The sequence below is a fragment of the Lolium rigidum genome, chromosome 3, assembly GCF_022539505.1.
Source record: "Lolium rigidum isolate FL_2022 chromosome 3, APGP_CSIRO_Lrig_0.1, whole genome shotgun sequence".
In the NCBI taxonomy this organism is placed as follows: domain Eukaryota; kingdom Viridiplantae; phylum Streptophyta; class Magnoliopsida; order Poales; family Poaceae; genus Lolium; species Lolium rigidum.
Window position 1 is genome coordinate 275279941 of NC_061510.1, and position 72089 is coordinate 275352029.

Here is a 72089-nt window from a genome sequence, read left to right on the forward strand (position 1 = left end):
TATGCAGAGGCCGGGTGTGAGCTCTTATGAATTTTATCAACATTGTGCTAACATGTGAGTTCAATGAAGCGTCCTTTATGGAAACAAGAATAAAACGCTCAGTGTCAAACTAAGCCACGTCGAGTCGTCATTCCTCAATAATTAACTATACCTTGCTTCTCATGCTTCCACAACACATCTTCCTTGAAGCTAGGCGAGAAGTGTATACAATTCACGTACGATTATGTGAGTAAATGTCCATGGGTACTTTGGTAGCCTGTCTACCTGGTGATAACGGTAGTACTGCACGGTTGTGACCGGTATCTCACCGTCCATGCATGCAGTTGCATATATACTTAGAAGACCACAAAGCTACAGCTAGCGCCACAAGTAACGTTGCAGGCCCTCAGCTAGCTAGTAGTAGGAAAGCTAAAGCAGTGACGAAGATGCATGGATGGATGGATGGAGCAAGTTGGAAGCTAAATCCGATCCCGATAGGCCACCAAACGCTCGCGGCCGTGCGTGCGTGCGCGCGGGTGGTCTCCGAGCTACGCTAACCTGCATGCTTTCTCCAACGCACGCTAGCCAACCTTCTCCTCCCTCCCGGCTGGGCGGAGCCGACACATCCCCGGTTGCGTCGCTATCCATGCGGTTGTAGTAGCCTTCGCACTGCCCTCCTCTGTAACGAGGTCTCATCATTCATTTGGCACTAGCCTTCAAGCCACACTAACCAGGGGGTTATAGACTTATAGTACTCTACGATAACCGGTACACGAGCTAGCGCTTAACTAAGTAGATTCGTATCGTCCTTGTCGTGTCCTGTCCTCTGGTTATCCCTCGAAAAAGCTATATATCGTCGACCTCATTTTATATATAAAGCCAACACGGCCGAACAGTACAGGGTAGTGAGATCACCCTCTTACAAAATCTGATCTCGGGGTAACAGGACAATGTAAACCACCCCAAAAACACTGAGAGGCGGGAAAACGACAGGACTACCAAGTCGAAGATGCACTATGGATGCCTGAACACACAGCGCCATGCTCTAGGGCACCTGAGCTCCATGACATCGCTCATTTTTTTCCAAGCAACCCACCAAGGGGATCGAATTTCATTACCAAAAGAGATAACGAAATAAAGACGAGTTCAGAGAAGCATCCCAGGTGTGCAAACGATAGAAACAATGAACGCCGCCTACTGCTAGCGCTTGAACGAGCACAAGTAAACCTAGATGTCTTATTACAACAAGAAAGAACAAATGAAGGAGATGAACTAAATCGAGCTAGAAGCAGAAACCAACTAAAGCGTCTCTCACTTCGGAACTGATATCACTGTGTCGACATCACCAGGTCCACTACCCAGCAGGCGGGAGGAAGACGAAGGATTCCGAGTGGCCGTGTCCCTTGATCCACTTCCATCAGCCATAGTTGCCAGAAGCAAGAGATTGCTCGCGCCAGATCAAAGATCTTCATCATCCGCTTCATCATGTAGACCTGCCCAATAGTTCATAAAAACAACATCGAAGCTAATTAGTTCATAAAAACGACATAACTCATAGGAGGGTAGCAACATGTGGATTGATTTGAAACGACTTTTTTTGAAACAGGGGCAAAAGCTTTGCCCGGTTCTATTAATTAAGGAGAAGGTTTGGCATGAAAGTACATGCCATACAATATTACATTGATCTTGGCACCCGCTAACACCCATAGGCGTGCCTCACGTTTAATCTTATCGAAGACTACTTGCGCCGGCGCGCTTTTTACCCGGAAAACCCTAGCATTACATTCATTCCGCACCTCCCAAGCGACTAACAAGGTGATAGAGATGCCATGGCTTTGCGGTTGGGCATGCCCCCTCCGACCATGAAGATCCCCCACTCGGCCGTGTCGAGGTTTGCCGATGCTCATGCCCGCCATGCATGAAACGGCTTGTTGGGCATAACAGAATCGAATTGAACCACGTTCGTATCTCTATTATTGTGGCTCGTCGTTAGGGAATGCTTTTCGCAAGGCCAATACATAGCATGGGCGGGCACAGGCTTTTAACAATGGGTATTCAAAAATAAAAGAAACGTACTACAAAACAGTAGCAAGTAGCATTCGATCTCATGACCATCGGTGCAGCATTCAACTACTCTAACCAGCCAAGCCTCCACATCCTTGTGTCTAGAGTAGCATAGATTTCTATACAAAGTAAATTAGCACTGATGGATATTTCATATAATTTGAAAATTTTGTCAAAATTTTGGGTATTCACCTGCATACCCATAAATACACATGTGCCCGCCCATGATACATAGTACGGAGTACTATATAAACTATGAGATGCAACAAGGCGAGATTATGAAATGCCTTTAGCGCATAATATAGAACTTCTCCTTTTCTCTCGCGTGGTGTGGGAGCTAATTTAAGTGCGGGTTGCCAGGGTTCTCCTGCACGCTGCCGGGAGGGCGAGTAGCTTTACGAAGCTACCTAGGGCCCCTTTGCCTTTTTAGCGTGTGTACTGGAAGCGGCATGATTGCGCGATTGATCGCCTTGTCAATAACCCACGCACGCTCAGGTACGTCACACTACGAACGATAAGGAACCAATCGATCCATCGAGCCGGCTCGTACACACCGGCGTACAAGTAGCTACAACTGATCACATCGCATTTTAATTCCCATCGAGTACGTAGTTACTCTTGTTTACGACAGTAATTAATCTGTTCTGTCTCGGCGCGGCTGTTATTTTCACGCGTCTCTTCATGTGTTTTATTTTTGAGCTAAATACACCACTAGTCCCAATAGTTGTACTATAGGTGCATTTTAGTCCCAATAGTTGTAAAATGAGGTAAGTTAGTCCCACACAAGTTGTTCCAATGTGCAAAACTAGTCCCAAACTATTCTGATACCGACACGTGGCATTAGTCTTTTCACCAAAGAGCCCCTACACATATTTCCTATAGCACACCTGGCCTTGCACATGCTTACCGCGCGTGGGTCCCACCTGTCAGATCGGAGCAAAGAAATAAAATATAAATTTGCTGTCGCCAAGATTTGAACTAGCGGCCTAGTAAGTAGGAAGCTCACAGCGGGTGTGTGAACCATCAGCACCAAAGTTCTTACCTGTCAAACTAGAGAGCTTAATGTTATGTATAACCACGCAGTACAAAGTTATTCGTAATCAAGGACGTAGCTACATGGTAATGCAAGACTAGCTATGATGATTAATTAAAGAAATATTTAGCTATTGTGCATTCTTTCGAGCCACTCTACACTGCGTATGTATGTGCTAGCTGTATAACATTATCTGCTAATTTAGTTAACTGATAATTAGTTCGCGGTAGTGTATTTTTTTTTCACATTTCATTGTAACTTTCTATAACATTATTTATGTATATTTTGTTGTTTGTTTTAATAATATAATTTAAATGTATTGTATCTTCTAGTACTGCCGAAATAATAGTCCAACGGCGGCTGTATGCTTCGGAAGTTTAGGATCGGATGCAACCGTGAGAATTCAGTTCAATACTAGGATGCCTCGTCAGCCATGCGTGTTTTCAAATTTTAATTTTTTAATCATATTCCATATTCCATTTATTTAATAATTATGTTATATTCTATTAAAAATATTATCAATTGGCACGCTAAAAATTTAGTGCGGCATACCTTTTGGCAGAATCCTAGGTCCGCCACTAGGTATTCATATGCAGGAGCACCTTTCCTAAATACTCGAGCTCCATCAGTTCTAGACCATGGCAGCGTGAGCTTGAGCGAACGTGTCGCTCGATGCCCGAACCACCCAGCCGCCAACATGGGGTGCTCGTACAACATGCCGTGTGCAGCGAGCGACGAAATTTGTAACATCATATGAGATTTTTGTGCAGCACGTGAATATTAAATGGGTTAAAGCCAGAAATATTTTATCTGGGGCCAGCTGGGGTAATTATGTAGTTAAACGGCCATTGGTGCTAGTTAATGAAGGATTTCCATGTTTTATCTGGGGCCAGCTGACACCAACGCTCGTAAGCCAGTTTCGTCCCAGCGGCTGGAGCATGCAAAGACCCGGCCAGGCTGTCCAGGTTCAACAGAAAAGATCAAATATAAATAAGAATTGGTCTGCAGATTTTTAGAATGAATGGTGAGACCTGCTTGTTGTTAGGTGCGGGTTACAACTTGTTGGCTGTGCGTTCGAATCCTGGTTAGAGCGTGCTTTTGTTTTATTTCTTTGCTCCAAACCTGACTGGTGGGACCCACCTACATTAGGCATCTGCTGGGCCAGATATGGTATAGGAAAAGTGTAGGGATTTTTTGCGAAAAGACCAAAAAGCCACGTGTCATCACCATAATCATTTGAGACTAGTTTTGCACAAATGAACAACTTTTGGGACTACCTTACCCCATTTTGCAACTATTGGGACTAAACTGCACCTGAACTACAACTATTGGGACTTGTGGTGTATTTAGCTCTTTATTTTTCCTTCTCAGATGACGAGACCATAGGCCCATAGCGGTTATCATGTCATCTCTTTCACCTTTCACCGGTAACTTTCGGCTTTGTTGATTTTCTGGAACCACGTTGAGCTGGCAAAAAATTACTCCAACTTCAGCTCCGCTCACGTAGTTTTCAGAGATAAAAGTTAAAAAAAAAAAACTACCAATCAGGATGACGACGACGTGCATGCGGTGGTCCATTTATTGCCTGTTAGCATTTGCTAACTATATCACTCGTTCATTCGCAAAAAAAAACTATATCACTCGTTATTTGATTTGTTCTTCCTACAAATCATTCAATTTACCACTTCTCCCAATTCTTCCTCTGCTCCAGTGACAACTTTGGCGTCGGAGCTCTGATACGGAGCCCCGCTGTTGTGGTGGCACGGTGACCGTGGAGAAGATGGTAAGAAGTTTGCCAGACTGGTGGGCATGGTGAGACGGAGCTTTCTATGAACGCACCAAAGACAACAACAAATGAGACGGCAGTGAAGAGAGGTTAGGGTGCTGAGGCATCAGTGCCGGGGAAGAACCGCCGCATGGTGGGCTTAAATGGATTGCAAGTGCATCTCTAAGTTAGCAACAACCACGTGTTAGGTCGTATCCGTAAAAATGCAAAACTCGAGCTGAATTGCAGGCCTCGAGATCGTTTAATTCTCTTTATATACTCATCGTTATATATGGCGTGAACTTGTGATCCCAGTCACAGTTTAGGTAGGCAAGATCACATGCATGCCACCGCAGTCTGAACTTAGTGCTTCACGATGTGAAGATTGGACAGAAAATCTTTAGAGTACTGATGGGAGTCCTTTCATGAATATATGTTAGCCAATTCATAGATGCACAGGCCATGAAGAACATGTAGAGAGCGCCGAAATCAACCTTCTCGCACACAAAATGAATGTCCAAAACTCAATGTGTTTACTACAACAATGTTCCAAGGGTTAGTGATACATACACATCACTCACATTGTCGCAGTAAGCAATGGACGCACTGTCAATGGGCCTCTAGAGCTCCAGAAGAAGACTACGAAGCCAGCAGGTCTTTGCGATAAAGGTGGCGACCGCACGGTACTCTGGTTCAGGACTAGAATAAGAGACTGTGGTCGATGAGACGGGCAAGCAATGTGGCTGTCACACAAGAACACATAGTAACTTAACATCGACCGATGAGTGCGTGAGTATCCTTCCCAATCAACATCCGAGTAAGCAGCAAGGGAATGAGAGGATGTGGAAGCGAGAGTGAGGCCAAGTCCAAGAGTTCCTTTGAGATAGTAACGAGCTGAGTGCAGTTAATGAGGAGAAGGTAAGACTCACGAGTGTCGTGCATATGAAGGCAAACTTGTTGAACGACATATGATAGGTTAGGTCATTTGAGTGTAATTTACTGAAGAACACCGGCTAGGATACGAAATAGTAAAGGATTCGCCACATGATTTCTTGTGGAGGCGGGTAGTTTGGGCATAGTATCTACAGGTGTAGGAGAGAATTGAAATCACTCATGCCTACACGTGAGAGTACCTCAAGAATATATTGGCGTTGTGAAAGATGAAGACTATGTGGATGGCTGAGAGACAGAAATACCAATGATATGGTGGAGGGGACCTAGCTCTTTCATGGAAAATTGTGGCTGAAAGTAACAATGATAGACTGAAGAATTTTAGTGGATGTTAGACAAGGAGATAGGCAATGTTAGATATCCATGATGAAATGCGAAAAGAGAGGCTTCGACTCACATGGGTCGAGCAAAGGCAACAAAGAGAAACCAGACACGTGGATCTTGTTTTAACTCATAAAGTGATTTAAGGAGACAACAAACATGATTAGGGAGAGAGGGATCAACGAATCGAGAAGATTGTTGACTATATACTTCATCATTGAGGTTTTCACAAGAAAAACATTTTTAACATCGATTTGATGGATACAAATTTTGAGAAAGGGCAAGAAAAAAAACACCTCTCATGGTGATGGGCTTGAGGAATGGACTATAGGTCTCATCGAATCTATGCTAGGTTGTTGAGTGAAACCTTTTATAACCCAACATGCTTTGTGGCAAGCAAACACTCATCGGAATTGTATTTCTGGCAAAACATACATTCTTCACTAACGATGTTGGCTCCCGGAGGAGGTGGAACAAGGATCCAAGTACTATTGGCCATGAGAGCATCATATTATTCCTGCATGGTTAAGCGCTAAGAGGTGTCACACAAGGCAGTGAGATAATTGTGTGGAATAAGAGAAGTTATGGTGACATAGAGGTTTAAGCGCTTTGGAGGAGGAGGGAACCAGGGATGCTATTCCGTGGCGCACCGGTTTTACGTGCGCCACAGAAATTATTTTTGTGGCGCACCAGACACGGTGCACCACAGAAATAAGGTGGGCCCCACAACCGGCCAGCCCCAATAATTGGTTTCACTATTTCTGTGGTGCACAGGACCACATGCGCCAGAGAAATAAGACATTCTGTGGCGCACCAAGGTGGATGCGCCAAAAAAATAAAGCATTATGTGGCGCACCAAGGAAGGTGCTCCACAAAAATAAGGTGCTCCCAATCCTTATTTCTGCTCGTACGCAAATGCACCACCCCACCCTACCCGGCGATGGCGACGCAGAGGCGAGGGTGCGGACGGAGGCGGGAAGGAGGAGGAGGATGTGTGGGGCGGCCAACGCCGGGCTCCGACCAACACGCACTCTCCCTATCGCTATCCTCACCTCTTCGCACGCACGCGACCAGCAAGCCATCAGGATGCTGCCGCCGCAACCTTCCCTTCCGGCCGCCGCCGTCCAAGTCTGCAGCCGCCGCACGCCGGTAGCTCCACCTCGATCCCCTCCATCGAATCCCCATGGCGCCTCCTTTCTACGCCCTCACCTAACTACCCGCGGTAAACCCTAGCCCTGCCTCGGGCTCGCCGATGTGGCCACGGTGGTCGCCGGTCTCGGCTCCCGAGCCTCCTTTTACTCCACCACGACTCCTTCTCGTTATCGACCTCGAGCTCTAGCTCGACTAACCCGACGCCGACTATCATCTCGCGATCCCCTGCGTCGATCTTCTCGGTGGGGCGATGGTGGTGTGGTGATGGGGATGCTACCTCTTGGGCTGATCGTGGCCTTCCGCATCACGGTGTGGTGGTAGGATGTGGCTGCCTGACCCCTCCTTCGACCACGTCGCCCTCTCCATCGACTACGGCTTCGGTCACACTGCTAGGGTAAGCTCCGCTTTTCCCCTGCTATCTCTTCCATGTAGTGATGATGGTTGTACTGGTGGTCTCCTAATAATCTTGGTATAAACATGTGTGTGCTGGACACATATGTAGTTCTAGGTGTCACTGAATTGTGGTGCTCTGCCTATAGTGTGTAATGCTCCTGTTTGGATGATTTACGCATCCAAGAATCTAGGAGTCAGTGGTAATGGCTGTAGGTCTCTTGAATTGTGATAATTTTTGCTTATAAACTTGTGTAATGGTATGTCTTGATAGGTTCTAGTTGTTATTAGAGTAGATCAAATGTTCTACTAGATACAAGTGAGTATAACTAAGGAAATATATATGTAAGTGTTTGTAAAGTACAAGAGACGATCTTCTTGATTTAAAATCTGGTAAAACCATTTCCAGATGTTTTGGCAGATTTAAATTTTGAAGTTGGCAGTAGCTACTGGTTTATGAAATGATGCTATTGGTTTAAATACAAATGAAAATAAAAATGTTATGGTTGATGTAAAGCTAATGGTTTTAATTTTTAAGTTGGAAGTAGCAAATGCTGCAAATTTTGAAGTTGGCAGTAGCTACTGGTTTATGAAATGATGCTACTGATTTAAATGCAAATGAAAATAAATTTTTTATGGTTGATGTAAAGCTACTGGTTTAAATTCATGAAATAATGCTCATGCTCACATGTTGGCAGCAGCTACTGGTTTGAAGTTGGTAGTAGCCAGGCCTCATTGCTATGTACTACTTGGTTAGCTTGCTCTATAAGCTTGTATGCTTGTTTATGGTGGCCTGGCTGTTGGATATAGATGATCATTGATGATCCGACTTTTATTTATGTGTGGTGCAAGGTGGTGATATCGATTCCATGCATGGTTTAGAATTGATGTTGGATAATTACACTGATAAGAATATATATAGACTTGTTATCTTAGCCTAGCCCATGATGCATAGGATGAAGCACAAATTTGTAAACTAAAAATAAATAATATGACTTAGCTTTTAATTCTCTGTGATGATTGTGAACAGCACCTCTGTTCAAGACTGAGAGAAATAATCCTTCAAATCCTCCTAGGCAAGGTCTAGTTGAAGGGTAGATGGATTTGACTGCTTTTATTTATTCCCTGATGTGAGCTTGCTGGTTTGCTAGATGTGGCTTTGTTGTGGCTTTGTACTACTTGGTTGGCTTGCTCTATAAGCTTGTATGCTTGTTTATGGTGGCCTGCTTGTTGGATATAGATGATCATTGATCATCTGACTTTTATTTATGTGTGGTGCAAGGTGATGATATCCAACATGGCGTTCTTCGTTTATTTTTGGTCTTTCTTCCATTTTAGTGCCCATGATTAGAATGTTTGGTCACCTATACACTCGGGGGTGGTGCAAGCGAGCCTGGTTTCATAGTACAAATATAAATCTCTTGTGCATCCTACCTGGTCTCGCTTACACCATCCCTGAATGTTAATATTTTTTTAGACCAACAAAGTTTGAGACATATGCTATCTAGTTGATACTACTTGGCTCGTATTTGAGTTTGCATTCTTCATTAACTTTGGTCTTTCTTCCATTTTAGTGCCGATGATTAAAATTCTTGGTCACTCGCACACTTTGGGGTGGAGCCAGTGAGCCTGGTGTGATAGCACAGATATCAATCTCTTGTGCATCCTACCTGGCCTCACTAACTCCATCCCTGAATGTTAATATTTGTTTCGACCAACAATGTGTGAGACATTTATTTATTCAATCCTAGTTGGTCTTCTTTGTTTATTTTGGTCTTTCTTCGAGATAGTGCCGATGATTAGAATGTTTGGTCACCGTACACTCCGGGGTGGCGTAAGTGAGCCTGATAAGATGACAGAAATATCAAACTCTTGTGCATCGGACTTGGCCTCACTTACGCCATCCCTGAATGTTAATATTTGTTTTGACCAACAATGTATGAGGAATTTATTTATTTGATCCTAGTTGGCTCTTGTTTGTGTTGACCTTTGATGACCCACAAGTATAGGGGATCGCAATAGTCTTCGCGGGAAGTAAAACCCAATTTATTGATTCGACACAAGGGGAGACAAAGAATACTTGAAAGCCTTAACAGCGGAGTTGTCAATTCAGCTGCACCTGGAAACAGACTTGCTCGCAAGAGTTTATCACTAGTAACAGTTTATAGCGATAGCGATAGTGAAATAACAGCGAGCAGAGTAACAAAGACAAGCGAGTGGTGATTTTAGTAAACAGCAGGATTAAAATACTGTAGGCACAGGGATGGATGAACGGGCGTTGCATGGATGAGAGGAACTCATGTAACAATCAAAGCAGGGCATTTGCAGATAATATTAAAACGGTGTCCAAGTACAAAGCAATCCATAGGCATGTGTTCCGTATATAGTCGTACGTGCTCGCAATGAGAAACTTGCACAACATCTTTTGTCCTACCGACCGGTGGCAGCACGGGCCTCTACGGAATCTACCGAATATTAAGGTACTCCTTTTAATAAAGTACCGGAGCAAAGCATTAACACTCCGTGAACACATGTGATCCTCACATCACCGCCATCCCTCCGGTTGTCCCGATTTCGTCACTTCGGGGCCTCGGGTTCCGGACAACAACATGTGTATACAACTTGCGGTAAGATCATAAAACAATGCATATCATGATGAAACAATAACATGTTCAGATCTGAGATCATGGCACTCGGGCCCTAGTGACAAGCATTAAGCATAACAAGTTGCAACAATATCATCAAAGTACCAATTACGGACACTAGGCACTATACCCTAACAATCTTATGCTATTACATGACCAATCTCATCCAATCCCTACCATCCCCTTCAGCCTACAGCGGGGGAATTACTCTCACATGGATGGGGAAACATTGCTGGCCGATGGAAAGGCGTCGGTGGTGATGATGGCGATGATCTCCTCCAATTCCCCGTCCCGGCGGAGTGCCAGAACGGAGTTTCTGGTCCCGAGATGGAGTTTCGCGACGGTGGCGGCATACTGGGAGGTTTCTGGCGACTTCGACTTCTCGTCTCGCGTTTTTAGATCGAAACCTTTAAGTAGTCCAGAGGAGGGCATCAGAGGGCAGCCGAGGGGGCCACACGCTAGGGCGGCGCGCCCCCTCTCCAGGCCGCACCGGCTTAGCGTCTGGGGGGCCTGGGCCTCCCACAGGCCTGCCCTTCTGGCTCCGTGATTCTTCTGGTAAAATAGGCCCTTTGGTATAAATTCCGAGGATTTTCCCAAAAGTTGAATTTCTGCACAAAAACGAGACACCAGAGCAATTCTGCTGAAAACAGCATTAGTCCGTGTTAGTTGTATCTAAAATACACAAATTAGAGGCAAAACAATAGCAAAAGTGTTCGGGAAAGTAGATACGTTTTCGACGTATCAACTCCCCCCAATCTTAGCTTATTGCTTGTCCTCAAGCAATTCAGTTAACAACTGAGTGCGATAAAAGAACTTTCACGAACACATTTGCTCATATGATGTAAATATTCTCATGACATGGAAAAGTGCTTAAGGAATTCATAATAAGATACATGCAAATAAGATCATCCAATAGCTATGTCGATCATGGAAAGGTACCAACAAATTAATAATAAGCATCATGAATCATGTCTGTCAGCAGGATTGCAATGTTCATAAAAGAGTATGATAAAGTGGTATCTCGCTTGCCCGTATTTGATCAGCAAAACATTAATGCTCAGGCACCTCTGAAGCTCATAGAAAGACTAGAAATAGAGATTATGAAAGATAAAAGCATCAAAGTTATACCACAGTCAATCATATTTTGGGACAAGCATATTATACTAAGAATGACAGTTGTGCTCTCAAGAAAGTGCTCAAAGAAAGGATGGTGACACAACATGAAAGTAAAAGATTGACCCTTCGCAGAGGGAAGCAGGGATTAACATGCGCTAGAGCTTTTCATTTTTAAAACAGGAGTAAAATTATTTTGAGAGGTGTTTTTTTGTTGTCAACGAATGGTAATGGGTACACCAACTACCTTGCCAACCAGACTTTCAAGAGCGGATCCCATGAAGGACGTTATTTCTACCAGCAAGGTAAATCATCCCTCTTCCCTTTTGTTTACACATGTACTTTAGTTTTTATTATGAGTGACACTCCCCCCAACCTTTGCTTACACAAGCCATGGCTAACCGAATCCTCGGGTGCCTTCCATCAATCTCATACCATGGAGGAGTGTCTATTTGCAAAATTAAGTTGCTTACTGATGAATCAGAGCAAAACATGTGAAGAGAATTATTAATGAAGTTATTAGTTGGGGCTGAGCACCCCGTTGCCAGCTCTTATTATGAAAGTCTGTCAAAAGTAAATGACAAGGTTGAAAGATAAACACCACATACTTCCTCATGAGCTATAAAACATTAACACAAGTTGAGAAGCATTTTGAAGGTTTAAAGGTAGCGCATGAGAATTTACTTGGAATGGTTTGAAATGCCATGCATAGGTATTTATGGTGGACACTTTGGAACAACTTGGTTTTCAGGTGTTTGGAAGCACGAGCAGCGTTCCTGCTCAAGTACAAGTGAAGGCTAGCAATAGGCTCGGGAGCGACAAATCAAGAGAGCAGATCATTGTCATAATCATGCTTGCGGCAAAATAAATTAACGGAGGCATAAAAGTGATACAAGAACTCTGAAGCAAAGTAAATCATCGAGGCTTAATTGACTTTTGTTCAGTCATATGCATGCGTGAGCATGTGCCAAGTCGATTCAAATGAATTATTCAAAGGAGGATACCACAATGTCATACCTATTTATGAATAAAACAATGCAAGCAAACATCCATGACATGCTGCTCATATTAATAAATTGGAGCTAAACATGAGAGATCATGAACTACTAGACTTTCTTAAATGACATATACCTCACATGAACCAACTAAGCATGCTCACATGGATGAGTATATGTACAAAAATGAAAACAAATAGAGTTCATACCAGCCTCTCACCACAGTCCAATTGTCGTAGATCGTCATTATTGCCTTTCACTTGTGTAGCTTGAATAATATGGAATGAAAACCATGCTCCAGCCACCGAAGACCATTGAACTCATAATGAACTTTACAAAACCAAAGAAGAACAGCAAATATTTTTGGTGTTTTCGAATTGGAAACAAGAACAAAAGGAAACAAGCAAACAAAGCAAAATCTTTTTGGATTTTCTTATAGCAAACCAACGATAGCAAATAAAGCAAAATAAAAGCAAGAAACCAAAATAAACACATGGTGAAGAGAAACAACAGAAATATTTTTGGTCTTTTTGTGTTTTAGGAAAGAAACAAAGCAAAAACAAGAAAATGAAAACTAGAAGAGTCGCATAAACACAAAGCGACGAGAATTCGTCAAACTTGACAGCAGTACAGTAATCGATTTTTAAGAAATTCTTCCGCTTTTCAAATCGAAAAGTGTTCAACTAATGAAAGTTAGATAACAACCTGGGGAACGCGCAAAAAAATTGGCTTCGCAAAATAACGTTCTGGCTATTTTTGAGAATTTTTTTGGTAACAGTCCAGAATCTGTTTTCAGGCAGCATTTCCCCAAATATCATCTCCCTCTTATTAGAAAACCACTTAAAGAAACTAAACAAGTATATACAGTATCCAACAACTATAATATGCAAAGAATGAGTGATGCCGGTATACCTCACCCCAAGCTTAGGCTTTTGGCCTAAGTGGAGTTCAACCCCAGCGAGGGTCGCTGTTCCACTCCGGTGGATCATACATGGCGTAGTCATAGTGAGGTCCCGATGCAGAAGAAAAGGGTGAAGGCTCCACATGCCCAAAAAGTTGATGCGAAGAACTTGCTGCATCAGATGACGAGTCGAGGTGTTCCTCGGCCTCCTCCGTGTTGTCTCTTGCATGATGGCCTCCTCCCTCTATGTATGCATTCAGTGCACTTTCCGTGACTGACCAATCCTCCCTGCAATCAAGGTTAAATAGAACAGGTGCAGGCAATCCTACTAGTTTTTCAGTTTTCTTAGTTGTCCTCCAAGTTTTCTTGTAAAATGTTATCTTGTAAGACAGGCTACCCAAATTAGACGAATCAGAAACAAATTCATGTTTAATCATGGAGACTATATCAAGTTTCTCTATGGGAAGCTGAATATCAAGATGGTGAGGTTCTACACCATGCATAGTTAATAAACGAGAGGCAATGAGATCTCCACAAATTCTGCCCTTCTCACGGTTAGTAGCAAGTCTATAGGCTATAAAAGCACCCAAATTGTAGGTCTTATTATCTTGCAATGCAGCAGCTAGAAAAACTAAATCCTGGATAGATAATTTACTTGCATTCTTTCTAGCAAGAACACACTTAGCAATGAAATAAGCAAAGTAGTGAATAGCTGGGAGTTGAATGCTACTGATTTTACCATCATCCTCTGAGAAACTTCTTCCATGACAAATCATCTTGAAGAGGTTCAAGAGCTCTTGCGGCGATCCCTTTATCTTCTCGCATGATCCCCATTGCGGCACTCTAATTGCTGCACAAAAATCATCGAATGGCAAGTTGACAGTTTTATTATAAATTTTGTACCGAACCATGGGGTTAGATTGCGACCAATTGAACTTAAAATCCTGCACGACAGACATAGTCAATTTTGCATATTGGCATGGTTCTCCATCAACAAAATCAGCCAACCCTGCACGAGAAATTAGATTCTGAACATCTCCCAAGATTCCTGCACTTCTCATGAAATCTGTGCACGGGTAGTAAGAGGAGTATACTCCCTCTTCGCGGTTAACTCTCATGACTTGTTGCACCTCTAATTCTTGTTGGTTTAGTTGATGCCTATTCCACTCCATTTTCTGAAATTGTTCAACAAACAATATAAAATTTGATTTGGTGACATATACTTGAAGGAAACTACCATAGGAACTTGCTAGAGTACTAACCATGCATCAAAACTAGTTTCTACAACCTAGAACAAGCATGGAAGCTCACTAAACATGTTACCTACAGTAGCAAAATATTCAAGATATACTCAACCAAACAAAATTCTACTTGGATAATCGGAGGAGTCACATACCGGAGAGCAAATGTGCCAAATTTCAGACATAAATCTGGGTTGAGCAAAGAGATCGAGAAATCTTGAGCTCTTGAGCAGAAACACGAGTGAGAGAAAGCTGGTGCGAGTTTTTTCGGGAGAGAGAAGAGAGTGGGAGGAAGAGATGAAAAAGTGGGGCAAAGGGGGACCCACACGCCAGGGTGGCGCGCCCCCCTTGCTGGCCGCGCCGGCCTGTGGGGTGCCACCCTGGGGTGCCCCACTGGTCATCCCCAGTGCTCCTAGTGCGTCTTCGAAATATAAGACCAACGGTATAATTTTTGTGAATTTTTGAAAACTTTGAAAAATGCACATTTCTGGGTATTGAGTTTATTATTACTGGGCAGAAAAAGAATTTGAAATCTCTAATTAACTAAAGAACTTTGCAAAACAAAAATGCTACAGCAAGTAGAACAAGTGGAGGAAGAAAGAAATGTTGTTTACCTCCTCTACGCATATAAAAAGTATTTGTTAACAAGGTTGATCAAGTCTTGCCACCAAATAAATTTTACATGGCATAAGAAGAAATAAACCTCAAATCAATCATGTTACCTTGAATTGTATTGATATGGATCCAATCATAAGATTTTGATATCCTTCTTTAGGCTCATATATAGGACAATCAATAGCTCCCACTTTGATAGTTCTCACATTAGAAATAGTATTAACTCCACATACTTTATCAATCCTCTTGGGGAAATAGACAGTATGCTCCTTGTCATCAACATTGAAAGTAACTTTTCCTTTATTGCAATCAATAACAGCCCTTGCGGTGTTAAGAAAAGGTCTCCCAAGAATAATAGACATATTATCATCTTCAGGCATTTCCAACACAACAAAATCAGTTAATATCAAGCAGTTATTAGTAACTTGAACGAGAACATCCTCACATATACCAACAGGAATAGCAGTAGATTTATCAGCCATTTGCAAAGATATATCAGTAGGTATCAACTTATCTAAGTAAAGTCTCTTATAAAGAAAAAAATGCATAACACTAACACCCGCTCCCAAATCACATAGAGCAGTTCTAACATAATTATTTTTAATAGAACAAGGAATAGTAGGTATACCTGGATCGCCCAACTTCTTTGGAACTTTGCCATTGAAAGAGTAATTAGCAAGCATAGTGGAAATCTCCTCATTAGGAATTTTCCTTTTGTTAGAGACAATATCTTTCATATACTTTGAATAAGGAGGCAATTTAATAGCATCAGTCAAAGGGATTTGTAAGAATAAAGGTTTCATCCAATCGCAAAACTTATTATAGTGTTCTTCTTCCTTTGATTTTAGTTTCTTAGCAGGAAAAGACATTTGCTTTTGTACCCAAGGTTCCCTTTCATTACCATGTTTCTTAGCAATAAAATCTTCTTTAGTATACCTTTTATTTTTAGCATGCTTTTCAGGTTCATCTTCAACCTCTTCTTTATCAGAAGCATCGTTCTTATTATTATCATTATCATGTTCATTACCACTTTCAGTTTCAGCATCAGAAATAGAAATACTATTAGGATCATTAACAGGTTCAGAGGATTCTACAACATTTTTATGTTTCTTCTTCTTTTTCTTAGAAGGAGCACTAGGTTCAATTCGTTGAGAATTTTGTTCAACTCTTTTGGGATGCCCTTCAGGATATAGAGGATCCTGAGTGGAAACACCGCCTCGAGTTGTTACTTCATAAGCATGTTTCTCTTTAGAATTATTTTTTAACAAATCATTTTACACTTTAGTGAGTTGATCAATTTGAGTTTGCACCATTTGAAAATGTTTAACAAGCATCTTAACATCATTGGAGGTTCTCTCCACAATATCATGCAAATTACTAATAGCTTGAGAATTTTCCATTAGATGATTCTCTACTCTCATATTAAAATTTTCTTGCTTAACAATACAATTATCAAACTCATCTAAGCACTGAGCAGGAGATTTTGAATACGGAATATCTTCCCTAGTAAAGCGTTGAAGAGAGTTTACCTCAATCATGGATGAAGGGGGAATTATCTTACATAGATCTTCTATGGGAGGTAAGTTCTTCACATCTTCGGATTTAATACCTTTCTCCTTAAGAGATTTCTTGGCTTCCCTCATATCTTCATCGTTTAATTTAATTAAACCCCTCTTCTTCAATATTGGTGTCGGGGTTGGTTCAGGTGTAGTCCAATCATCATGATTCCGGCCTATTTTAGCCAATAATTCTTCAGCTTCGTCTGGAGTTCTTTTCCTGAAAACACAACCAGCACAACTATCCAAATATGCTCTAGACTCAATGGTTAGTCCGCTATAGAATATATCAAGTAAATCATGCTTTTCCAAATCATGTCCAGGTCGAGCTCTGATAAGAGAGCAAAATCTTGCCCATGCTTCAGGCAATTTCTCTCCATCTTCCTGGTCAAAGCTATAAATTTTCTGCAAAGCAGCATGTTGAGCACTAGCAGGAAAGTATTTCCGAAAGAAAACATCAAGCAAATCACCTGGACTTTTAATAGAACCAGGAGGCAAATTATTATACCAAGTTTTAGCATCATCCTTTAATGAGAAAGGGAAAATTTTAGCAACAAAATAAGTACGCATCTTGACATAATCAGAAAACAAGCTACTCATAGAAGAAAGTTCATTCATGTGTTCTACAGCACTTTCTTTTTCAGTACCACAAAAGGGTGTTTACTCAACAATAGCTATATGAGATAGATCAAGAGAAAAATCATAATCTTTATCCTGAATGTTTATAGGAGATGTGGCAAATTTAGGATCAGGAGATAGCTTATATCTAACAGTATGTTGTGCGAGAAACTTTTTAATTTTTCTTGCATCAGTAATAGCATTGCATTTATCAATAAAATCATCATTAAGTTCCACATAATCCTCATCAGGATCATCACTAGAATAATCAACGGACTCGAGTGAATTAACAGTGTAGCAAGCATTAGGAGTTTCAGCATTTTCAATTTGTCTAGACCTAGCAATTGTAGCATCTAGAAAGGATCCCAATGAACCACTATCATCAAGCACAGCGTGAAACATTATCAATATTATGAGAGTTTTCAGATTCAGCAGAAGTACCAGCAAGTGAAGCTTGCGGCGGTGAAACAAGTTGACTTATCACAGATGGAGAATCAAGAGTAACAGAGGTACTCAGAGTTGTACCTTTTCTTGTAGTGGATGGTAATATGGCGACTTTAGGATCGCGAGATTTGCCCATGATGGAGAATTTGCAGCGAACAATATCAATCCAAGTGAACTTCCAAATAAAGCTATGCTCCCTGGCAACGGCGCCAGAAAATAGTCTTGATGACCCACAAGTATAGGGGATCGCAACAGTCTTCGCGGGAAGTAAAACCCAATTTATTGATTCGACACAAGGGGAGACAAACAATACTTGAAAGCCTTAACAGCGGAGTTGTCAATTCAGCTGCACCTGGAAACAGACTTGCTCGCAAGAGTTTATCGATGAGTAACAGTTTATAGCAAGTAGCAGTAGTGAAATAACAGACAGCATAGTAACAAAGACAAGCAGTGGTGATTTTAGTAAACAAGCAGGATTAAAATATCGTAGGCACAGGGATGGATGAACGGGCGTTGCATGGATGAGAGAAACTCATGTAACAATCAAAGCAGGGCATTTGCGGATAATAATAAAACGGTGTCCAAGTACAAAGCAATCCATAGGCATGTGTTCGTATATAGTCGTACGTGCTCGCAATGAGAAACTTGCACAACATCTTTTGTCCTACCAGCCGGTGGCAGCCGGGCCTCTAGGGAATCTACTGGATATTAAGGTACTCCTTTTAATAGAGTACCGGAGCAAAGCATTAACACTCCGTGAACACATGTGATCCTCACATCACTGCCATCCCCTCGGGGCCTCGGGTTCCGGACAGCAACATGTGTATACAACTTGCAGGTAAGATCATAAAACAGTGCATATCATGATGAAACAATAACATGTTCAGATCTGAGATCATGGCACTCGGGCCCTAGTGACAAGCATTAAGCATAACAAGTTGCAACAATATCATCAAAGTACCAATTACGTGACACTAGGCACTATGCCCTAACAATCTTATGCTATTACATGACCAATCTCATCCAATCCCTACCATCCCCTTCAGCCTACAGCGGGGGAATTACTCACACATGGATGGGGGAAACATTGCTGGTCGATGGAGAGGCGTCGGTGGTGATGATGGCGATGATCTCCAATTCCCCGTCCCGGCGGAGTGCCAGAACAGAGTTTCTGGTCCCGAGACGGAGTTTCGCGACGGTGGCGGCATACTGGGAGGTTTCTGGCGACTTCGACTTCTCGTCTCTCGTTTTTAGATCGAAACTTTTAAGTAGTCCAGAGGAGGGCGTCAGAGGGCAGCCGAGGGGGCCACACGCTAGGGCGGCGCGCCCCCTCTCCAGGCCGCGCCGGCCTAGCGTCTGGGGGGCCTGGGCCTCCCCCAGGCCTGCCCTTCTGGCTCCGTGATTCTTCTGGTAAAATAGGCCCTTTGGTATAAATTCCGAGGATTTTCCCGAAAGTTGAATTTCTGCACAAAAACGAGACACCAGAGCAATTCTACTGAAAACAGCGTTAGTCCGTGTTAGTTGTATCCAAAATACACAAATTAGAGGAAAAACAATAGCAAAAGTGTTCGGGAAAGTAGATACGTTTTGGACGTATCAACCTTCTTCGTTTATTTTAGTCTTTCTTCCATTTTAGTCACTATACACTCAAGTGCGGTGCAAGCGAGCCTGTCGGGAGAGAGGAGGGATCAGAGGAGGAACCAGATGAAGACCACTTTCATCGCGATGATGCTCGTAGTGACTCTTATCTGTTTGTATCTCGAGACTTTGTATGAATTAAGACTTGTATGTAAAAATTTGTTTGAATCGAGACTATATGTGTATCTCGATCCGGCTCTAAGTAACGTGATGACGATGTTTATATTATATATGTGCAATGTACATGCTATTTATATTATATTTGTATGCTGATGTATATAATCTGTGTAGTATATGTATATTGTTGTATATAACCTGTATGTGTATAACAAGCAGTACAAAATCGTGTATACAGGTAACTAATTCTGTGGCGCACCTAAAACTAATTATGTGGCGCACCGAGAAAAGCGTGTGCCACAGAAAGTTAATATTCTGTGGCGCATGTGCTGGTGCGCCACAGAACTCCAATTTTTATGACGAGGATTATGTGGCGCATCATCCGTGCGCCACAAAATATGTATTTAGGTGTGACACAGATGAGACTTTCCCTACTAGTGATAGTGCGACGAGTGCGATATACAAGGGGTAGATGGTGTTGGGCATGGGAGAAAGTGATGGCCGTTGCGCGACAACATTTGTTTGCCATGGGAATTATCGTGAATTCATGTCGCAGCAGGTGATTGTGCCACGAAAAAGATTTGGGAAACTCTGGTTGCCACAATAGACATTTGTGTATATAATTTGCAGGAAAAGTAAACTGAAAGTAAATTGCAATAAAATAAATGGTCTTTTCATAGAAAGTTCAATCCTCTATTCATCAGAGGACAAACTTAAGTGAATGTGTTTGTGTACTTATATAAGACAAACATTCCCGAAGACGGCATGACTTTACTCATCATTTAGATTTCTAAGCAGCATGGTAAGCATCTCGTCAAGTTTCATTCTCACCGGATGGAGCCTAAATTGGGTGCAGCCATACGTATGAGCAAACACACCCCTTGCGATTGGTCCCAAGGTCAAATTAATGAACTAACTCAGGAATCATTAAGACAAATGTCCAGCCATAGCAGTAAGTTCTAAGGTCCCTGATATATAAATCCCTCTATTGCAACTCAAAGATGTGGTTTCGGTCATTCCATCCCTTCCTCCCACTCTTATCACTCTAAGGTGCAGCCCTATGAGCCTATAATGGTGAAGTAACATGCAGTCGATGTTCACACATTACCATCATAGAACCACATATAATATTAAAACTTTACCATACATTCATTGCATACTATATAGAAAAAATAATAACCAATTCATCCTATGTCCCCAGGAACATGAGGACTACTCATAGTGGGGAAACATGACACAGATCAGTGGCATATGGATTACAACACAATCTGAGAGTATAACTTCACCTCCAAATTAAGACAAGTTGTCAATCACACTCATGCAAATAACACTTACACAATATCTAGGGTTCAATCTACCACAAACTATGAGGGGAACGAGGTGGGTTTTGGAGATGGTGACGGCGCTGATGTAGATGACTCCCCCTACGCCTAGGAGGAGTGGTGACAACGATAGCTTCGATTCCCCCATCTCCGGAGTGCTCGGAGTAGCAGGATTTGCCCTCTTCCGGAGTAGGAGAGGACTTTAGCCTTCGCCGCTGCATCAACAAATATTGGAAAAAATATGGCTTGGGTTTTCTGGAGAAATGAAGGCGTCCATCAAAAGGAGGTCTGAGACAATGCTCGAGGGCCCCAAGTGCCTAGGTGGCGCGGCCTACAGGTGGGGCCACGCCACCTGGCGTCTTTTGGTCCTCGTGGCCCCCTTGCGTGATTTCAAAGTTGAGTGTCCTTCTCCTCCCGAAAATACTTACGTGGGTTTTTTCGAATTAATTGATATCCGGAAGGTCCCTAAAACATCAAAATAAGGAAAAGAGGTTTTCTGCCTCCCGGAAATTAAATACCAACGAAAGGAATTTTATAGGAAAGTCCCAGAAATCATTTAAAAATGCATGAGTAATGCTAAGACAATGCAAATAACCATAAGAACTAGTCCTGTATGATGCTATTATGATGATATAAAATGCATGTATCAATGACCATGTTCATGGCCATATTCATGGCATTGTTTGTGATAATGTGTTTATATCATACAATGTTGCCAATAAAAGTTTCTATTTTCTTTGCATAAAAAATAATTTCCCATTTTTTATGTGCATGATGACTAGAGTTTCTGCACCGCAATAGGGTAATTGCAGTACTAACATTAACAAATATATCCCTAAATATCGTTCACAATAGGTTCTACATCTTGAAACTACAAAATCCCGCAACTATGTTGTCATGACACGCAACCACTTTTCACACCCAAACAGTGGTTTGGAAATATCCTACTCAATAGGTTGCTATGGATTTACTGTAATAAAGCTGATAATTTATAACTAAGAACTAAGAAGAAGAGTTAAATAACAACTGAATGTAAACAATAAAGCCATGAACTAGCGCGAGAGAATTAATGTAATGATTACTCAAGGGAAGTGGTGTATATATAGATGATGACTCTCCAGAGTTATGCTCGTAATTTACTATACATTTGGTGGTCCCTCGAATACCATTGTTCCCTTGCCATTAGCTGCAGAGACAACTCAATTTTCCTCCCTCGTTACTTGTTAGAAACAAATCAATGAAAGATATTAAAATTATAAAGATCGGACCAAAGGCACTTAGTTCTATGGAATCCTAGGTAAATGAGCTCCTCATAAATTATCTTGGTTGTCATTGCAAGGTCAAATAATTCGTAACAAATACATATCTATACCATGTGTGGTCTGGGGAGTTGGATGTCTCCAACTACGTACAACAATGGATTAGACAACTCCAATCACTAAGATATAACATCAATATAAAATACATTGAATAAACAAATAACCGTAAGATTTTATTTCACAACACCATCCTCATGTACTAAAATAATCATAACATTAATAAAGAGGTTCAATCATATTACAATCCATCATGGAGACCGTGATGTAGAAAGAAGAAAGAGTAGCAGGGATGGCATTTGTGGCACGATGGTGGCGGTGGTCCATGGTCATGCCCCGGTGGTGGCTCCTCGGTGTTCTCATTCCACGTCCTTCCTTCAAAGTTGATGGAGATCTTGAGGTAGCACGTGGGCCATTGTGGAGGTGTGGTGGCTGTGAGGACGTTGGAGATGGAGGCAGTGAAGATGTATTGTGAGGTGTTCATTATGGCTAGGTATTCCCCACTTTATATATGCTACTAGAGGTGGGTTTGAGTTCATAGGAAGCTCCACCGCGAATAAGCACATGGGCTCTTCAGAAAAGAGACTCAGTTTGATGTTAAAAACCCAACGGAGGGTGGTATAGATATCTGGTACGATCATCATGGCCGTACGAGTGCATGTTAAAGTATCTGATCTCATTTACTATTTTAGGCATCATTTTCTTATACAAACTTAGATTTAGGTGTTATTAGATAGTGACTAGTTTTTTGATTTATATTTTGTGGGAGAAATTCATTTCCCAAGTTTCAAGGGATGTACTGAGCATTTTAAGCATGAGCAAATGGGTTCCCTGTAGAGTTATTGCGCGAGTACTACCTTTACCCTTTACCCTTTTGGTATCAATATTTGATATGTCCTAACTATTACAAGCAAACATGTATTGTGGTTATATATAAGTGAAAGTATGGTTTGGTTATCTGCATTTTTAGCCCCATTTTGCATTCCATAGTGGGGCCTCAAAATTCTAAATACGACGACTATCCAGTCGGTAGGAGAGTGGAGCACATGTGAAATGATTGTCGAAAGATCTGTGGGTCATGGAATCTAGTTTGTTAGTAAAAAATGACTGGTTCCACTGAGATTTTGGCAATGTAATATTGGGAACTATGTTTTAGTAACAACAAATAACAATATATATATATATATATAGGGTGGGAATATTCTACAACCCCCCTTAAGAGGTTGTAGAATAGTTATTCTACACCCTCCCCCCCACTAAAGACCTTCTAAACCCGACTCACCCACCAACCGATTATCCCAGCTCCACCAACACTACCCTACCCATCATCCTACCGACCCCACCCAGCCAACCCCACCACGCCTCCCGCCGACGTGGCCCCGTCCCGCTTTCTCCCGGCACCACGCCACCTATCTCAAGTCGACCCCACCCTACCCCGCCTCCCGCCGACCCCACCCCAACCCACCTTCCACTAACCGCACTCCACACCACATTTTGTTGAATCCACCCCACCCACCTCCCTCCGAACACACCTCCCGCCAGCACCACCCCACCTCAAACCGATCCCACGCTACCCCACCTCACGTTGACCCCAGCACACCCCTCCGAGCCCAACCCTCCCACGATCCGCTGACCCCAACCTATCTCCCATCGACCACCCATCCCATGTCGCGCTAACCCCACCCAGCCGACCTTGTGCGAACCCCACAAAACATTTCGCTCACCCCAACACCACCCACCTCCCACATACCCCACCATACCCCATCCCACCTCCCACATACACCACCCTACCGCCCACCAATGGAACCCCATCCACCTTCTGCCAAGCCCACACCACCTTCCATCGACTCCACACCACCCCAACTCTCTCTGATCTCACCCCACTTCCCGTTGACCCCATTTGACCCACTTTTTTTTGGAAATTCAATTCATTTTTTGAAGTTTACTTCATTTTTATGAAAGGTCTTACCATTATTGTGAAGTTCACTATATACTTTTTTGGAATTTCACTTTTTTTGGAAGTTCACTTCATATTTTCGGAAGTTCACTTCATATTTTTGGAAGTTCACTTCATTTTTTGGGAAGTTCACTTCATCTTTTTGGAAGTTCACTTATTCTTTTCTGGAAGTTCATTTTTTTTTGGAAGTTCACATCATTTTTGGAGTTCACTTCATATATTTCGGAAGTTCGCTTCATATTTTTGGAAGTTCACTTCAGTGCATGGGAAGTTCACTTCATTTTTTTGGAAGTTCACTATTTTTTGGAAGTTCGCTTCCTTTTCCGAAAGTTCACTGCATTTTTCGAAGTTTACTTAATTTTTTTTTTCAAGTTTGCTCAATATTCGGAAGTTCACTTCATTTCTTTGTAGGTTCACATTTTTTGGCATTCAGGTAATCTTTTTTGAAAGTTTTCCTCGTTTTAAGGAAGTTCACAACCAAAAAATCAAAATTCAATACTAAGAACTACATCGCGATAGGAAGTTCACTAGCGTATACCATGGAGTTCACATGAGTGTATTCAAAAGTTCACACATGGTTGCAGAATATTTATTCTACAACTGCTTATGAGTCAAAGTTCAATAAACAAAAGTAAATAACGATCGGAAGTTCACTAATACATATAGGGCGGTTCACACATGTGTATTAGGAAGTTCAAAAGTGGTTGAAAATAGTTATTTTAGAACAACTTAAAATGAAAGTTCAATTCCCAAAACTAGATCGCGACACGAAGTTCACTAACACATACCTCGTAGTTCACATGCTTCTATGGGGATGTTCAGAAGTGGTTGAAAAATAGTTATTCTATGCTTAAAATGAAAGTTCAATACAAAAACGACATCTCAATCGGAAGTTCACTAGCACATAAAAAGGAAGTTCACGTGCATGTATGGGGAAGTTCACTCTGGTTGAAATAGTTATTTTACAACTGCTTAAAAATCAAAGATCAATACCCAAAACTACAGCGCGGTCGGAAGTTCACTATCACATATCGAGAAGTTCACACACATGTATGAGGAAATTTCTCAAGTGGTTGAAAAATAGTTATTCTACAAGTGATTTAAAATCAAAGTTCAATAACTGAAACTACATCGTGATCGGAAGTTCACTAGCACATACCTGGAAGTTTCACATGCATGTATTGGGAAGTTCAGAAATGGTTGAAAATAGTTATTCAACAACTGCTTAAAAAACAAAGTCAATACCCAAAACTACATCGCGATCAGAAGTTCACTAGCACATACCTGGAAGTTCACGTGCATGTATGGTGAAGTTCACAAGTATTCAAAAATGGTTGTTTTGCAACTGATTAAAAACCAAAGTTCAATACCCAAAACTTCATTGCGGCCGGAAGTTCACTAGCACATAGCTGGAAGTTCAAATGTGTGTATCGGGAAGTTCACAAGTGGTTGAAAATAGTTATTTTACAATTGGTTAAAAATCCAAGTTCAATACCTAAACCTATATCGCGCTCGGAAGTTTATTTCAACATATCAGGAAGTTCACGTTTATGTATTGGGAAGTTTACAAGTTTTTGAAAAATAGTTATTCTGCAATTGCTTAAAAATGAAAGCACAATACAAAAATTACATCGCGATCGGAAGTTCATTAGCACATATAGGGAAGTTCACATGCATGTATGGGGAAGTTCACAATAGTTGAAATAGTTATTCTACAACTCCTTAAAAATCAAAGTTCAACACCTAAAACTACATCGCGATCAGAAGTTCAATAACACATATCGAGAAGTTCACACACATGTATGGGGAAGTTCACAAGGTAGTTACTCTACAAATCGATTTTAAATCAAAGTTAAAAACCTAAAACTACATCGCGATCGGAAGTTCACTAGCGCATACCTACAAGTTCACATGAATGTATGGGGAAGTTCAGAAATGGTTGAAAATAGTTATTCTACGACTGCTTAAAAATGAAAGTTCAATACCCAAAACTACATCATGATCAGAAGTTCAGTAGCACATACCTGGAAGTTCACATGCATGTATGGGGAAGTTCACTAGTTGTTGGAAAATGGTTATTCTGCAACTGATTAAAAACCAAAGTTCAATACCCAAAACTACATCACGATTGGAAGTTCACTACCCCATACCTGTAAGTTCAAATGCATGTATTGGGAAGTTCACGGGAGGTTGAAAATAGTTATTTTACAATTAGTTAAAAATCTAAATTCAATACCTAAACGTACATCGCGATCAGAATTTCACTTCCACATATCACGAAGTTCACGTTTATGTATTCGGAAGTTTAGAAGTGGTTGTAGAATAGTTATTCTACAACCGGTTGTACAATAGTTGGATTATATATATATACATATATATATATTGAGAAGATGATAGCGAACTGAGTGTCCGACTGATCAGAACTAATAGCCTAGGCTCATTCACTAGTAGGGAAAGCGTCATCACTGGCGCACCAAAATACCTATTATGTGGCGCATGGGCGGTGCGCCACAGAAACTTCGCCACAAAAATCAGGTTTCTGTGGCGCACCAGTGCTTTGGTGCGCCACAGAAACATGTGTGCCACAGAACTAGTTTTCAGTGCGCCAAAGAATTTTCTCATATTATACACGATTTTGTGCTGCCTGCTATACACATACAGGTTATATACAACAATATACATATATTATACATATTATATACATAAATATGCAGATATAATATAAATAGCATGTACATTGCACATATATAATATAGACATCATCATCACATTACTTAGAGCCCGATCGAGATACATATATAGTGGCAAGTGTCAGATGTTTTACATACAACTCTTAATTCATACAAATTTCACCATTTCGAGATACAAAGTGGTCTTCATCCGGTTCCTCCTTTGCTCCCTCCTCACTACTCGCCAGGCTCGCTTGCATCGGGGTCTTCATCCGGTTCCTGGAAGAAAGACCATATAATCAATAAATGCCTCATACATAGTTGGTCAACACAAATATTAACATTCAGGGATGGCGTAAGTGAGACCAAGTCCGATGCACAAGAGATTGATATTGGTGATATCTTACCAGGCTCACTTACGCCAACCCCGAGTGTACGGTGACCAAGCATTTTAATCATCGTCATTTTGAAAATACCAAAGAAAATGGAATGACAAGGACCTCATACATTGTTGGTTGAAACAAATATTAACATTTAGGGAAGGCGTCAGCAAGGCCAAGTAGGATGCACAAGAGATTGATATTTGTGTCATCGCACCAGGCTCACTGGTGCCTCCCCCAAGTGACCACAAAATTTAATCATCGGCATAAAATGGAAGAAAGGCCAATGCAATTAAGAAGTGCCAACTCAAATAAGAGGTAAGTAGCTAATATGAATTAAATGGAATGCCTCATACTTTGTTGGTCGAAACAAATATTAACATTCAGGGATGGGGTCAGCGGAGCCAAGTAGGATGCACAAGAGATGAATATTTGTGCCATCACACCCAGTTCACTGGCCCCACCCTAGAGTGCACAAGTGACCAACCATTCTAATCATCGGCCAATGCAATTAAGAAGTGCCAACTCAAATAAGAGACAAGTAGCTAGTATGAACTAAATGGAATGCCTCATACTTTGTTGGTCGAAACATATATTAACATTCCGCGATGGTGTCAGTGAGGCCAGGTAGGATGCACAAGAGATTGATATTTGTGCCATCACACCAGGCTCGCTGGCGCCACCCCGGAGTGTATAGGTGACCAAACATTCTAATCATCGGCACTAAAATGGAAGAAAGAGCCAAGTGGTATCAACTAGATAGCATATTCCTCATACTTTGTTGATCGAAACAAATATTAACATTCAGGGATGGAGTAAGTGAGGCCAGGTAGGATGCACAAGAGATTGATATTTGTGCCATCACACCAGGCTCACTTGCTCCACCCCCGAGTGTACGAGTGACCAAACATTCTAATCATCGGCACTAAAATGGAAGAAAGAGCCAAGTGGTATCAACTAGATAGCATATGCCTCATACTTTGTTGGTCGAAACAAATATTAACATTAAGGGATGGCGTAAGCGAAGCCAAGTAGGATGCACAACAAACTGGTATTTGTGCCATCACACCAGGTTCACTCACGCCACCCCAGAGAGTAGTGATCGACCAAATATTCTAATCATCGGCAAGCACAAAAACACCACCAAACCAGCAACCATGGTGACATAAGTCAAGATGCTCAAACACACATAGCATGGAGCAGATGCTCCAAAGGGATTATTCATCACTTGGTATAGACCAAGTGATGCTGGCAAAAGAGAGGCCAAGCAAGAACCAGTAAATCCAGTAAGTGATAGATATGCCACAAGCAAGAACACATAGCATATCTCAGCTAACCAGATGAGACAAGTCTTGGTAGCCAGCTGAATCACCTAGCACCACCTAGCCTTTTAAAGCCATCAGAAACTGTCCAGTTTCTTCAAAGGATACCACAGTGACATTTATTTACATGATCCCCTAGTGTGGATATCTCTATTTTCATCAAAACCAACCAAATGTCCAACTTTGAGATGCAACCCGCAACACAAACAAGGAAGCAATACCAAGTGAGCAAGTCTTCATTACCTTGTACAGGTTCAGAAAGAAATTAGTAAAGGACCTATTTTTATTTGTAGAAAACCATCAGATAAATGAACCTGGTATGATTAAATCATACCACTGGTTATTTTTTTCAACATCAGAAGCATCAGTGTCAATCAAAATATTGATCACCTACTGATTAACAGGCCACTTTCCAAACCTACACTACCAACACATTTGGAGAGCATAATGACATACTGCGCAGTTCATTGTATCCAGATAATCCAATGGCAATCTTGGTGATCAACCATTGTCATTGAAAGCCATGCCAAACTATACTTTAAAATCCAATTTGAAGAGCAAACAAGCAGTAGCAAGATATACTACTGAATATCACTCAATCCAATAATATAGAGGAAACCAACTTAGCACATGCATATTTAATCATTACATAAATAGTTCATATAAAGGCAGTATCATTACACAGTTAAGCATCACATCATTACTGCTTAAGCTAATGAGCAAGAGCATTTGTTCTTGCTAAAGCAATAGTTCCAGCAAGAACCACATGCACAACACCCACATTAGCTCACAGAAACTATCCATATGCAGGCAACAAAGTAATTTATTCAAATACTGCACATGAGCAGCATCACTGAATCGAAGAAACTAGCAGCAATGCATCCAGAGCAACAACATCAATGCATCCAGAGCAGCAGCAATGCATCTAGAGCAGCAGCAGCACAACCTAGAAGCACGAGCATTTCGTCGAGCACTTTGTGCTCGCGCATGAGAGGAAGAGGGAGGGGAGGGGAGAAAGCTCACCGACGACAGGGGTGGAGGAGGACGTTGATGACAACGGAAGGGGTGGAGGATGCGGCGGCTCCTCCTCCTTGACGTGGCGTCGACCCCTCCTCCTTGATGCGGCAGCCCCTCCTCCTCCACGCCGGAGCGGCTTGTGCTGCTGGTGGCGGGGATGGGTGGAGCCTGGCGGCATGCGGCCCTCGCGGAGGAAGGCAGCGGCAACGACAGCGCTCACCATGGAAGGCGGGGGCGCGCGGCGGTATAGGGAGAGGAAGAGAGGGGTACGCGCGAGTGAGGGGTACGGCAGCTATATAAGCGCGCAATTTCTGTGGCGCACCAGAACCTGTGCGCCACAGAATCACTTATTTATGTGGCGCACCAGAAGTCGTGCGCCACGGAATCACTTATTTCTGTTGCGCACCTTGTCCTATGCGCCACAGAAATAACGACACCAATTATTGGTGGTGGCATGATGTGGGCCCCACCTTATTTCTGTGGCGCATGGACTAGCAGTGCGCCACAAGAGTAAGCTATTTTTGTGGCGCACTGTGACTCGTGCGCCACAGATATTGTTTCTGTGGTGCATATGAAGATGGTGCACCACAGAAATAAGATCTCATCTATAAGGTTTTTCCTACTAGTGATTTTTTCGATAAAGAGTATATATTAAAATAGTGGAGATACCAACTACATGCAACACTGCATTGCCCTAGTGGCATTAAAGATGCACACATCAAAAAAAAAAAAACCTACAAAAAAGGTCTTGTTAGAGTGATATATTCCTTAAAACAACAATACTAACACCACCAAAACCATCAAGATAACATCAAAGGTCCAGCTTCTCTGTAAGAGACGCCTCCAAGAAGGAAACGGTGCACAAGCACCGTCGTCGTCTGATTATAGATCTAAGGTTTTCAGCTTGAAGAAAGTCCTCGCTCTGAAAATAATTCCTTCAACACAAGGATACTGTCAATCACAACCAAGTAAGGCCATACCTTGGATTTTCTCCCTGAAAGGTAAGACTATGAACTTCTCATGTGCAGTCGCCCCACTTGCATGCCGCTGCTCAAATTCTTGAATCACCAATCCAATTTCTCATTGCCACCGAGACTCGAACCACCCTTTCTAGTCCTGAGATCTCCGCATCCTTGGCATTCTCTGCCAGCACCATGGAACAAGAATGTGCCCCATGATATTAGCAGCCATCCGAGCTTCAAAGTGTTCCGTCTGAACCCAAACAGTTAGAGTAAAACACTGGTGCACATGTGGCCCAATTTCTCCCAGTCTAGCAATCTCCAGGCATGAATCGCCCAGTGAAATTCGCCTGCGGAGCTTTCCCGAACATGCCACTGCAACTAGATCAATTAAGATATGCATCGGGCAGATCTTTGTCTTGACGTGAGAGAAACCCTAAGACCACCTCCTTTATTCGACCCAAGCCAGTAGCCCCCACGTCACTATCCGGAAGTATAGGAGAAGATGGTCTTGCCCGCCACACAGTAGTAGCCCGCGAGGATCAAAGCACGCAGCTGCTGCCGCAGCCACAGGCGCAGATCAGATCCAAGCTAGACCTGCTGCAGCCCCCGTCCACCATGGCAGCAGTACATGCGCCGCCCCCACGACACCTTCTCCTCCACATGCCGCCAACCGCATGCGCCCGCTGCCATGAGCCACTACTCCGCCTCACCGCCATTGCATGGCTCTTGAGCCCTCTACCGTTTTGGCGAGACGGGTGGCGACGGCCAGGGGTGCGGCCTGAGAGTGTGGCGGCTAGGGTTTCGGTCGGAGCATCCGCAATTTCCCAAGCGGGAGCGACATGGGAGGGTCTCCTGTAAACATGCCAGGGATGTTGAGTTGTTGTAGCTCGCTTTATCACGAATAGTCCCCTAGCCAACTAATGGTGCAATAATCATGTGTCGATGAGAAAAAATAGTCATACCTCCAACGAACCCACTTTCCCCCCGCCGTCTTCTCCATCGGTCCATCACGTAGGCGTAGCATTGGGCCTTTCGATTCTCCTCTCCTTCTCTGCCTCTTTGCTGTTACACGTACCGGTGTAGACGTTGCTTCCGCTCCTTGCTCCCGCAACGCACCCAGCTATTTTTAATCCCACCTGCTCCCGTAAACGGAATGTATCTTGAGCCCCAATCCATTGCAGCGCACACAGACAAACACTGACACACATTCACTCTTCACTCCTCGGCTAGCTTGCTTGAGGCCTACTTGATCGTGTCTCCATCGTCTTCGCCCTCCCCTCGTACGTGCGCAGTTCTCGGCACGCTTCCCCATATATACCCCGGCCGGCCTCCGCGACCAGGATAGATAGATACACAGGCAACGAACCAACTATCACACACTTACGAGGTAGTTCTATCGCCAGTTGCTCGTTCGGCCGAGCTCGACTGCTCGATCGAGCCAGTGCCGGCCAGGCCAGGCGAGCAAATGGGACGGCAAGCGGGCACCGGCGGCGGCCAGCAGAAGCTGCGCAAGGGGCTGTGGTCTCCCGAGGAGGACGAGAAGCTCTACAATCACATCATCCGCTACGGGGTCGGGTGCTGGAGCTCTGTGCCCAAACTCGCCGGTACGTTCAACTCTTCTGTCTTCTAGCTCTTCAGTTTCGTGAACGTGTGATCGGTTCTCACCGGCGTTGGTGCCCAATTCAGGTCTGCAGAGGTGCGGCAAGAGCTGCCGGCTGCGGTGGATCAACTACCTGCGCCCCGACCTGAAGCGGGGAAGCTTCTCGCAGCAGGAGGAGGACGCCATCATCGGCCTGCATGAGATCCTAGGGAACAGGTACATTAATGTTTAGCAATGTGAAATTGGACAATTATCGAGTCGACAGGTGGCCTGATCGACGAGTTAAACGGAATCAATGCAGGTGGTCGCAGATTGCATCTCACTTGCCGGGCCGGACGGACAATGAGATCAAGAACTTCTGGAACAGCTGCCTCAAGAAGAAGCTGCGGCAGCGCGGCATCGACCCGAGCACCCACAAACCCCTCTCCGGCGCGGCTGGGGCGGAGCTGCACCAGGCGTCGTCGAAAGACCAGAAGCCACAGGCCGCCGCCGCCGACGGCTTCGCCCTGAAGCTGCAGCAGGTGTTCGACCCGTTCCCGGCGGCCGACGCCTTCGGCGGCGGCTTCGTGGGGCTGTACGACGAGCACCTCGGCGGCAAGGTCGACGCGGCCGGGTTCGTGGACTACAGCAGCGTGCTTGACGTGTCGGAGAACCTGGGCTACGGCGAGAGCTCCAGCAACAGCAGCAACTGGAACTGCCAGCCGGAGGCGAGCAATGCGCTGGAGCCGGGCGAGGCGCTGCAGTGGGCCTCCGAGAGCAAGGTGGAGCCTTTCATCGGCAGCTACGACGACGCCGCCGGCGAGGAGGGCGCGCTGGAGCACAAGTTCGAGCTGCCCGGCCAGCAAGAGGCGCATTTTGACTTCAACCTCGAGTACTTTTGAGCGAGGCGTCTCTGCGTTTAGCCGTTGCCGTATATATACACACATAATTTTTACTGCACAATTGCGCGCATGCAAGACCAACCCGTGGGAGATTAGAGGCTGTACTTTGTTAATCTTCTCTAGTCCCTGCTCCTTTAACAATATTGTCCCTTTGAGGTTCTCTCTCTTTTTTGTGGCTTTTCCATGGCTAAAATAAGAGGTTATAGAAATGTGAAGGCTGTGTAGTTTACTATATACGAGATTATTTTGTAAGAAGAAGTCTCTTGCTCTACTCTTTTGCTACCACTTGGAAGATCGTGTGCTGTGTTTTCCTCTCCTGAAGAAGAAACTATCATTGGCTCTTACCAATTGCTTTGGCAGGTCGCCATCCTGTTCCTAGCCTTTTCTTGATTTGTGTCTCACGAAACTACGAAAGCAAATGAGAAAGAAAGATGCTATACTCGGAGGGTGCCATGCGGGTCAACTTCAGTGATTTGTTTGGGAACAGTAAATCTCGCTCAATGATTTCGTGGCGTTATTAAATGCTGCTGTTAGCTTCAAACCCAATTTTTCTCTAAAGGGTCCCCTTCGCTAAAAGGTGCTTACTTACGTGAATAATTAGCCCCATGACACCGAATAATTGATCAAGCGGTGTTGGTAGAGAAAGAGGGAAACAGAGGGACGAGTGGAACTAAAGAAAGACGCTAACCACCTTGCTGCCCATCAACGAAACCGGACGTGCCAGTTTATCATTATTTAATTTTGTACCGACAGTTTTCGGGCCGTAATGCAGAGGTAGGAGAGCATCCCACCGTCGCCCCAAATATTCTACAATAGCTTCTGGTGCCTATACGAAAATAACAGTGGAGCGTCCTGAATATTCGACCAGCAATTTCACATCAGCCCCGATCCATATGGACGGCCGGTATAGGGGAAGAAAATCTTATGCGACCCGGGTCGTACAGCCCAGGTCGCTGGACCAACTCCCAGGTAAGACACGTGGCTTTTCGAATCTTAAAGCAATGCTGAACTGATCCCCTTGTTAGCAGACTCGATTCTGGACTAGCTAGGCAGACCAACTCGCACGTCAGAATCGATTTCCCTTCAAAGCAATGCGGAAGCATAGACACCATGGAAGCTCGCCCCGGGAACGGATCCACCGGCGCTCCACCCTGTCATCCACTGACCGGATCGTCATGCCGCCGGCAGCTCGCCCCCGGCAACGCAACCACCGTCATCCACTGACCGGCTCGTGCCGCCGCCGGCGTATAGGGAACCCTCCTAGGCGTACCTGCTCGTTGCATCGCTGGCCGGGCGGCCACCCTCATCGACGCCGGCTGAGCGCTCCCCTGTGCTTCCCTCGTCGGCCCTCTAGGAAGGAATTCTTTCGGGAACGGAGAAGTTCAGGAATAGATCGGGAATCGCAGTTTTGGTAACTGCTACGGCTTTTCAGAATCAGTTCATCGTTGCTTTGAGATTAGCACATCCACGTGTCATGTTGGGGAGTTGGTCCAGCGACCTGGGCTGTACGACCCTGGTCGTATAAGATTTTCTTCCGGTATAGGGCACCGGCAAGCGCGACAGAGGGAAAATAGGCAGACGGATGTCACACGGCAGCGACCTAAACTACTAACTTGCCTCTCATCACCGGCCGTCTTCGCTCTTGCTCGCCTCCTCACTCGCAAATCACCCCAAAAATCATCGTCGCCGCCCTGTTCCGCCGCACCGACACTTTCGAGTCGTCTACAGATCACCTGTGCTGCCATCCCACTTAGCCTACTGCTCGTGATGTCGTTCGGAAGCGGTCGCCGCTTTGGCCTGGTCTTTAGGAATGACGGTGAGACGGCCATCAAGTCCTTTCCTAGGCGATGCGACTCTTTGCCAATTTGGTGCCTTTTTCGCCGATCTAGTGTAGGATTTATGGTTTCACTAGCTTAAATTGGTACCATTTTGCCTGATTTGTAGTATTCTAAGGTGGATTATACCCCTAAGACCATCACCAATCCAACATTCTGCGGGCTCGCCGACGAAGTTGACGAGTGTTGCCGCATACACCGGCGTCTCCCGGAGAAAGCCGACACTAGTAGAAACAAGGGCTTTGGTTTTTTGCTCCAAAGAGCTTTTGCACCGGATTTGGCACGAACTGGTGCTAAAGGGGTCATTAGCACTGGTTCGTGCGGTCTGGACGTCCAGGGGACTAGCCGCGGCATTAGCACCGGTTTGTGTAGGACCTTTGCACCGGTTCGTAACACGAACCGGTGCAAAAGGGTTGGCGTCAGCCGCGAACTCTTTTGCACCGGTTCGTGTTACGAACCGGTGAAAGGTCTACCCTTTTGCTCGTAACACAAACCGGTGCAAAAGGTTTTTCTGCTCCCCACGCACCTTGATACGTCTCCGACGTATCGATAATTTCTTATGTTCCATGCCACATTATTGATGATATCTACATGTTTTATGCATACTTTATGTCATATTTATGCGTTTTCCGGAACTAACCTATTGACGAGATGCCGAAGGGCCAGTTTCCGTTTTCGCTGTTTTTGGTTTCGGAAATCCTAGTAAGGAAATATTCTCGGAATTGGACGAAATCAACGCCCAGCATCTTAGAATCCCACGAAGCTTCCAGAACACCCGAGAGCCGCCAGAGGAGGGCCCTGTGGGCCCCTGACGACAGGGTGGCGTGGCCCAGGCCTTGGCCGCGCCCCCCTAGTGTGTCATCGCCTCGTCAACCTTCCGACTCCGCCTCTTCGCCTATATAAAGGTCCCTGACCTAAATCTTCAATACGAAAAAAGCCACGGTACGAGAAACCTTCCAGAGCCGCCGCCATCGCGAAGCCAAGATCTGGGGGACAGGAGTCTCTGTTCCGGCACGCCGCCGGGACGGGTAAGTGCCCTCGGAAGGCTCCTCCATCGACACCACCGCCATCGTCATCACCGCTGCTGTCGCCCATGAGGAGGGAGTAGTTCTCCATCGAGGCTCGGGGCTGTACCGGTAGCTATGTGGTTAATCTCTCTCCCTATGTACTTCAATACAATAATCTCATGAGCTGCCTTACATGATTGAGATTCATATGATGATGCTTGTAATCTAGATGTCATTATGCTAGTCAAGTGGATTTTACTTATGTGATTTCCGGAGACTCCTTGTCCCACGTGTGTAAAGGTGACGAGTGTGTGCACCGTGTGGGTCTCTTGGGCTATATTTCACTGGAATACTTATTCACCGTTATGAATGGCATAGTGAAGTGCTTATTTATATCCCTTTATGATTGCAATGTGTTTTGTATCACAATTTATCTCGTGTGCTACTCTAGTGATGTTATTAAAGTAGTCTATTCCTCCTGCACGGTGTAATGGTGACAGTGTGTGCATCGTGTAGTACTTGGCGTAGGTTATGATTGTGATCTCTTGTAGATTATGAAGTTAACTATTCCTATGATGGTATTGATGTGATCTATGCCTCCTTTCATAGTATGAAGGTGACAGTGTGCATGCTATGTTAGTACTTGGTTTAGTTGTGTTGATCTGTCGTGCACTCTAAGGTTATTTAAATATGAACATCGAATATTGTGGAGCTTGTTAACTCCGGCATTGAGGGTTCGTGTAATCCTACGCAGCTTAGTGGTGTTCATCATCCAACAAGAGAGTGTAGAGTCTAGCATCTATTTATTTATTCTGTTATGTGATCAATGTTGAGAGTGTCCACTAGTGAAAGTATAATCCCTAGGCCTTGTTCCTAAATACTGCTATCGCTGCTTGTTTACTGTTCTACTGCATCTATACTGTCCGTAATATTACCACCATCAACCACACGCCAGTCCTGGGCAGCAAAGCACTTTTCTGGCACCGTTACTACTGCTCATACTTATTCATACCACCTGTATTTCACTATCTCTTCTCCGAACTAGTGCACCTATTAGGTGTGTTGGGGACACAAGAGACTTCTTGCTTTGTGGTTGCAGGGTTGCTTGAGAGGGATATCTTTGACCTCTTCCTCCCTGAGATCGATAAAACTTGGGTGATCCACTTAAGGGAAACTTGCTCGCTGTTCTACAAACCTCTCGCTCTTGGAGGCCCAACACTGTCTACAAGAATAGAAGCTCCCGTAGACATCAAGCACTTTTCCGGCGCCGTTGTCGGGGAGGAAAGGTAAAAGGCACTCATACTCCGGTTCCGGTAACGATATTTTCTCGGCGCCATTGTGTGTGTGCTCGAAGCTATTTCCTTTAGATCCTGCAATTGCATCTTTTTGTTTCTTGTTTACACTAGTTAGGCATAATGGACAACAATGAGCTTCTTATTCTATTTCCTGATTTAAGACATGGATGGTTTGATGCGAAAATTAAAAAACCCATGGAATATATTAGTATGAACACTTTGAACACTATTGTTGCTAATGCTATGGAAAATTCTAAGCTTGGGGAAGCTGGTTTTGATGAGCTTGATATTTTTAGTCCCCCAAGCATTGAGGAGGAAATTTACTTTGATGATACTTTGCCTCCTATTTATGATGATTATAATGATAGTAGTCTTTTGGTACCGCCTGTTATGGAGGATAAATTTGATTATGATTACAATATGCCTCCTATATTTGATGATGAGAATAATAATGATAGCTACTTTGTTGAATTTGCTCCCACTACAATTAATAAGAATGACTATGCTTATGTTGGGAGTAGTAATAATTTTATGCATGAGACTCATGATAAGAATGCTTCATGTGATAGTTATATTGTTGAGTTTGCTCATGATGCTACTGAAAATCTTTATGATAGAGGACAATATGGTTGTAGAAATTTTCATGTTACTAAAACACCTCTCTTTTTGCTGAAAATCTTGAAGCTGCACTTGTTTTATCTTTCTATGCTTGTTGCATTATGCTTCTTGAATTTGTTTATGTACAAGATTCCTTTTCATAGGAAGCATGTTAGACTTAAATTTGTTTTGAATTTGCCTCTTGATGCTCTCTTTTGCTTCAAATACTATTTCTTGCGAGTGCATCATTAAAACTGCTGAGCCCATCTTAATGGCTATAAAGAAAGAACTTCTTGGGAGATAACCCATGTGTTTATTTTGCTACAGTAATTTTGTTTTATATTTGTGTCTTGGAAGTTGTTACTACTGTAGCAACCTCTCCTTATCTTAATTTTTTTGCATTGTTGTGCCAAGTAAAGTCTTTGATAGTAAGGTTCATACCAGATTTGGATTACTGCGCAGAAACAGATTTCTTGCTGTCACGAATCTGGGCCTAATTCTCTGTAGGTAACTCAGAAAATTATGCCAATTTACGTGAGTGATCCTCAGATATGTACGCAACTTTCATTCAATTTGAGCATTTTCATTTGAGCAAGTCTGGTGCCTCAATAAAATTCGTCTTTACAGACTGTTCTGTTTTTGACAGATTCTGCCTTTTATATCGCATTGCCTCTTTTGCTATGTTGGATGGATTTCTTTGTTCCATTAACTTTCAGAAGCATTGTGCAATGTCCAGAAGTGTTAAGAATGAATGTGTCATCTCTGAACATGTGGATTTTTGATTATGCACTAACCCTCTAATGAGTTTGTTTTGAGTTTGGTGTGGAGGAAGTTTTCAAGGGTCAAGAGAGGAGGATGATACAATGTGATCAAGAAGAGTGAAAGCTCTAAGCTTGGGGATGCCCCGGCGGTTCATCTCTGCATATTTCAAGAATACTCAAGCATCTAAGCTTGGGGATGCCCAAGGCATCCCCTTCTTCATCGACAAATTATCAGGTTCCTTCTCTTGAAACTACATTTTTATTCGGTCACATCATATGCACTTTACTTGGAGCGTCTGTTTGCTTTCGTTTTTGTTTTTGTTTGAATAAATGCTTGTGTGGGAGAGAGACACGCTCCGTTGGTTCGTATGAACACATGTGTTCTTAGCTTTTAATGTTCATGGTGAAGGATGAAACTGCTTCGTTAATTGTTATATGGTTGGAAACGGGAAATGCTACATGTAAGTAATTGGTATAATGTCTTGAACAATGTGATACTTGGCAATTTTTGTGCTCATGTTTAAGCTCTTGCATCATATACTTTGCACCTATTAATGAAGAAATACATAGAGCTTGCTAAAATTTGGTTTGCATAATTGGTCTCTCTAAGGTCTAGATAATTTCTAGTAAAGAGTTTGAACAACAAGGAAGACGGTGTAGAGTCTTATAATGTTTACAATATGTCTTTTATGTGAGTTTTGCTGCACCGGTTCATCCTTGTGTTTGTTTCAAATAAACCTTGCTAGCCTAAACCTTGTATCGAGAGGGAATACTTCTCATGCATCCAAAATCCTTGAGCCAACCACTATGCCATTTGTGTCCACCATACCTACCTACTACATGGTATTTCTCCGCCATTCCAAAGTAAATTGCTTGAGTGCTACCTTTAAATTTCCATTCTCTACCTTTGCAATATATAGCTCATGGGGCAAATAGCCTAAAAACTATTGTGGTATTGAATATGTACTTATGCAGCTTTATCTCTTATTAAGTTGCTTGTTGTGCGATAACCATGTTCCCGGGGACGCCATCAACTACTCTTTGTTGAATATCATGTGAGTTGCTATGCATGTCCGTCTTGTCTGAAGTAAGGGAGATTTACCACTAAAATGGTTAGAGCATGCATAATGTTAGAGAAGAACATTGGGCCGCTAACTAAAGCCATGATCCATGGTGGAAGTTTCAGTTTTGGACAGATATCCTCAATCTCATATGAGAAAATTAATTGTTGTTGAATGCTTATGCATAAAAGAGGAGTCCATTATCTCGTTGTCTATGTTGTCCCGGTATGGATGTCTAAGTTGAGAATAATCAATAGCGAGAAATCCAATGCGAGCTTTCTCCTTAGACCTTTGTACGAAGCGGCATAGAGGTACCCCTTTGTGACACTTGGTTAAAACATATGCATTGCGATGATAATCCAGGTAATCCGAGCTAATTAGGACAAGGTGCGGGCACTATTAGTATACTATGCATGAGGCTTGCAACTTGTAGGATATAATTTACATAACACATATGCTTTATTACTACCGTTGACAAAATTGTTTCTTGTTTTTCAAAACCAAAGCTCTAGCACAAATATAGCAATCAATGCTTCCTCTCGCGAAGGGCCTTTCTTCTACTTTTATGTTGAGTCAGTTCACCTATTTCTCTCCATCTCAAGAAGCAAACACTTGTGTGAACTGTGCATTGATCCCTACATACTTGCATATTGCACTTGTTATATTACTTTACATTGACAATATCCGTGAGATATACATGTTATAAGTTGAAAGCAACCGCTGAAACTTCATCTTCCTTTGTGTTGCTTCAATACCTCTACTTTGAATTATTGCTTTATGAGTTAACTCTTATGCAAGACTTATTGATGCCTGTCTTGAAAGTACTATTCATGAAAAGTCTTTGCTATATGATTCATTTGTTTACTCATGTCATTTACCATTGTTTGGATCGCTGCATTCATTACATGTGCTTACAATAGTATGATCAAGGTTATGATGGCATGTCACTCCAGAAATTATCTTTGTTATCGTTTACCTGCGCCGGGACGAGCAGAACTAAGCTTGGGGATGCTGATACGTCTCCGACGTATCGATAATTTCTTATGTTCCATGCCACATTATTGATGATATCTACATGTTTTATGCATACTTTATGTCATATTTATGCGTTTTCCGGAACTAACCTATTGACGAGATGCCGAAGGGCCAGCTCTCCGTTTTCTCGCTGTTTTTGGTTTCAGAAATCCTAGTAAGGAAATATTCTCGGAATTGGACGAAATCAACGCCCAGCATCTTAGAATCCCACGAAGCTTCCAGAACACCCGAGAGCCGCCAGAGGAGGGCCCTGTGGGCCCCAGACGATAGGGTGGCGTGGCCCAGGCCTTGGCCGCGCCCCCCTAGTGTGTCATCGCCTCGTCGACCTTCCGACTCCGCCTCTTCGCCTATATAAAGGTCCTCGACCTAAATCTTCGATACGAAAAAGCCACGGTACGAGAAACCTTCCGGAGCCGCCGCCATCGCGAAGCCAAGATCCGGGGGACAGGAGTCTCTGTTCCGCACGCCGCCGGGACGGGGAAGTGCCCGGAAGGCTCCTCCATCAACACCACCGCCATCTTCATCACCGCTGCTGTCTCCCATGAGGAGGGAGTAGTTCTCCATCGAGGCTCGGGGATGTACCGGTAGCTATGTGGTTAATCTCTCTCCCTATGTACTTCAATACAATAATCTCATGAGCTGCCTTACATGATTGAGATTCATATGATGATGCTTGTAATCTAGATGTCATTATGCTAGTCAAGTGGATTTTACTTATGTGATTTCCGGAGACTCCTTGTCCCACGTGTGTAAAGGTGACAGTGTGTGCACCGTGTGGGTCTCTTGGGCTATATTTCACAGAATACTTATTCACGGTTATGAATGGCATAGTGAAGTGCTTATTTATATCCCTTTATGATTGCAATGTGTTTTGTATCACAATTTATCTATGTGCTACTCTAGTGATGTTATTAAAGTAGTCTATTCCTCCCGCACGGTGTAATGGTGACAAGTGTGTGCATCGTGTAGTACTTGGCGTAGGTTATGATTGTGATCTCTTGTAGATTATGAAGTTAACTATTGCTATGATGGTATTGATGTGATCTATGCCTCCTTTCATAGTGTGAAGGTGACAAGTTGTGCATGCTATGTTAGTACTTGGTTTAGTTGTGTTGATCTGTCGTGCACTCTAAGGTTATTTAAATATGAACATCGAATATTGTGGAGCTTGTTAACTCCGGCATTGAGGGTTCGTGTAATCCTACGCAGTTAGTGGTGTTCATCATCCAACAAGAGAGTGTAGAGTCTAGCATCTATTTATTTATTCTGTTATGTGATCAATGTTGCGAGTGTCCACTAGTGAAAGTATAATTGATGACCCACAAGTATAGGGGATCGCAACAGTCTTCGAGGGAAGTAAAACCCAATTTATTGATTCGACACAAGGGGAGACAAAGAACACTTGGAAGCCTTAACAACGGAGTTGTCAATTCAGCTGCACTGGAAACAGACTTGCTCGCAAGAGTTTATCGGTAGTAATGAGTTTTATAGCAGATAGCAATGAGTAAAATAACAGCAGCAGAGTAACAAAGACAGCAGTAGTGATTTTAGTAAACAGCAGGATTAAAATACTGTAGGCACAGGGACGGATGAACGGGCGTTGCATGGATGAGAGAAACTCATGTAACAATCATAGCAGGGGCATTTGCAGATAATAATAAAACGGTGTCCAAGTACAAAGCAATCAATAGGCATGTGTTCCATATATAGTCGTGCGTGCTCGCAATGAGAAACTTGCACAACATCTTTTGTCCTACCAGCCGGTGGCAGCCGGGCCTCAAGGGAAACTACTGGATATTAAGGTACTCCTTTTAATAGAGTACCGGAGCAAAGCATTAACACTCCGTGAACACATGTGATCCTCACATCGCTACCATTCCCTCCGGTTGTCCCGATTTCTGTCACTTCGGGGCCATCGGTTCCGGACAGCGACATGTGTATACAACTTGCAAGTAAGATCAATAAACAATGAATATCATGATGAAACAATAACATGTTCAGATCTGAGATCATGGCACTCGGGCCCTAGTGACAAGCATTAAGCATAACAAGTTGCAACAATATCATCAAAGTACCAATTACGGACGCTAGGCACTATGCCCTAACAATCTTATGCTATTACATGACCAATCTCATCCAATCCCTACCATCCCCTTCGGCCTACAGCGGGGGAATTACTCACACATGGATGGGGGAAACATGGCTGGTTGATGTAGAGGCGTTGGCGGTGATGGCGGCGATGATCTCCTCCAATTCCCCGTCCCGGCGGAGTGCCAGAACGGAGACTTCTGGCTCCCGCGACTGAGTTTCGCGATGTGGCGGCGTTCTGGAGGGTTTCTGGCGACTTCGACTTCTTCCCGTGTGTTTTTAGGTCGAGGCCGATAAATAGTCCGAAGGAGGGCGTCGGAGGCCGGCCGAGGGGCCACACCATAGGGCCGCGCGGGCCCCCCTAGGCCGCGCCGCCTTATGGTGTGGGGCCCTGTTCGGAAGGTTTCACTTTCGCGTCGAGAAGGAGGGATCATATCGTGTCGAGATTCCGATTTCGTTGGGATCGTCGGCGGTCGACTCCGATTTTTCAAGCTATACATCGTCAACCGAGGCAGGAGAAGAAGAAACTTCGTCGACAAGCTACGTCAGCACCAGAGCAAGAGAGAAACTCACCAAGATCTTCAACGACATGTCGTTTGAGTCATCTGCGGACTCATATATAAGCGATGGCTCAAGCGATGTCGATAGTTACGACTTCATCGACAAATCTATCACAGTGGGCAAGGTCTTCATCAATCTCAATGACGATGTCACCAAACCCAACATGGATCTGAGTACAAAGTATCATCAGATTTATGCCATTGAAGATCAAGAGGAAACATCTGAGGCTTTCGACGATCTGGGAAATCCATACGTCGATCCCTCTAATCTGCGACAAGGCCTGGGCAATAAATACGTTGGGCCGCAGCCGCGAGACAGAGTTCAGCTTTCGCAAGCAGCGTGGGACAGAGCTGCGAGAGCTATGAACGGTTCAGAACCAATGGCCACCACAGCCACACCAGAGGAATTGCAAGCATATCAATACAAGGCTCGCACGAGCTGCAAGAGAATTGGAAAACAGACGGACTGAGTTAAACGGAAGAAAGGAGGCAGCTTCGCATCTAGCGGAGGAGGACGGCAGATCTAAGTCGACAATCTAGAACTTCGGGTGATAGCCACAGGGAGGCGCGGAACAGAGCAAGGTCAAGGCTGCAACATATACCCGAAGCAGAAAGAGAGCACTTGGTCCAAAACCTCGACATGTCCTTTATGTCGATAGATACAAGAGGAAACATCATCCCCAAGACACCAGAGGCTGGGTATATGGCGACACATGCTTTTATCCTTGCATCTAAACCACCTCCAGGTGATCCAAGGGAAACACTGTACAATATGGCGGTAGCAGGAGTTGGAGCTATGGGGACAGCGTTTGTATCAACGCCTCCCGAAGGAGCGGCAAGGCAAAATAGTCCACGACCCGCAGCAGCAACAGCGGCAGCACCTGAAGGACCAAGTGGAGCAAGAGACACAAAGCAGCACAAGCAAGGGTCGACAGGAGCGCGGCAAAGCAGAAGGGATCATCGGCAATCTCCGGAGCTGAACGACGAAGATATGTGCGGCTTACCATGCTTCACGAGGAGAGTCCGAAAAACTCGAGTCCCCTCAGGATTCAAGTTACCCGACAACTTCAAGAAGTTCGACGGCCTTCAAGATCCAGAGGATTGGTTAGTGGATTATCTCGAGATAGTGAAGCTCACAGGAGGAACCAGGGCAACAGCTATGCAAAGCATCCAGGTGCATTTAAGTGGAGCCGCACGATCTTGGATAAAGAAACTCACTCCAGGATCTATCGACAGCTGGGAAAGTTTCGAGGATGTGTTCGTCAAGAACTTCAGATCCACATGCAAAAAACCTGCATCGTTAGAGGAGTTGAGAGCATGTCGACAAAAGCCAGATGAGCCAATGAGAAAGTACATCCAAAGGTGGAATATCATCAAAAACTCGGCAGAAAAATAAAGGCATCCCAAATGGGTCTGCCGAAGATAGTACCCGGGGTTTACTGAAGGCCCAATATCCGAAGAATAAGAAGATTCGGGAGCCCAAGATGTATTAAGGAAAGTTAGAATTGTAATAGGAAGTGTTATTTGTAAATCTGGCGGGATGAGTTAGAAACCGTCCCGGACTCTGTAACTTGTACAAAACGAAATCCTCGGCTCCACCTCCTATATAAAGGGGGAGTCGAGGGACGAAGAGGCAATCGAATCATTGTTACAAACCCTAGTTCTCATAATCGTCGAGTACTTTTCGGCTGAAACCTTCGAGATCTACTTGCCCTCTACTTCTAACTAAACCCTAGCCTACAATCCATAGGCATTGACAAGTTGATACCTTGTCACCAGCCCCCTTAGGGGAGTCCACTTGGGACTCCTCCCCCTTAGGGTTGGCCGGCCATGGGAGGTGGAGTCCCTCCGGGACTCCGCCTTCCTTAGTGGTTTCTTCTGGACTTTTCTAGAACCTTCTAGAACCTTCTGGATCATTTTAAATTTTATAAAATGACTTCCTATATATGAATCTTATTCTCCGGACCATTCCGGAACTCCTCGTGATGTCCGGGATCTCATCCAGGACTCCGAACAAATATTCGAACTCCATTCCATATTCAAGTTCTACCATTTCAACATCCAACTTTAAGTGTGTCACCCTACGGTTCGTGAACTATGCGGACATGGTTGAGTACTCACTCCGACCAATAACCAATAGCGGGATCACGGAGATCCATAATGGCTCCCACATATTCAACGATGACTTTAGTGATCGAATGAACCATTCACATACGATACCAATTCCCTTTGTCACGCGATATTTTACTTGTCCGAGGTTTGATCATCGGTATCACTTCATACCTTGTTCAACCTCGTCTCCGACAAGTACTCTTTACTCGTACCGTGGTATGTGGTCTCTTATGAACTTATTCATATGCTTGCAAGACATTAGACGACATTCCACCGAGAGGGCCATAGTATATCTATCCGTCATCGGGATGGACAAATCCCACTGTTGATCCATATGCCTCAACTCATCCTTTCCGGATACTTAATCCCACCTTTATAACCACCCATTTATGCAGTGGCGTTTGATGTAATCAAAGTACCTTTCCGGTATAAGTGATTTACATGATCTCATGGTCATAAGGACTAGGTAACTATGTATCGAAAGCTTATAGCAAATAACTTAATGACGTGATCTTATGCTACGCTTAATTGGGTGTGTCCATTACATCATTCATACAATGATATAACCTTGTTATTAATAACATCCAATGTTCATGATTATGAAACTAATCATCCATTAATCAACAAGCTAGTTAAGAGGCATACTAGGGACTCTTTGTTGTTTACATATCACACATGTATCAATGTTTCGGTTAATACAATTATAGCATGGTATATAAACATTTATCATAAACATAAAGATATATAATAACCACTTTATTATTGCCTCTAGGGCATATCTCCTTCAGTCTCCCACTTGCACTAGAGTCAATAATCTAGATTACATTGTAATATACCTAACACCCATGGCATTACGGTGTTGGTCATGTTTTGCCCTAGGGAGAGCTTTAGTCAACGGATCCTGCTACATTCGGATCGGTGTGTACTTTGCAAATCTTTACTTCTCCATCTTCGATGTACTCGCGAATCGAGTGGTAACGCAGCTTGATATGCTTGAGCCTCTTGTGTGACCTTGGTTCTTGTGCATTGGCGATGGCACCCATGTTATCACAGTAAATGATTAATGGGTCCAATGCACTAGGAACCAGACCGAGCTCTACAATGAACCTCTTCATCCATACCGCTTCGATGAAGCCTCGGAAGCCGCTATGTACTCGATTACTGTTGAAGACTTCGCCACCGTGCACTTGCTTCGAGCTTGCCCGACTTACTTGCAGCACCATTCAATATAAACACGTACCCAGATTGTGACTTAGAGTCATGAGGATCAGTGTTCCAACTTGCATCGGTGTAACCACTTACAACGAGCTCTTGGTCACCTCCATAACAAAGAAACATATCCTTAGTTCTTTTCAAGTACTTCAGGATATTCTTGATCGTCTGTCCAGTGTTCCATTCCTGGATCACATTGATATCTGCTAGTCAAACTAACAGCATGTGCTATATCCGGTCTAGTAAATAGCATGGCATACATGATAGATCCTACTGCCGAGGCATAGGGGATATTACTCATCCTTTCTCTTTCTTCTGCCGTAGCCGGTCCTTGAGTCTTACTCAAGACCTTGCACTGGTAACATAGGTAAGAACCCTTTCTTACTTTCGTCCATTCTAAACTTCTTTAGAATCTTGTCCAGGTATGTACTCTGTGATAGCCCTATTAGGCGTCTTGATCTATCTCTATAAATCTTGATGCCTAATATATACGATGCTTCACTAAGGTCTTTCATTGAAAAACTATTATTCAAATAACCTTTTACAATGCTTAATAGTTCTATATCATTCCCAATTAATAATATGTCATCTACATATAATATCAGGAATGCTACAGAGCTCCCACTCACTTTCTTGTAAATACAGGCCTCTCCATGACACTGTATAAACCCGAAGTCTTGGATCACCTTATCAAAGCGTCGGTTCCAACTTCTTGATGATTGCTTCAGTCCATAGATTGAACGCTGAAGTTTGCATACTTTGTCAGCATTTTTAGGATCGACAAAACCTTTGGGTTGTACCATATACAACTCTTCCTCAATGTCTCCATTAAGGAACGCCGTTTTGACATCCATCTGCCAAATCTCATAATAGAAAAATGCAGCTATTGCTAACAAAATCCTCACAGATTTTAGCTTTGCTACAGGTGAGAAAGTCTCATCGTAGTCAACTCCTTGAATTTGTCGGAAACCCTTTGCGACAAGTTGAGCTTTATAGACAGTAATATTACCATCAGCATCTGTTTTTCTCTTGAAGATCCATTTATTCTCGACAGCCTTGCGGCTATCAGGTAAGTCTACCAAATCCATACTTTGTTATCATACATGGATCCCATTTCGGATTTCATGGCTTCTTGCCATTTGTTGGAATCTGGGCTCATCATCGCTTCTTCATACGTCGCAGGGTCCTCATCATTGTTATCCACAATCATGACATTTAGACAAGGATCATACCAATCAGGAGTGGCACATTCCCTTGTCGATCTGCGAGGTTCGGTAGTTTCCTCATTCGAAGTTTCATGACCATTATCATTAGCCTCCTCATTGCCGGTGTAGGCGTTACAGGTACAACTTCCGGTACTGCGCTACTCTGATCAACGAGTATCGATTCATCAATCTCATCGAGTTCTACTTTTCTTCCAGTCACTTCTTTAGTGAGAAATTCTTTCTCAAGAAAGGTTCCATTCTTAGCAAAAAAGATTTTTCCTTCAGATCTGTGATAGAAAGTGTACCCTATAGTTTCCTTAGGGTATCCTATGAAGACGCATTTCTCCACTTTGGGTTCTAGCTTGTCCGGTTGTAACTTCTTTACATAGGCTTCGCAACCCCAAACTTTAAGGAACGACAGCTTAGGTTTCTTATTAAACCATAATTCATACGGTGTCGTTTCTACAGATTTTGATGGTGCTCTATTTAAAGTGAATGCGGCTGTCTCTAATGCATAACTCCAAAATGATAACGGCAAATCAGTAAGAGACATCATAGAACGAACCATATCTAAGAGAGTTCGATTACGACGTTCGGACACACCGTTTCGTTGTGGTGTTCCGGCGGTGTCAATTGTGAAAGTATTCCGCATTTCTTTAAATGCATGCCAAACTCATAACTCAGATATTCACCTCCATGATCAGATCATAGAAATTTAATCTTCTTGTTACGTTGATTTTCTACTTCACTTTGGAATTCCTTAAACTTCTCGAAAGTTTCGGATTTATGTTTCATGAAATAGATATACCCATATCTACTCAGATCATCTGTGAAGGTTAGAACATAACGGTAACCACCGCGCGATGCTACACTCATTGGTCCGCATACATCGGTATGTATGATTTCCAATAAGTCAGTAGCTCGCTCCATCATACCGGAAAATGGAGTCTTAGTCATTTTACCCATTAGACATGCTTCGCATCTATCAAGTGACTCAAAGTCAAGTGATTCAAGTAATCCATCGGTATGGAGTTTCTTCATGCGTTTCACTCCAATATGACCAAGACGACGATTGCCACATATAAGTAGAATTATCATTCAATTTAAGTCAGCTTAGCATCAATGTTATGTATATGCTTATCACTACTATCGAGATCTAACAGAAATAAGCCATTCTTTTCCGGTGCTCGACCATAAAAGATATTATTCATAAAAATAGAACAACCATTATTCTCGAGACTTGAATGAATAACCGTCTTGCATTATAAAAGATCCAGATATAATGTTCATGCTCAACGCGGGTACAAAATAACAATTATTTAGGCTTAAAACTAATCCCGAAGGTAGATGTAGAGGAAGTGTGCCGACAGCGATCACATCGACTTTGGATCCGTTTCCAACACGCATCGTCACTTCATCTTTCAGTAGTCTTCGTTTATTCTTTAGTTCCTGTTTCGAGTTACAAATATGGGCAACCGAACCAGTATCAAATACCAGGTACTAGAACGAGAACCAGTGAGATAAACATCTATAACATGTATATCAGATATACCTTCTTTCTTCTTCTTGCAAGGCCGCTCTTCAGATCAGCCAGATACTTGGAGCAATTACGCTTCCAGTGTCCCTTCTCCTTGCGATAATAGCACTCAGCATCAGGCTTAGGGCCGTTCTTAGGTTTCATAGGAGGCGTGGCAGCTTTCTTGCCACCCTTCTTGAATTTCCCCTTAGACTTGCCCTGTTTCTTGAAACTGGTGGTCTTGTTGACCATCAACACTTGGTGCTCTTTCTTGATCTCAATCTCAGCAGCTTTTAGCATGCCAAAGAGTTCGGGTAACTCCTTGTTCATGTTCTGCATATTGTAGTTCATCACAAAGTTCTTGTAACTTGGTGGCAGTGATTGAAGGACACGATTAATCCCCGATCCGTTAGGAATCACTATTCCCAAGTCACTGAGTTTCTTCGCATGCCCGGTCATGGCGAGCATGTGCTCACTAACGGAGCTGCATTCTTCCATCATACAGCTGAAGAAATGTTTCGATGCTTCGTAGCATTCCACGGCCGCATGAGTCTCAAATATAGCTTTCAGCTCATTCATCAACTCATGAGGATCGTGGTGCTCAAAACATTTTTGAAGATCGGATTCCAGACTGCGCAGGATGGCACACTGAACTTGAGAGTACCGAGCTTTCCGAGTAGCGTAAACATTCTTTACTTCCTCGGTTTCTGTTTCTGCAGGAGGGTCACCTAGCGGTGCATCAAGCACATATTGCAGATTTCCGCCAGAGAGGTAGATCCTCACATGACGGAACCACTCAGTGAAGTTGCTACCGTTGCTCTTAAGTTTTTCTTTCTCTAGGAACTGGTTAAAATTGATTGGGGACGCCATCTCTACAACATATATTTGCAAAAGTTTAGACTAAGTTTATGACAAATTGAGTTCAAATTTTAATTCAACATAATTAAAAATGTAGGTGAACTCCCACTCAAAACAATATCCCTCGCATTGTCTTAGTGATCACACGAACCAAATCCACCGCACCTAAGTCCGATCATCACGAGACAAGGTGTGATTTCAATGGCGAACACTCATAGTGTTCATCATATCAACCATATGATTCATGCTCTACCTTTCGGTATCACGTGTTCCGAGACCATGTCTGTACATGCTAGGCTCGTCAAGGCCACCTTAGTATCCGCATGTGCAAAACTGTCTTGCACCCGTTGTATGCACTTGTTGATTCTATCACACCCGATCATCACGAGATGCTTCGAAACGATAAGTCTTGGCAACGATGCTACCAAGGATGAACACTTTATTATCTTGAGATTTTAGTGAGGGATCATCTTATAATGCTACCATCGCGATCTAAGCAAAATAAGATGCATAAAAGGATTAACATCACATGCCGTTCATATGTGATATGATATGGCCCTTTTGTCTTTGCGCCTTTGATCTTCATCTCCAAAGCACGGACATGATCTCCATCATCTTCGGGCATGATCTCCATCATCGTCGGCGTAGCGTCAAGGTCAATGGCGCCGTCTTCATGATTGTCCTCCATGTAGCAACTATTACAACTACTTTGAAATACTACTCAACATGAAATTTAAAGACAACCATAAGGCTCCTGCCGGTTGCCACAATACAATAATGATCATCTCATACATATTCATCATCACATTATGGCCATATCACATCACCAAACCCTGCAAAAACAAGTTAGACGTCTCTAATTTGGTTTGCATATTTTACGTGGTTTAGGGTTTTCGAGAGAGATCTAATCTACCTACGAACATGAACCACAACGTTGATACTAATGTTGTCAATAGAAGAGTAAATTGAATCTTCACTATAGTAGGAGAGACAGACACCCGCAAAGCCTCTTATGCAATACAAGTTGCATGTCGAACGAGGAACAAGTCTCATGAACGCGGTCATATAAAGTTAGTCCGAGCCGCTTCATCCCACTATGCCACAAAGATGCAAAGTACTCAAACTAAAGATAACAAGAGCATCAACGCCCACAAAACCATTGTGTTCTACTCGTGCAACCATCTATGCATAGACACAGCTCTGATACCACTGTAGGGATTCGTTGCATAGAAAACAAAAAATTTCATACCGCGAACACGCAATCCAAGCCAAGATGCAATCTAGAAGATGGTAGCAACGAGGGGATTATCGAGTCTCACCCTTGAAGAGATTCCAAAGCCTACAAGATGAGGCTCTTGTTGCTGCGGTAGACGTTCACTTGCCGCTTGCAAAAGTGCGTAGAAGATCTTGATCACGGTGCCACGAACGGGCAGCACCTCCGTACTCGGTCACACGTTCGGTTGTTGATGAAGACGACGTCCACCTCCCCGTTCCAGCGGGCAGCGGAAGTAGTGGCTCCTCTTGAATCCGGCAGCACGACGGCGTGGTGTCGGTGGTGGTGGAGAAATCCGGCAGAGCTTCGCTAAGCGCGCGGGATGTGGTGGAGGAGAGAGGGCCGCTAGGGTTTGGGAGAGGGGGCGACGGCCACTAGGGGGTGCGGCCACCTTGTGGTCTTGGGGTGGCCGGCCCCCTCCCCTTGGCCCTCATTATATAGGTGGAACACCCAAGAGTTGGTCTACAAGTCTTCGAATAAGACCCCAAACCAAAACCTTCCATAACACATGAAACCTACCCAAGCTAGGACTCCCACTAGAGGTGGGATTCCCACCTTTCCTTGGGAGGGGGTGGCCGGCCCCCTTAGGGGAGTCCACTTGGGACTCCTCCCCCTTAGGGTTGGCCGGCCATGGGAGGTGGAGTCCCTCCGGGACTCCGCCTTCCTTAGTGGTTTCTTCCGGACTTTTCTAGAACCTTCTAGAACCTTCCATAGAACCTTCCGGATCATTTTAAATCTTATAAAATGACTTCCTATATATGAATCTTATTCTCCGGACCATTCCGGAACTCCTCGTGATGTCCGGGATCTCATCCGGGACTCCGAACAAATATTCGAACTCCATTCCATATTCAAGTTCTACCATTTCAACATCCAACTTTAAGTGTGTCACCCTACGGTTCGTGAACTATGCGGACATGGTTGAGTACTCACTCCGACCAATAACCAATAGCGGGATCTGGAGATCCATAATGGCTCCCACATATTCAACGATGACTTTAGTGATCAAATGAACCATTCACATACGATACCAATTCCCTTTGTCACGCGATATTTTACTTGTCCGAGGTTTGATCATCGGTATCACTTCATACCTTGTTCAACCTCGTCTCCTGACAAGTACTCTTTACTCGTACCGTGGTATGTGGTCTCTTATGAACTTATTCATATGCTTGCAAGACATTAGACGACATTCCACCGAGAGGGCCTAGAGTATATCTATCCGTCATCGGGATGGACAAATCCCACTCGTTGATCCATATGCCTCAACTCATACTTTCCGGATACTTAATCCCACCTTTATAACCACCCATTTACGCGGTGGCGTTTGATGTAATCAAAGTACCTTTCCGGTATAAGTGATTTACATGATCTCATGGTCATAAGGACTAGGTAACTATGTATCGAAAGCTTATAGCAAATAACTTAATGACGTGATCTTATGCTACGCTTAATTGGGTGTGTCCATTACATCAATCATACAATGATATAACCTTGTTATTAATAACATCCAATGTTCATGATTATGAAACTAATCATCCATTAATCAACAAGCTAGTTAAGAGGCATACTAGGGACTCTTTGTTGTTTACATATCACACATGTATCAATGTTTCGGTTAATACAATTATAGCATGGTATATAAACATTTATCATAAACATAAGATATATAATAACCACTTTATTATTGCCTCTAGGGCATATCTCCTTCAGGTAGACCCCCCCGAGGCACGCAGACCGCCGTTTTCGGGAGAGAACGACCGCCGGAGCACCGGAATACCACCAACACTTGCATGTGGACCTAGGATATGTGTGAAAGTGTGGAGGAAGGTGTGATTCACCAAATGGTGCAAGGCATTGCTCCCATGTGTGACATTCCTCTCTTTCAGGCGATATCACTTGGAAGATTCCTCGAATTGTAGGCTGAAGTGTCCCGCTGCGGGTATACCGGTGGCTACAATGTGCCAAAGTGCGCCAAACATAGCTTTCCATGTGTATATGGCCTAATCAAAACTAAACCTATCAAAAAGTATGTTGGTGGAACCTCCCGCGTAGAAATCTAGGGGGGTAGACCCCCCGAGGCACGCAGACCGCCGTTTTCGGGAGAGAACGACCGCCGGAGCACCGGAATACCACCAACACTTGCATGTGGACCTAGGATATGTGTGAAAGTGTGGTGGAAGGTGTGATTCACCAAATGGTGCAAGGCATTGCTCCCATGTGTGAGATTCCTCTCTTTCAGGCGATAGCACTTGGATGATTCCTCGACTTGTAGGCTGAAGTGTCCCGCTGCGGGTATACCGGTGGCTACAATGTGCCAAAGTGTGCCAAACATAGCTTTCCATGTGTATATGGCCTAACCAAAACCAAAGTTATCAAAGAGTATGTTGGTGGAACCTCGCGCGGTGAAATCTATAGGGGTAGATCCCCCGACACGCAGACCGCCGTTTTCGTGGGGGGGGGAACGACCGCCGGAGCACCGGAATGCCACCAAAACTTGCATGTGGACCTAGGATATGTGTGGAACTGTGGTGTAAGGTGTGATTCACCAAATGGTGCAAGACATAGCTCTCATGTGTGACCTTCCCCTCTCTTTCGGGCGATAACACTTGGAAGATTCCCCGAACGCGGTTTATTTGCTCCGAAACCCTGATATGTTGGAGGGGGAGTGAGGACTTAGAGTACTTGTCATATTGTAAAAATATGGTATACAAATTGTATTAATGAAGATGTGTAGTACTTGTCATATTTCAAAAATAAATATAAGCATTAAAATAAGTACAATATAAAGAAAAAAGAGAAAATGGAACAAGGCACACGGGCAAAGGCAAAAACTACACGGCAAAGCGGCCTTTGCCGTGCGACCTAGTCCTGCGCACGGCAAAGGATTTCGCACGGCAACTGTTTGTCCTCTTTGCCGTGCGGGTTTTCATTGCCATGTGCTTTCCTGTGTCTTTGCCGTGCCCTTCCTCTTTGTCGTGCGCTGTACCTCCTCTTTGCCGTGCGCTTGCCTTTGCCGTGTGTTTTGATTTTTTTTGCACGGCAACGATTTCTTTGCCGTGCGCGAGCACACGGCAATAGGTGGTTGCACGGCAGCGGCTGTTTTTCCCGTAGTGACTGAGGCACTGCACTCTACGTGTTTGACAAATTTTTAACTTGAGAAAGTGCCAAATGTAATGGATCAGGGTTTCCTCGGAATAATTATCATGTTTTTTTGCTTCGTCAACTGGGAGCGAATCATGGTAGGCATGGTACTATAAGTTCTGTGACATTCAAGTACGCCTCTTCTACCTAAATACAAACAGCTATGTCAATGCTCTTAAGTTAGATTTTCTTAAGAGAGATCGACTTTGAGCTTTGAAGACAAACTTCTGAATCAGAGTTTATTCAGGTTGTCGTAAATTTTCTTTGTTGATTGTAGTGACGTTCTTCATTATTGCATATCTAAATTCTCAAGATTTGTAAGTGATTTTCTGGTGTGCAGCTTCTACGTGGATACAAAGTAGCTATGCGCATGCTCCTAATTCACCTGTCTGTTAGAGAAACTGAAATTCAGCTTTGACAACGGAAGGCAAATCTTCTAAATGAGAAACAATTCAGGTTATCAATATATATACATGGACAAGAATTTAGGCTATTTGTTTTACCTCATGGATTGTTGAACTATGATCATTATTAGGGCAGTGTCATGCTTATCTTTTTCCTGTTTTGGGGAAACGAGCATGAATGAATTATTAGTATTTCAAATACCTACTGCAGTAATCTATGTTAACAAATATTATATTTCATATAGATTTTATATCATCGAACAATGGATCCAAATTCTATTAGATACAGTTGCCTTCATGGAATTTTGTTATTAGTATGTTGTACCACTACATTACACACTTGATTTGTCATATTCTTAGATACCGATAGTTTCATTTGCTGACATCCATTCAAGTAAGGATCCAAAATTTATGCTAACAGCTAAAGGATACCACCCTATCTCTTTGGGTGTAATCACGCCGCTCTATCTGTCCACCTTTCTGGCTTCAAATTGGTTCAGCGCTTCCCCAATCAAATTGTACGCTCCCTCGCCTCCATGGTGCTGCTGCATAGGGTTTTGGAGCAGTCGTTCATCCTTGCTGGATTTCCCTTGCTTCAGCTTCACAATGAGACAATGACTCACCAACTACGGCCAGGTTGAAGTTCTGAAGCCACAGTCAGATCTTCCTCTCCTTGCTTTCCTTTTCCCTTGTCTTTGGTTTTTGCCTGAGTGTTGCAGATTCTTCTAACTTGCTTCAGAAAGGTCATTTTCGCAAATACGATGACCAACGTCTGGTGTCTTCAGGCGCGGAGACGAGTATCATGGTGGCATGTGTCGGATGAGGAAGGTGCTCGAGAATTTTAAATGATTGTCTTCATTGTCCATGAATTATCATAGCTTCATGATGGATTGCAATCAGAAAATCAAAATCTGCCAATTCCATATTTAGCTTAACAGTGCAGTTGGTTGCAAAATAATAATTATGGTGGTTTTACATATCCTATAGGTGCAAGCCTTCTATGTGCTAGGAATTACAGCAGCTAGCAATCGGCAAGATGTTCTAGTGATCTTACCAATATTAGAACTTCATATTTGATGCATAGAACCAAGTTAATCGAAAAATTAGTTGTCATGCATTCTTGATTGTTGAATGAGAACAAAGAAGCCTAACTTTTGGTTTTCAAAAGGTTGAAGACATGGGATGGTATGTTATCAGCTTTGCACTTCTTGGTTTAAGTTACCAAGGTGACAATACTTACTATAAGTAAATTCAGTTTAGTTGTAAAAATAATCTGAAGCTTTGACGTGAAAAGTGTATTGCATCTACTGACATTTGAGTGTATGTATTATGGATGAAGCCAGATTAATCGAAGTTTTCCAGAGTTTCTATGTATTATGTATGTACTACTGACATTATGTATTATGGCTAATCGAAGTTTTTTAGAGTGTCTATATTTTATTTTTCAGATTTCAAAAAAAAAATATTTGCATATAATTATGGTGTACTATTTTTAAAAATCATCATTTACAACTTTATTCTTCTAATATATGTTTCCTACAATTATTCTTTGTGGCCTTCTTTTCACTTTCCCAGTTACTCTACTAATTGTGAGATCTCATTAATTGTAGCTATGACGCTAATTGGAATCCCTGGAGGTACTAAGTCGCCCATCTGAATAGTCTAGCTGTAAAGGTTAGGGCCTGAAAGTGAAGGAATGGTTTTGAACTGTCAGGTTTATCTTGGCCCTACTATGCTTAACTAAATGGCTCATATTCTTGTGATTATTTCCCGTGTTGCCATTTAGAGTGAGGTCACAACCAAATTGTTATTTGAATATCTAAATGTTTTGTATACCACTGTTTGTTAAAGAAAAAGATACCTTAAGGCATAACTAGCATGCCAAAGAAGAATAGTAAAAAATGGATCTTCAACATTAGTCATGCCTCCTCTAAAAAAAACATTAGTCATGCCCGTGTATTTGTCGTAGGTGTAATGACCTGATGATTTCCTGTGTTTTGGTTCTACTACATACACCAAAAGATATACTACTCCACCACATGCTTCTCTGAAATTAATGAACAAATTTCATAGAGTTTTGTACCGAGCAACGGTTCCCTTTTCTCAAAATAATAATGATGGTCAAGGAGAAGCTAATTCACAGTAGTGAAGGACAAGTTCTTTTCCTGAAAACCACAACATGTGTGGTCCAATTTCAGGTCCATACATATGCCTCCTTGAACCTAACAATGCGATGGCTCCATTTTATCCCTTGCTCAGAAATGTTTGAGGTTGTTTTATGAAGAGCATTCGTGAGTTTTCCAACCTTTTACCTGATTCTTGTTTTGTGCCTGCATAAAACAGCTGTGCACAAGCATGCTTTTCTCTATTACTTTATCTGGTCTCTAACACTTGGCAAATTTACGCTTCTAATAATATTCATTGTATGTTTATAGGTACAAGTGTACAACTACATGCATAGTCCCTATTGTAGTTCTTGATTGATAGGCAGTACAGTATGAAGATGGTGCTGCTGCTAAACGGATGGTAAAATGGACAAGACTGCAGAATCCATAAACATTTTTTTCTTAAATTCTGATGTTTATGTATAGAGGCATGCAACAAACTAGGATCAGTGGCTAATGAAACAAATGGGAGAGCATGCACTTCCTAGATTTTCACTTTATTCTTCTGAGTTCTAATAGCAAAATCATTTTGTTAAAGAGTGAATTCAACTTTTTACCCAAAATTGTGAATTCACTGAGAGTTCTATCAAAATACTACATCTAGGGATTTTGAACATGTTCTACCGCACTTTTAGTGTTTGGTATGTTGTCTAAGATAATATCGGCATGTTAGGTTGATGTTGCATGAAAAAATATGTTAAAATCTGAAGGTGTCAACAACGATCATGTCCAGCCTTCTCTTCTCCATATGTACCAAACCTCATTATTATCCTGATATTTTTGAGTCCCAATCATCGTCTCACACCTTGCCAAACGTATATGTATCAGGAAAACATGGTCCAAAGTTCATAAATGAGGTGATCTAGATGGGCTAAATAGTGTCACAAATGCATAATTGGGAGGTAAAATATGGAATTCACTCTTCTTTTAATATTCTTCCTGGAATCTTCTTTAAGCCAAATAAGCGCAAAGGCCTTCTTATATTATGCAGTTTCAGTTCCACTTGATAGTGTCTTGGATTTACAATTACTTATCCCAAACACTTCAGGATAGCTTTAAGACAAATCTAAATCTAACCCTCTATATATGGGAGCAAAAAATATTGTTTGTAATGTATATTATTATCTTATTATTGTGGTTTTTGTTTCATTGTTACCGAAAACATATATAAGTCATAATTTTGCTACTTTTTTGTATTTTCATATTTCATTCATATGACACAGAGTTGTGTATTGCAGCTGATTAGTCATTTATGCCTCGTGTTTATCTATATGAATAATGTATCTTGAAAGCACAGTACACTGAAAATATTCAACGCGCGCACCAACGCGTGCGAGGTCCTTCTAGTGCCTCTAGAAAGCTAAAGGGCTTTGCATGGTATGCAAACATAGTAATGTTTTCAAGCTCCGGGACAACTTCATTCACCTTGTACACTGAGTAATTTTGATTCACTATAGCTGATCTACTCTCCTGTATTTCTAGCGTGCATCTGCAACGATGAAGCTTTCTATGGTATAGACCGAACCTTCCTCTAGCTGCTGCTTAAATTGATCTATATACGGTTGGCTGGTATGAGTTCTTCCATGTTTCCCTATATATGATGAAATTTTTTTGTAATATTAGGTGTGTGAAAAAGAAAAAAAATACAGGTCTTACAGAACATTCAGGTGCCTTCCATGTTTCCAAGGCTGATAAATACAAAGCAATGTAAGACATGGGTCGGGAGGTTTACATGAACTGTAATAATGCAAAGGAATCATGTATATCTATGAGTTAGTGTGTATGAGAAGTATTCCTAGGGGGAATTGACATGCAGAATGAAACATTCAGCCTTGGAAATATGAGCTTGAAGGTGTTGACATGATAATTTTTGATAAATAAGGAGAATCTCTGATATTGATCTTGTTATATTGTGATCCAAATTCATATACCGGAATGCCACCAAAACTTGCATGTGGACCTAGGATATGTGTGAAAGTGTGGTTAAAGGTGTGATTCAGCAAATGGTGCAAGGCATAGCACCCATGTGTGACATTCCTCTCTTTCGGGCGATAACACTTGGAAGATTCCTCGACTTGTAGGCTGAAGTGTCCCGCTGCGGGTATACCGGAGGCTATAGTGTGCCAAATGGTGTCAAACCTAGCTTTCCATGTGTATATGGCCTAAACAAAACTAAACCTATCAAAAAGTATGTTGGTGGAACCTCGCGCGGAGAAATCTAGGGGGGTAGACCCCCCCGAGGCACGCAGACCGCCGTTATCGGGGGGGAATGACCGTCGGGGCACCGGAATGCCACCAAAACTTGCAAGTGGACCTAGGATATGTGTCAAAGTGTGTTTGAAGGTGTGATTCACCAAATGGTGTAAGGCATAGCTCCCATGTGTGACATTCCTCTCTTTCGGGCGATAACACTTGGAAGATTCCTCGACTTGTAGGCTGAAGTGTCCCGCTGCAGGTATACCGGTGGCTACAATGTGCCAAAGTGTGCCAAACCTAGCTTTCCATGTGTATATGTCCTAAACAAAACTAAACCTATCAAAAAGTATGTTGGTGGAACCTCGCGGAGAAATCTAGGGGGTAGACCCCGAGGCACGCAGAACCGCCGTTTTCGGGGGGAACGACCGCCGGAGCACCGGAATACCACCAACACTTGCATGTGGACCTAGGAAATGTGTGAAAGTGTGGTGGAAGGTGTGATTCACCAAATGGTGCAAGGCTAGCTCCCATGTGTGAGATTCCTCTCTTTCGGGCGATAACACTTGGAAGATTCCTCGACTTGTAGGCTGAAGTGTCCCGCTGCGGGTATACTGGTGGCTACAATGTGCCAAAGTGTGCCAAAGCTAGCTTTCCATGTGTATATGGCCTAAACAAAACTAAACCTATCAAAAAGTATGTTGGTGGAACCTCGCGCGGAGAAATCTAGGGGGGTAGACCCCCCGAGGCACGCAGACCGCCGTTATCGGGGGGAATGACCGCCGGGGCACCGGAATGCCACCAAAACTTGCAAGTGGACCTAGGATATGTGTCAAAGTGTGTTGGAAGGTGTGATTCACCAAATGGTGCAAGGAATAGCTCCCATGTGTGACATTCCTCTCTTTCGGGCGATAACACTTGAAAGATTCCCCGACTTGTAGGCTGAAGTGTCCCGCTACGGGTATACCGGTGGCTACAATGTGCCAAAGTGTGCCAAACCTAGCTTTACATATTTATATGTCCTAAACAAAACTAAACCTATCAAAAAGTATGTTGGTGGAACCTCGCGCGGAGAAATCTAGGGGGGTAGACCCCCCGAGGCACGCAGACCGCCGTTTTCGGGGGGACGACCGCCGGAGCACCGGAATACCACCAACACTTGCATGTGGACCTAGGATATGTGTGAAAGTGTGGTGGAAGGTGTGATTCACCAAATGGTGCAAGGCATAGCTCCCATGTGTGAGATTCCTCTCTTTCGGGCGATAACACTTGGAAGATTCCTCGACTTGTAGGCTGAAGTGTCCCGCTGCGGGTATACCGGAGGCTAGAGTGTGCCAAAGTGTGCCAAACCTAGCTTTCCATGTGTATATGGCCCAAACAAAACTAAACCTACCAAAAAGTATGTTGGGGGAACCTCGCGCGTAGAAATCTAGGGGGGTAGACCCCCCGAGGCACGCAGACCGCCGTTTTCGGGGGAGAACGACCGCCGGAGCACCGGAATGCCACCAAAACTTGCATGTGGACCTAGGATATGTGTGAAAGTGTGGTAGAAGGTGTGATTCACCAAATGGTGCAAGGCATTGCTCCCATGTGTGAGATTCCTCTCTTTCAGGCGATAACACTTGGAAGATTCATCGACTTCTAGGCTGAAGTGTCCCGCTGCGGGTATACCGGTGGCTACAATGTGCCAAAGTGTGCCAAACATAGCTTTCCATGTGTATATGGCCTAACCAAAACCAAACCTATCAAAAAGTATGTTGGTGGAACCTCGCGCGGTGAAATCTAGGGGGGTAGACCCCCCGAGGCACGCAGACCGCCGTTTTCGGGAGAGAACCACCGCCGGAGAACCGGAATACCACCAACACTTGCATGTGGACCTAGGATATGTGTGAAAGTGTGGTGGAAGGTGTGATTCACCAAATGGTGCAAGGCATTGCTCCCATGTGTGACATTCCTCTCTTTCGAGCGATAACACTTGGAAGATTCCTCGACTTGTAGGCTGAAGTGTCCCGCTGCGGGTATACCGGTGGCTACAATGTGCCAAAGTGTGCCAAACATAGCTTTCCATGTGTATATGGCCTAAACAAAACTAAACCTACCAAAAAGTATGTTGGTGGAACCTCCCGCGTAGAAATCTAGGGGGTACACCCCCCGAGGCACGCAGACCGCCGTTTTCGGGAGAAAACGACCGCCGGAGCACCGGAATACCACCAACACTTGCATGTGGACCTAGGATATGTGTGAAAGTGTGGTGGAAGGTGTGATTCACCAAATGGTGCAAGGCATTGCTCCCATGTGTGACATTCCTCTCTTTCAGGCGATAACATTTGGAAGATTCCTCGACTTGTAGGCTGAAGTGTCCCGCTGCGGGTATACCGGTGGCTACAATGTGCCAAAGTGTGCCAAACATAGCTTTCCATGTGTATATGGCCTAACCAAAACTAAACCTACCAAAAAGTATGTTGGTGGAACCTCCCGCGTTGAAATCTAGGGGGTTAGTGTAGGGATTCATTGCATAGAAAACAAAATTTTCCTACCGCGAACACGCAATCCAGCCAAGATGCAATCTAGAAGACGGTAGCAACGAGGGGATTATCGAGTCTCACCCTTGAAGAGATTCCAAAGCCTACAAGATGAGGCTCTTGTTGCTGCGGTAGACGTTCACTTGCCCCTTGCAAAAGCGCGTAGAAGATCTTCATCACGGCGCCACGAACGGGCAGCACCTCCGTACTCGGTCACACGTTCGGTTGTTGATGAAGACGACGTCCACCTCCCCGTTCCAGCGGGCAGCGGAAGTAGTAGCTCCTCTTGAATCCGGCAGCACGACGGCGTGGTGTCGGTGGTGGCGGAGAAATCTGGCGGAGCTACGCTAAGCGTGCGGGATGTGGTGGAGGAGAGAGGGCCGCTATGGTTTGGGAGAGGGGGCGCCGACCACTAGGGGGTGCGGCCACCTTGTGGTCTTGGGGTGGCCGGCCTCCTCCCCTTGGCCCTCATTATATAGGTGGAACACCCAAGAGTTGTTCTACAAGTCTTCGAATAAGACCCCAAACCAAAACCTTCCATAACACATGAAACCTACCCAAGCTAGGACTCCCACTAGAGGTGGGAGTCCCACCTTTCCTTGGGAGGGGGTGGCCGGCCCCCTTAGGGGAGTCCACTTGGGACTCCTCCCCCTTAGGGTTGGCCAGCCATGGGAGGTGGAGTCCCTTCGGGACTCCGCCTTCCTTAGTGGTTTCTTCCGAATTTTCTAGAACCTTCTAGAACCTTCCATAGAACCTTCCGGATCATTTTAAATCTTATAAAATGATTTCCTATATATGAATCTTATTCTCCGGACCATTCCGGAACTCCTCGTGATTTCCGGGATCTCATCAGGGACTCTAAACAAATATTCGAACTCCATTCCATATTCAAATTCTACCATTTCAACATCCAACTTTAAGTGTGTCACCCTACGGTTCGTGAACTATGCGGACATGGTTGAGTACTCACTCCGACCAATAACCAATAGCGGGATCCGGAGATCCATAATGGCTCCCACATATTCAACGATGACTTTAGTGATCGAATGAACCATTCACATACGATACCAATTCCCTTTGTCACGCGATATTTTACTTGTCCGAGGTTTGATCATCGGTATCACTTCATACCTTGTTCAACCTCGTCTCCCGACAAGTACTCTTTACTCGTACCGTGGTATGTGGTCTCTTATGAACTTATTCATATGCTTGCAAGACATTAGACGACATTCCACCGAGAGGGCCTAGAGTATATCTATCCGTCATCGGGATGGACAAATCCCACTTGTTGATCCATATGCCTCAACTCATACTTTCCGGATACTTAATCCCACCTTTATAACCACCCATTTACGCGGTGGCGTTTGATGTAATCAAAGTACCTTTCCGGTATAAGTGATTTACATGATCTCATGGTCATAAGGACTAGGTAACTATGTATCGAAAGCTTATAGCAAATAACTTAATGACGTGATCTTATGCTACGCTTAATTGGGTGTGTCCATTACATCATTCATACAATGATATAACCTTGTTATTAATAACATCCAATGTTCATGATTATGAAACTAATCATCCATTAATCAACAAGCTAGTTAAGAGGCATACTAGGGACTCTTTGTTGTTTACAAATCACACATGTATCAATGTTTCAGTTAATACAATTATAGCATGGTATATAAACATTTATCATAAACATAAAGATATATAATAACCACTTTATTATTGCCTCTAGGGCATATCTCCTTCGATCTCCCACTTGCACTAGAGTCAATAATCTCGATTACATCTGTAATATACCTAACACCCATGGCATTCTGGTGTTGGTCATGCTTTGCCCTAGGGAGAGCTTTAGTCAACGGATCTGCTACATTCGGATCGGTGTGTACTTTGCAAATCTTTACTTCTCCATCTTCGATGTACTCGCGAATCGAGTGGTAACGCAGCTTGATATGCTTCAGCCTCTTGTGTGACCTTGGTTCTTGTGCATTGGCGATGGCACCCATGTTATCACAGTAAATGATTAATGGGTCCAATGCACTAGGAACCACACCGAGCTCTACAATGAACCTCTTCATCCATACCGCCTCTGATGAAGCCTCTGAAGCCGCTATGTACTCTGATTCTGTTGACCTTCGCCACCGTGCAATGCTTCGAGCTTGCCTAGCTTACTGCAGCACCATTCAATATAAACACGTACCCAGACTGTGACTTAGAGTCATCAGGATCAGTGTTCCAACTTGCATCGGTGTAACCACTTACAACGAGCTCTTGGTCACCTCCATAACAAAGAAACATATCCTTAGTTCTTTTCAAGTACTTCGGGATATTCTTGACCGCTGTCCGAGTGTTCCATTCCTGGATCACTTTGATATCTCGCTAGTCAAACTAACGGCATGTGCTATATCCGAGTCTAGTACATAGCATGGCATACATGATAGATCCTACCGACGAGGCATAGGGGGTATTACTCATCCTTTCTCTTTCTTCTGCAGTAGCCGGTCCTTGAGTCTTACTCAAGACCTTGCACGGTAACATAGGTAAGAACCCTTTCTTACTTTCGTCCATTCTAAACTTCTTTAGAATCTTGTCCAGGTATGTACTCTGTGATAGCCCTATTAGGCGTCTTGATCTATCTCTATAAATCTTGATGCCTAATATATACTATGCTTCACCAAGGTCTTTCATTGAAAAACTATTATTCAAAAAACCTTTTACACTGCTTAATAGTTCTATATCATTCCCAATTAATAATATGTCATCTACATATAATATCAGGAATGCTACAGAGCTCCCACTCACTTTCTTGTAAATACAGGCCTCTCCATGACACCGTATAAACCCGAAGTCTTTGATCACCTTATCAAAGCGTCGGTTCCAACTTCTTGATGCTTGCTTCGGTCCATAGATTGAACGCTGAAGTTTGCATACTTTGTCAGCATTTTTAGGATCGACAAAACCTTTGGGTTGTACCATATACAACTCTTCCTCAATATCTCCATTAAGGAACGCCGTTTTGACATCCATCTGCCAAATCTCATAATAGAAAAATGCAGCTATTGCTAACAAAATCCTCACAGATTTTAGCTTCGCTACAGGTGAGAAAGTCTCATCATAGTCAACTCCTTGAATTTGTCGGAAACCCTTTGTGACAAGTCGAGCTTTATAGACAGTAATATTACCATCAGCATCTGTTTTTCTCTTGAAGATCCATTTATTCTCGACAGCCTTGCGGCTATCGGGTAAGTCTACCAAAGTCCATACTTTGTTATCATACATGGATCCCATTTCAGATTTCATGGCTTCTTGCCATTTGTTGGAATACGGGCTCATCATCGCTTCTTCATACGTCGCGGGGTCCTCATCATTGTTATCCACAATCATGACATTTAGACAAGGATCATACCAATCAGGAGTGGCACGTTCCCTTGTCGATCTGCGAGGTTCGGTAGTTTCCTCGTTCGAAGTTTCATGATCATTATCATTAGCTTCCTCTCGTTGCCGGTGTAGGCGGTACAGGTACAACTTCCGATGCTGCGCTACTCGATCAACGAGTATTGATTCATCAATCTCATCGAGTTCTACTTTTCTTCCAGTCACTTCTTTAGTGAGAAATTCTTTCTCAAGAAAGGTTCCGTTCTTAGCAACAAAGATTTTGCCTTCGGATCTGTGATAGAAAGTGTACCCTATAGTTTCCTTAGGGTATCCTATGAAGACGCATTTCTCCACTTTGGGTTCTAGCTTGTCCGGTTGTAACTTCTTTACATAGGCTTCGCAACCCCAAACTTTAAGGAACGATAGCTTAGGTTTCTTATTAAACCATAATTCATATGGTGTCGTTTCTACGGATTTTGATGGTGCTCTATTTAAAGTGAATGCGGCTGTCTCTAATGCATAACTCCAAAATGATAACGACAAATCAGTAAGAGACATCATAGAACGAACCATATCTAAGAGAGTTTGATTACGACGTTCGGACACACCGTTTCGTTGTGGTGTTCCCGGCGGTGTCAATTGTGAAAGTATTCCGCATTTCTTTAAATGCATGCCAAACTCATAACTCAGATATTCACCTCCATGATCGGATCGTAGAAATTTAATCTTCTTGTTACGTTGATTTTCTACTTCACTTTGGAATTCCTTAAACTTCTCGAAAGTTTCGGATTTATGTTTCATGAAATAGATATACCCATATCTACTCGGATCATCCGTGAAGGTTAGAACATAACGATAACCACCGCGCGATGCTACACTCATTGGTCCGCATACATCGGTATGTATGATTTCCAATAAGTCGGTAGCTCGCTCCATCATACCGAGAAAATGGAGTCTTAGTCATTTTACCCATTAGACATGCTTCGCATCTATCAAGTGACTCAAAGTCAAGTGATTCAAGTAATCCATCGGTATGGAGTTTCTTCATGCGTTTCACTCCAATATGACCAAGACGACGAGTGCCACATATAAGTAGAATTATCATTCAATTTAATTCGCTTAGCATCAATGTTATGTATATGTGTATCACTACTATCGAGATCTAACAGAAATAAGCCATTCTTTTCTGGTGCTCGACCATAAAAGATATTATTCATAAAAATAGAACAACCATTATTCTCAGACTTGAATGAATAACCGATGTCTACGGGAGCTTCTATTCTTGTAGACAGTGTTGGGCCTCCAAGAGCAGAGGTTTGTAGAACAGCAGCAAGTTTCCCTTAAGTGGATCACCCAAGGTTTATCGATCTCAGGGAGGAAGAGGTCAAAGATATCCCTCTCATGCAATCCTGCAACCACAAAGCAAGAAGTCTCTTGTGTCCCCAACACACCTAATAGGTGCACTAGTTCGGCGAAGAGATAGTGAAATACATGTGGTATGAATAAGTATGAGCAGTAGCAACGGCACCAGGAAAGTGCTTTGCTGTCCAGGACTGGCGTGTGGATGATGGTGGTAATATTGCGGACAGTACAGATGCATTAGAACAGTAAACAAGCAGCGATAGCAGTATTTAGGAACAAGGCCTAGGGATCATACTTTCACTAGTGGACACTCTCAACATTGATCACATAACAGAATAAATAAATAGATGCTAGACTCGACACTCTCTTGTTGGATGATGAACACCACTAATTGCGTAGGGCTACAAGAACCCTCAATGCCGGAGTTAACAAGCTCCACAATATTCAATGTTCATATTTAAATAACCTTAGAGTGCAAGATAGATCAATACAACCAAACCAAGTACTAACATAGCATGCACACTCGTGACCATCACACTATGAAAGGAGGAATAGATCACATCAATACCATCATAGTAATAGTTAACTTCATAATCTACAAGAGATCACAATCATAGCATAAACCAAGTACTTCATGATGCACACACTGCCAACATTACATCATTGAGGAGGAATAGACTACTTTAATAACATCACTAGAGTAGCACATAGATGAATTGTGATACAAAACTCATATGAATCTCAATCATGTAAGGCAGCTCATGAGATCATTGTATTGAAGTACATAGGAGAGAGATTAACCACATAGCTACCGGTACAGCCCCGAGCCTCGATGGAGAACTACTCCCTCCTCATGGGAGACAGCAGCGTTGATGAAGATGGCGGTGGAGATGGCAGCGGTGTCGATGGAGAAGCCTTCCGGGGGCACTTCCCCGTCCCGGCGGCGTGCCGGAACAGAGACTCATGTCCCCTAGATCTTGGCTTCACGATGGCGGCGGCTCTGGAAGGTTTCTCGTACCGTGGCTTTTCCGTACCAAAGATTTAGGTTGAGGAGGCTTAAATAGGCAAAGAGGCGGCGTCAGAAGGTCAACGAGGCGACGACACACTAGGGGGGCGCGGGCCCCCCCTTGGCCACGCCAGGGTCATGTGTGGTGGGCCTGTGGCCCCCCTCTTGCCTCTCTCGGGTGTTCTGGAAGCTTCGCGTGATCCTAAGATGCTGGGCGTTGATTTCGTCCGATTCTGAGAATATTTCCTTACTAGGATTTCTGAAACCAAAAACGACGTAAAACGAGAACCGGCCCTTCGGCATCTCGTCAATAGGTTAGTTCCGGAAAATGCATAAATATGACATAAAGTATGCATAAAACATGTAGATATCATCAATAATGTGGCATGGAACACAAGAAATTATCGATACGTCGGAGACGTATCAATAACCGTCTTGCATTAAACAAGATCGAGATATAATGTTCATGCTCAACGCGGGTACAAAATAACAATTATTTAGGCTTAAAACTAATCCCGAAGGTAGATGTAGAGGAAGTGTGCCGACAGGGATCACATCGACTTTGGATCCGTTTCCAACGCGCATCGTCACTTCATCTTTCAGTAGTCTTCGTTTATTCTTTAGTTCCTGTTTCGAGTTATAAATATGAGCAACCGAACCAGTATCAAATACCCAGGTACTAGAACGAGAACCAGTGAGATAAACATCTATAACATGTATATCAGATATACCTTCTTTCTTCTTCTTGACAAGGCCGCTCTTCAGATCAGCCAGATACTTGGAGAAATTACGCTTCCAGTGTCCCTTCTCCTTGCAGTAATAGCACTAGCATCAGGCTTAGGGCCGTTCTTAGGTTTCATAGGAGGCGTGGCAGCTTTCTTGCCACCCTTCTTAAATTTCCCCTTAGACTTGCCCTGTTTCTTGAAACTGGTGGTCTTGTTGACCATCAACACTTGGTGCTCTTTCTTGATCTCAATCTCAGCAGCTTTTAGCATGCCAAAGAGTTCAGGTAACTCCTTGTTCATGTTCTGCATATTGTAGTTCATCACAAAGTTCTTGTAACTTGGTGGCAGTGATTGAAGGACACGCTTAATCCCCAATCTGTTAGGAATTACTATTCCCAAGTCACTGAGTTTGTTCGCATGCCCGGTCATGGCGAGCATGTGCTCACTAACGGAGCTGCCTTCTTCCATCATACAGATGAAGAAATGTTTCGATGCTTCATAGCATTCCACGGCCGCATGAGTCTCAAATATAGCTTTCAGCTCATTCATCAACTCATGAGGATCGTGGTGCTCAAAACGTTTTTGAAGATCGGATTCCAGACTGCACAGGATGGCACACTGAACTTGAGAGTACCGAGCTTTCCGAGTAGCGTAAACATTCTTTACTTCCTCGGTTTCTGTTTCTGCAGGAGGGTCACCTAGCGGTGCATCAAGCACATATTGCAGATTTCCGCCAGAGAGGTAGATCCTCACATGATGGAACCAGTCGGTGAAGTTGCTACCGTTGCTCTTAAGTTTTTCTTTCTCTAGGAACTGGTTAAAATTGATTGGGGGCGCTATCTCTACAACATATATTTGCAAAAGTTTAGACTAAGTTTATGACAAATTGATTTCAAATTTTAATTCAACATAATTAAAAATCTAGGTGAACTCCCACTCAAAACAATATCCCTCGCATTGTCTTAGTGATCACACGAACCAAATCCACCGCACCTAAGTTCAATCATCACGAGACAAGGTGTGATTTCAATGGCGAACACTCATAGTGTTCATCATATCAACCATATGATTCATGCTCTACCTTTCGGTATCACGTGTTCCGAGACCATGTCTGTACATGTTAGGCTCGTCAAGGCCACCTTAGTATCCGCATGTGCAAAACTGTCTTGCACCCGTTGTATGCACTTGTTGATTCTATCACACCCGATCATCACGAGATGCTTCGAAACGATAAGTCTTGGCAACGGTGCTACTAAGAATGAACACTTTATTATCTTGAGATTTTAGTGAGGGATGATCTGATAATGCTACCGTCGCGATCTAAGCAAAATAAGATGCATAAAAGGATTAACATCACATGCAGTTCATATGTGATATGATATGGCCCTTTTGTCTTTGCGCCTTTGATCTTCATCTCCAAAGCACGGACATGATCTCCATCATCTTCGGGCATGATCTCCATCATCGTCGGCGTAGCGTCAAGGTCAATGGCGCCGTCTTCATGATTGTCCTCCATGTAGCAACTATTACAACTACTTTGAAATACTACTCAACATGAAATTTAAAGACAACCATAAGGCTCCTGCCGGTTGCCACAATACAATAATGATCATCTCATACATATTCATCATCACATTATGGCCATATCACATCACCAAACCCTGCAAAAACAAGTTAGACGTCTCTAATTTGGTTTGCATATTTTACGTGGTTTAGGGTTTTCGAGAGAGATCTAATCTACCTACGAACATGAACCACAACATTGATACTAATGTTGTCAATAGAAGAGTAAATTGAATCTTCACTATAGTAGGAGAGACAGACATCCGCAAAGCCTCTTATGCAATACAAGTTGCATGTCGAACGAGGAACAAGTCTCATGAACGCGGTCATGTAAAGTTAGTCCGAGCCGCTTCATCCCACTATGCCACAAAGATGCAAAGTACTCAAACTAAAGATAACAAGAGCATCAACGCCCACAAAACCATTGTGTTCTACTCGTGCAACCATCTATGCATAGACACGGCTCTGATACCACTGTAGGGATTCGTTGCATAGAAAACAAAAAATTTCCTACCGCGAACGCGCAATCCAAGCCAAGATGCAATCTAGAAGACGGTAGCAACGAGGGGATTATCGAGTCTCACCCTTGAAGAGATTCCAAAGCCTACAAGATGAGGCTCTTGTTGCTGCGGTAGACGTTCACTTGCCGCTTGCAAAAGCGCGTAGAAGATCTTGATCACGGCGCCACGAACGGGCAGCACCTCCGTACTCGGTCACACGTTCGGTTGTTGATGAAGACGACGTCCACCTCCCCGTTCCAGCGGGCAGCGGAAGTAGTATCTCCTCTTGAATCCGGCAGCACGACGGCGTGGTGTCGGTGGTGGTGGAGAAATCCGGCGGAGCTTCGCTAAGCGTGCGGGATGTGGTGGAGGAGAGAGGGCCGCTAGGGTTTGGGAGAGGGGGCGCCGGCCACTAGGGGGTGCGGCCACCTTGTGGTCTTGGGGTGGCCGGCCCCCTCCCCTTGGCCCTCATTGTATAGGTGGAACACCCAAGAGTTGGTCTACAAGTCTTCGAATAAGACCCCAAACCAAAACCTTCCATAACACATGAAACCTACCCAAGCTAGGACTCCCAGTAGAGGTGGGATTCCCACCTTTCCTTGGGAGGGGGTGGCCGGCCCCCTTAGGGGAGTCCACTTGGGACTCCTCCCCCTTAGGGTTGGCCGGCCATGGGAGGTGGAGTCCCTCCGGGACTCCGCCTTCCTTAGTGGTTTCTTCCGGACTTTTCTAGAACCTTCTAGAACCTTCTATAGAACCTTCCGGATCATTTTAAATCTTATAAAATGACTTCCTATATATGAATCTTATTCTCCGGACCATTCCGGAACTCCTCGTGATGTCCGGGATCTCATCCGGGACTCCGAACAAATATTCGAACTCCATTCCATATTCAAGTTCTACCATTTCAACATCCAACTTTAAGTGTGTCACCCTACGGTTCGTGAACTATGCGGACATGGTTGAGTACTCACTCCGACCAATAACCAATAGCGGGATCTGGAGATCCATAATGGCTCCCACATATTCAACGATGACTTTAGTGATCGAATGAACCATTCACATACGATACCAATTCCCTTTGTCACGTGATATTTTACTTGTCCGAAGTTTGATCATCGGTATCACTTCATACCTTGTTCAACCTCATCTCCTGACAAGTACTCTTTACTCGTACCGTGGTATGTGGTCTCTTATGAACTTATTCATATGCTTGCAAGACATTAGACGACATTCCACCGAGAGGGCCCAGAGTATATCTATCCGTCATCGGGATGGACAAATCCCATTGTTGATCCATATGCCTCAACTCATACTTTCCGGATACTTAATCCCACCTTTATAACCACCCATTTACGCAGGTGGCGTTTGATGTAATCAAAGTACCTTTCCGGTATAAGTGATTTACATGATCTCATGGTCATAAGGACTAGGTAACTATGTATCGAAAGCTTATAGCAAATAACTTAATGACGTGATATTATGCTACGCTTAATTGGGTGTGTCCATTACATCATTCATACAATGATATAACCTTGTTATTAATAACATCCAATGTTCATGATTATGAAACTAATCATCCATTAATCAACAAGCTAGTTAAGAGGCATACTAGGGACTCTTTGTTGTTTACATATCACACATGTATCAATGTTTCGGTTAATACAATTATAGCATGGTATATAAACATTTATCATAAACATAAAGATATATAATAACCACTTTATTATTGCCTCTAGGGCATATCTCCTTCA

The 72089-nt window shown here is 43.4% G+C and overlaps 1 protein-coding gene across 1 annotated transcript; it reads left to right on the forward strand.

Annotated features, from left to right (window-relative positions):
- The first annotated feature begins 31948 nt into the window (after positions 1–31948).
- LOC124699531 (myb-related protein Hv33-like) lies at positions 31949–33308 on the forward strand. Its single transcript, XM_047231820.1, has 3 exons — positions 31949–32087; positions 32170–32299; positions 32385–33308. The coding sequence occupies exons 1-3, from the start codon at positions 31949–31951 to the stop codon at positions 32962–32964; spliced, it is 849 nt and encodes a 282-aa protein (XP_047087776.1). The 3' UTR covers positions 32965–33308.
- The last annotated feature ends 38781 nt before the right edge of the window (positions 33309–72089 follow it).

Coding starts and splice junctions, on each gene's coding strand:
- LOC124699531 (XM_047231820.1), top strand. CDS start 31,949: ATGGGACGGCAAGCGGGCACCGGCGGCGGCCAGCAGAAGCTGCGCAAG. Junction 32,088..32,169: donor CTCTGTGCCCAAACTCGCCG/GTACGTTCAACT, acceptor TGCCCAATTCAG/GTCTGCAGAGGTGCGGCAAG. Junction 32,300..32,384: donor CATGAGATCCTAGGGAACAG/GTACATTAATGT, acceptor GAATCAATGCAG/GTGGTCGCAGATTGCATCTC.